The following is a 72089-nucleotide window of genomic DNA, read 5'->3' on the forward strand; positions in this document are numbered from 1 at the left end:
AACCTTTCTTGGGCCTAGAATCTCTTGTCCCCAAGTACTGAAAAGCAGATAAGTAGCAGATGTGAACAAAAAGGTAAAAGAGCCCTAAGACTCCTGATCTTCTCTTTGGCAGCCAGGGGAACAATAAGATATCTGTGCAATTTAAGGTTGGCAACTTTTTAATCAACTAATACATCTATCCTTAATGAATAGAGTGAGCCTGGTTAGCTGTTTCTAAGCAGTTGGCCACTCTGGAATAATCTCTTCTGGCCTCATGAACTGTGTGACAATCAGAAGTTTATTTATTTATTTTTTATTTAATTTATTATTAAATTTATATGCTGCCCATCTCTCCCAGAGGATGACTCTGAGTGGCTACAGACCTGAGAGATGTTCCAATAATTCTTTGCTCACTTACTTAATAAGTGTGAAATAGTTTTACCCTTCCTTGATAAAGTCAACTAAATTTAAACTTCTGAGACATCCTGTTTTCTTTTTTGTAGTCTAGTTTATGTGACGTAATCCTTGGTTCCATGTGTTATTCTTGGCAAAATGAATTAATGCATCCTTCCCCAATCTGGTGCCATGCTGGCTGAAGATTCTGGGATTTGAAATTTAGCACATCTGGAAGGAATCAGGTTGGGGAAGAATTAATTAAATATTCATTGTCCCCTTGAACATGGTCTCAGTTCCAGACTGTCTATTCCATCTGTTACCTTAGACTAGTTAAACCCAAGTGGCAGGTCTGTGCTTTAGAGCATGGCTATACATATTTTAGGGTTATCAGAATATAGTCATCCAATAATCCTTGCATGATACCTAAACTAACTGTCTCAAGTCTACCTTTGAATTGTAAAACAGAGCTACTGATCTATAATCTTGGCTGTTGTACACCTTTGGCACAAAATCTGCATTATTACTTCTGTCTGCACATTTATAGATTCTGAGAAGAAGTTGGAACAGGGTTTCCTGTCCCCACTATGGAAAAATCTGATAGATAAAAAGATGTCCAATTCATGACCATATTAGTCTAAATTTCTGTGTTAAGAAATATTGAAAAAACTTGCTTTAGCTCTTTTATGTCATTTGGGTTAGTCCTAATATATGTATGTAAATTATGGATTTCAATTTTTTATTCTCCCTTTTAATCTAAGGCATGTCTATATACTCATTTTGCATAATTTATTGGGCTTCTGTTAGTTAATGGGAGGAGCAAAGAATGATCCATCCTGCCTTCTGATCCTGGACTCCTACACAGACTGCTCCTTATGTCTGGCCACTCTGAAAACCACCAGTCATTGCCTCTACCTGTTGGAACTTGCCTTTCTTATAACATTCAGAGCATACAGTTTGCATTTAAAGAAAGCCAAGATCAGTAGGCTGCTTCTATAGAACCACAGACTATACAAACAATATTATTTTTGATGGAACACATACTATCTCAAAATGCTCAACTAACTCTTTCTTTCTTGACTGTTCTATCTCCTTATCTTTCCTTTTTACACATACACCTTGTTTCTTCCCTTTAGATCAAAAAAAGTTTTACATTCCAATGTATTCTGGGTCATTCCTAAAGCAGTCTCTCTGCCTGGTAAATGGTATGGCTGTATTGATTAGTATGGCTTGCTAGCATTCCGGATGGCATTATGCTTATTTAACATTTATTTAAGCAGCAGCATTACACAAGATATGAGATGGTGCCTGCTCATAGGACTTAACCAACTGGAAAGGCATGTAGTTTGGATTTCAGTCACCTTTTTCTGATCTTTTCAGTGGGTTGACAGTGATTACAGATGGTGCATATGACCTAGCAAAGCAAAGTTGGTAGCCAGATGGTCTCCTTATCCATTAAGCTGCAAGCAGCTGTCTCCCTATTGTTATCTTGGATTATAGTTACTATGTCCAAAATTGAAATCTTATCCTCCTACGTACAATGCAAGAACATTCAATAGGAAATAATCAGGAGAGATTAAATATTGAAATAAGAGATCTCCCTGCAGTTTTCAGTGTAAGTGAAATATATGTTTAGGTGAACTCCAACTAGCCCATTGCAGAAATAATTGAATGAACATGAATTTATGAAGCATAGAAAGTGAGGTTTCAGCTTGTGGAGTCATGCAGAAAGATATGGGTAGGAAAGTCAAATCATGAAGGCGATATACAAATGGCCCAGCTTTTTATAATGGAATGTATAATCAGGTGGGAACTTGATTTTGGCCTTTCTGTTAGTCCATTCCTTAAACTAGAGGGGCAACTGAAAACTTCCCAAAGAAGTGGCATATTAAAGCACTGTGTGGTTCCTCAAGTAAATGGTGGGCTGAATGCCAACAGGTCTAGGCCCCAGCACTTATCGACAAAGTGATGAAATCAGGTTCAGGACCTTTTTATGCTGACCTTGATTGTACAGTTTAGCTAAGAACAAAAAGTCCTTCACTCATGCAGATGTCAAAATGCAAAACGCTAACAGCTCACTGCTTCAATGGTAAATTCAACTATGAACATTTCGAATATGAAAAGTTTTCCAGCCAGGCCTGAAATGTTAAGATTTCTTCAAGCCCTAAAAGTATTTATTCTGACATTAATTGCCAACTCTCTCCCTTTTCCCCTAAGTACTCAGAATCTACAGTATATAACTGTATCTAGCCTGTACTTGAGCTACTAATAGTTGCCTATTTACTGGTCTACCTGGCTCAGCTTTGAGGAAATATATTAAATACATATCCAATACAATGGGAGTGGTTTTAAAAAACAAAAGTGTTCTTGGTGAATAGGGAGACCTGATATTCAGCATATGATGGGGCTGTACTTGTGGTGAACATACCTGCATATCATCGCTGAATGTTGAAGTAATTAAGAAAGAATGTGTATGTGTGAACTAGCCCTCTTTCTCATGAAGAACAAAAACCCCAATTCACAGACTATTTTAGTTTTGAAACAGGTAGTGAGAGGAAATGGAAGTTGTTACCTTTATGAGCTTCTTCATGATAAGATTCTGATCTAAAAGTCATTGAAGTGAAAAGAAGCATGTCATTGACTGCATGGTCCCTAAGAAGGATGAATGAGAATATACTCTCTGTTCTTACGTCTTTGTTTAACTGTGAAAACTTGTTGAACAATCCATCAGTCACCTTTCAGAAATCCGTGTATCTTGGCCACAGCTCTAGTGGAGACAGTAACAATATGTACTCTGAAAACATTGGGCACTGTGTTTGAATAATTTGCAGTGTCTTAAACTTGCCACTCCATAGAAGTCTCCAATTACAGCAAGAGTTTGGATTCAAAACCAGTCAGCCGGTCCCTTCTCTTACTCAGATTCATGCTTCTGCTTGTGAGCATTTTCAAGAGTAGTTACTTTGTGATTAACTTGCTTTATGCAGGTTTTAATATAGCTACCCTTTTAAAGAATCGTTTGCTCCAGGAGTTCAAGAATTAAGAATATAACAAGGCTACAATTTCCTTTATGGGAAAGCTTTTCACAAGTGATTTGTTACTGGATTTTACTGTACTTTAATGCTAGGTTTAAGGTTTTAGATATAATGGATTTGTTGTTGTTGAGTTTGCATTTTTAATCATTCTCTGCTTTGGATTTTTTTAAAGAAAGGTAAGTCATGAAAACTCTAGCTGAAGATTTCAAAAGATAGTTACAATTATACACAACCTGAAAACAGGATTGTGCTGAGTGATGTTGTCCCCTGTGTTGGATGAGCTGCATTTAGTCCCTCATTCAGATTTCTCTGTAGTTTGAATCTCTGCTCCTGGTAGCTCTGTATGTTACAAGGATCTTATCATCAAGGAGGTATGATATTTCACCAAAATCTACTCTCCTATATTGCAAATCCTCTTAAATCAGTTCTGGGTTCTTTGGCCTGCAAGGAAAGTGTCTTTTCCCTTTTCTGGATGAGGGTCATTCAGGAATTTCTCTTCACTCTTTGGTCTCCTTTTCTCTAGGCTAAACATACCATATATCCTCGTGAATAAGCCAAGAATTTTAGGTGCCACAATGCACCCAAAGATTGGGTTTGACTTAGCTGCTGATGGGCTTGTCTGTGAATATATATGGCAATACTTTTTAAAAGTACCCTTATATCCTGTATATACTCGTGGATAAACCCATCTGTGGATACAATGACCCTCGAATTTTTAACCAAAATACCATGAAAAATGGATATTCCATAGATTACCCATGAATAAGCCAATTGTGAAAATTAAAACATATGAAAAATTTGCGGGTCAGCTTATCTGAGGATGGGCTTATATGCGAGTATATATGGTATGTAGATTTAATTCTCACCTCCTATCAACCATCTTTGCTGCTTATTTGTGAACCCAGTTCCCAACATGGACACCTCCTTTTGTACTTATAAGTTCCCTGTTTCACTTTGACATTGACATTTTATTTATGTATCAATCAATCAATCAATCCATCAATCAATCAATCAAAAGGAAGCTGGCATGCTACAAAGCACAGGTGCTAGTTCCAGAATTACTTTTATTTCTGAGAATGCCTCTGACGCCTAAAGAAGTCCCATAACTTTCTTTAAAAAATAAAAAAGGTGAGCAACTACAGATGACTGATTTGCTTGGAAATGTGACCACCCCCCTTATGACTAAAGAAGAGATATGGGAAATTTGCTTGTTTAGAAACTTTTTTGAGCACAGCACAGTTTCCTTTTTAAAACGGACAGATTTTTTGGCATGAAACATGCATTTTGTCTTGGCATTTGAAACTATTTTATTTCATCCTCCCTAGGATCAGATTCAGGGATTCATGGAGCAGAGTGCAAAAGGGGAGAAATCTTTCCTAGGGAAGATCCCTAAGCAATGGCTGTCAGGTTATAGCATGATAAATGGAGAAATAAATTATACATAGTCAAGTAATCTAAATTCAGTTAATTGGCTGATTTCATTTTGAGGCATACATAGAGGCATTCTCAATATTTCATTTTTATTGAAAGAATGAATCAATACTTCTGATTGTCGTATCCCAGGTTTACATTCTATTGTTATGATTTAAGCAAACATGAAACACTCAGTTTGTCTTTCCAGATTTTGTCTTCACAAGCCAATCTCCTTGCAGTGATTGATCAGGTTGATATATTGTGGAAATGGCTCTTCTTTCTACTGCAGAATTAAGATATTTCTCATAATAATCAAGCTTGCCTATCATTGAAATGAACATTGATGGCTCTTTCCATATACTCTACTGTCTGTAGAATTTAGGGTCTCTAACCAAATGCCTGCTCCATTTGGGCCATTTCCACAGAGGACATTTGGCATTTATTTTGAAATCACCACATGATACTTTTGCCATGTGATTGTTCTGGGTTCCCCCAGGGTTCTTCCATCCATCTATTTTCATATCGTTTTTGTGAAATAGAAGAGTCACATAACTACAAATAAACATGAATTAATTTAATTTGCATTCAGGTCAATTCAATACTATTTATTGGGTATTTAATTATTTCCCTTTCCTGCCACATTAACAATTAGTTTGGTGGCAATTTTTTTGAATGGGTTCTATGGGTTAGGAGCTTCATAACCTGAATGCAAGCCTAGGGCTCAGATCAGGCAAACCTGTTGTACTAAATCTGACTATGGGAGAAATAATGGAATGATACTGTAATCTGGTCATGAATCAATCATTTTCTTGCTGCTCTTACGTATTCTTAAAGAAAGCATGATTTAGATCTGGGCCATTGCTACCATTAAACAGAGTGAAGTGGTTGCTTCAAATAATAGATGCTGGAGAATGGTGGCAATAGCAGAACCATGTTTTTTTCAGGCACTTTGTCTAATACTGCACAAGATACTTTATTGCCCCCAGTTGCAAAAGGCTGTTTTCACAAGACAAGTGTCAGTAAAATTCAACTACCCATCTGTAGGATGAATGGAGAAGGTATCTTGTCATTTGCTTCAGACAGAAAAATGTATTGGATCAGCCTTGATGCATGCAATATGTAGAAGATTGATAAATTTGATTTTTCTGAAAGTGGACAAAAACTGACCTGAATTGCATCTCCAAGAGAAATGTGAAGCTTGTGCCCTAATGATTTTGTGGAATTTGCACTTCTCTGAAATTCTTGATGCAATGGTTCTTGGCTGAAAACTTTGTAATAAGGTGCATTAAGGTAATATTGTATTTATTTTCAGATTTTGTATCGCTTAAGTCCAAAACTATAAACACTGTATTCGGTTTAAAATAAATATGGAGCATAATAACACAAAATAACAAACCACGAAGCATATAACCATTAAAAATATGGGAGGGAAAGGGAAAACTGGATTCATACACTAGTCTTTAACAAAGTTCTTAAAAGATATGGCAAGTGTCTCCTGAGTGACAAGGAGGAAGAGCAATCCAAGGAGCAAGTGCCACTGCAGAAAAGTCCTGTTTGTCTTTAAGAGCCAGATGGGTAGGTAGATGCAACAGGTGATCATCTGGTTCTTAGTGATCATCTGGTTCTATGGGAAGGAAGACCATCTGCAATTTACTAATGGTTCTGCATTGCATCAGGCAGTATATGCCAAAAGCAAAACCTTTGGCTCAGTTACTAATAGCCAATGCCTAAAACTAATAATATAATGTCTATTTGGTGTCCCACTCAGCACACTGACCCCTATGTTCTGTCCACCCGCAACCTCCAGGCAAAGAGCAAAGGTAGCTCTACCCAGAGCACACTAGAGCAACCCAACATCTGATGTCAGGTTACCAGTGCATGAACCTTTGTAGCTAGAGAAATATCTGCTATACAGTACCAACTGAAGGTGATAATTCCCTCTTAGGCTTTTATGGACATTTATGAATTCAGGAGCACCCACAAAGTATAAACCTGCTTTTTCTGAGGTGTTAGAAGCTCCACCATCATCAGGCTTCTCAGTAAAGAACAGGCAAACTTCTCAGTTGTCATCCTTGAGAAGCACCAAACCGAATAGTCTCTGATTTATCAGGTTCCACGAGGTAATAGAAAATGTCTTCATCGCAAGCAACTCATCAAACCTCCAGTTTCACATCCACATCTACTTGCCACAGGATTCCATACCCTGCCACCATGGAGACCTGTTGTCATCTATACCAAATGCTAACTTCCTATTCTGCATTTGCAGCTTGCTTAATATTCATATGCCTATTTCATTCAATGTGGCAATCGCACAATTTTTAAATAGAAAGTTTATTTTTGTGTATGATTGTTTAAATATATGAGGCAGTCCTCAGTCCTTAATTTTACTTACTTACTTACTTATTTATTTATCTGTAATAAATTGATGTACTACTTCCTATTAAAAATGCCCCAGCAGTTTATGGTTAAAACAGTCAAAATAATTGATAGCAACAATTGTGTATTTAAAGATTTCACTGGCAGATAAGAATACAAGAGTCATAAAGATCATGCCATACATGGTGCTGTTTATACTGTCCCTTTGTGCAGAAACACAGATGTTCTGGAAAAGAAGCAACAGCAGCTCTGGGTCCAGCAAAATGGAATAGAAGTTGCACCTTCTTAGCTGTGCAGGTAACCCAGGCTCTTCCAGGCACATGGCAACACATGATTTTACACCAGGTAAAGACCTTCCTTCCTTCCTTCCTTCCTTCCTTCCTTCCTTCCTTCCTTCCTTCCTTCCTTCCTTCCTTCCTTCCTTCCTTCCTTCCTTCCTTCCTTCCTTCTCCCTTGGCTTTTCTGCACATTCTCAGAATAGAAGTCTGCTTGCATAGTGACTTTCCCTCATCCCTCCCTGAAAATTCTGCCCTGAGTGGAACCACCCTGAGGCAAAGCAAGGGATATGCAATGACTTAGGGTTAGGGTTCAAGAAGGGAGAATTGCTCAAAGTCCCCAAGAAGGAAATCATATAATGCACTTTACATTCATGGTCAATATGATTACAGACCTCAAGACAACACAAATGTAATGAGCATATAAATCACAACCAACTTATATTAACTTGTGCTGGGATGTTGTGGTACCTAAAACCTGAGCCTTCATGATCTTTGATACAATTGATCATGGTATCCTTCTGGACTGGCTCTAGGGGTTAGAAGTGGGAACCATGTCTTGCAGTGATCTCCTTCCTCTGTAGTTGGTTCCAATCAATGTTAGTAGGGGAGGGGAGCTCTAGTCCTTTGTGGGGTTCCTAGGGCTTTCCACTCTCCATTCCTACTTAACTTCTACATGAAGCTGCTGGATGAGGTCATCCACCAGCACAGGATCAGGATCATCAGTATGCTGATAATACCCAATTATACATCTCTAGCCTGCACTGACCAAGTGATGTTGTCAAGGTTCTTTCCCAGTGTCTGGAGGCTGTGCAGATCTGGATGGGACAGAACAAGCACCAATTTAACCCAAGCAAGACTAAGTAGTTGTGGGATTTGGGGCCCTCTGATTTAGGAAACTTTCCATCTTTAGTTCGGGAAGAGGTGGCACTCCCATAACAGAACTGATGCCCAATTGGGGTTCCTCTTGTATTCTCAAGTCCTAGCAGAAGATCAGGTGGCAGCCATGATCAAGGGGGCTATTGCACAAATCCAACTTGTGCACCAAATGCATCTATTCCTGGACTGGGAAACCATGCTCCCAGTTACTTATGCCTTGGTCACTTCTCACGTGGACTTGCAATGTGCTTTTCATGGGGCTGCCCTTGAAGACCCTCAGGAAACTGCAACTGGTCCAGAATGCAGTGGTGCAGGTAGTTATGGGTGTACCATAGTATGTCCATGTAACACCACTACTTTCACAAGTTGTACTGCTTCCTTATAAACTTCTGGATGCAATTCAAGGTACTGGTTACCTCCTATAAAGTCCTCCATGGCACAGGGCCAGGTTATTGTGGGACTATCTGTCTCTTATCATCTCTGCCTATCCACAAGACTCAGCAGAGCAGACATGTTTCAGGTCCTTTCTATGAGTGGATGTCATCTAGTGGGACCCAGGAAGCTTGGCTTCTCTGTCACAGTTGTGTTTGGAACAGTGTCTGTTCCCTGAGGTCCAGATGGTTCCAACCCTGTTGGCCTTTCATAATGCCTTAAACGCCTAGCTTTTCCTATCAACCTTGGGCCACAGCATTGGATGAGCCCATCCACTAATAGTTTTGAGACTGCAACTTGGCCTCCATTGTGCTGCGTTGTTGTGTTGTTATGTCTTTTGTTATTTGTTGTTTTTATGATTTTAACCCTGTATCAACTACCCAGAGTCATTCTTTGTGAATTGGGTAGCCATATAAATCATATAAACAAACAAATGGTGTTCGGAGTGCTCTTCCTCAGAGCAATGCTAAAGGGCTGTTAACCAGAGCAGGAGCTGATAGAAAAGTGGCCTAAAGAAGTGCTAATTCCACTTCCAACCCTGGCTTTGCCTCAGCAATGAAGGAAAGTAGAGGTTCTGTCCACACTAAAAGTAAGGGGAGGAGAGAGAAGGGATGGAGAAGGCTCCTTTGTTGCCATCTTCTGCTGGCACACTCATGGATGTCAAGAACTCCCCCCTTTGCAACTTTAGCATTATTGTATCAAAGATATAGCAGAGAAGCAGCTTTACCAAAGATATGCTACTTCCCCCTATGTACTTCCTGCCTCCTCCTTTTAGTACTATGTCACTGAAGCCTTGGGTGTTGTTCTTGACACATGCTCAACAGTTTTCCAGAAGATTGCTGGACATGGGTGTAGAAAGCACCCCCCAGCAACACATAAGCTACCAGAGGTCAGATGAACCACAAGGGAGGTTACATCCTTCTGGAGGCAGCACCCCTGTGATAAAGTAGACCTTCCATGTAGGAAAGCAGGTCTTTGTGGTGCCAGGAGAACTGGTATCTAAATGACCCACCTCCTGCCTTTCCCCACTTTGAGTTGGCATGCCATGAGTTGGCAAGAAAGGTGGTAGATATGGATTTTTGGTGCAGTGGGAGAGTTGAAAACCAGGGAACTGAGACCAGTGGGGTATGTGTATGCCTGCAGGAGCTTTAGGGGTCCAATAGGAATAGGCCATCCCTCCATCCCTAAAATTCCTTCAGAACAGTTCAGTGCAGACAGACCACTTGGCATGACTTGGGCCAGCAGAAGTGGAAACATCACTTCTGAAGCAGAGCAAGAAGAGAGGAGAGGAGATTGCCTTCATAACAGGACAGGGTCAGGTTGGGGACAATACTCTATGCTCATGTACTAAAGAAATGGTTAATGGGTGTCTGCCCTTATTTACTCTATGCTCATGTGCTAAAGAAATGGTTAATGGGTGTCTGCCCTAGAGCAAGCAGGGCACATGGATGAGCCCCAAGTCATTGAGAAGGATGTAATAGCATGTGAATGTGTCAGAGCTAGGCCAGAGGCAGCAGCCGGGGAAAAATGAGATCTGTGAGGTCAGTCGTTAGTGAGGAAGTAAGAATAAACTGAGTCAGAGAGAAAGGCCAAACCAAGAACCAAGAGTGAAAGGACAGAAAGTCTTTTCTCTAGTGAGCTTTGTGTGTACTCTCTACATTTGGTGCATTGTTTTTCCCAGCATGGGACTACTCCACCGGAATCTTTGCAGAAGAAAAAGTTGTGCAAGTGTTACTTATTTGCTCTATTCATGCCCCAAAAAGTACAAGATAATAAAATTGGAGGAGGTAGTAACTATTGATCTCTTCCGCTTTTTAAAAGGCTATCGGGGCTAATTACAGGACTGTTGGTGAAGCCTGAGCACACACTTTAAGCAGTCTGTTTGCACTCTCCTCATGCTTTAGTCCAGTGTTCTTAAAGTGTGGACCCTTTAAGGGGGTCTGCAAAGTCAAATATTTTAAAAATTGTCAGTCTTAATTTCTAGTACAGCAAATATCAACAGATATAACTCACATAACCAAAGCACTTTGGGGTCCTCAATCACATTTTTCAGAATGTGAAGGGGTCCTGAGACCAAAATGTTTGAGAACCACTGCTTTAGTCTGTTCCGTTAAGGGGATGGGCCACCTGTGTCTTCCAGATGTTGTGGCACTCTAGCTCCCATCAGCCCCAGCTAACACAGTCAGGGTTCAAAGATGGGTGAACACCATCTCCCACCCAAGGACACTTGATTGTATAATAGAGGCAATCCTCTGAATGCTCTCAGTCAAAAGTGTTGCAGACATGAGCATTTATTTTTTATAATTCCACTGTCTCCTTGTTGCTTTTATTAATACAACATTAGGTGGGTGCCCATTTCTCAAAGGAAAAAAAAAATCCACCAAAACCAGCCATGCTCACAAAACCACTTAGGAATCCAAACTAGCCCAAATTATAGTGCCAGCATGGACAATATATATTTTCTTATAGCAATACTTGTAAAGCAGAAAGAATTCTACAATGAGAAATGTGGAGTCTGATCACAAGAAGCAGTGAAGAAATGAACTACAATAAAGTACTCATTACAGAAATGGAAAGATGAGCAAATGATTGTTCTCCCGTCTACCTTCTATCATTCTGTTTGTTTGTTTTTTAATTTTATTATTTTATAGCCAAGTACCAAGCTCAGGTTGCAATATATTGTGGCAGCATTCCCAAACTAAAATCCGGATGCAAGTCATCTAGAGGAGGAAGCATTGATTCCACTTTGCAGCTCCATGGAAATGGATGGATGGCAGCAGATGAGGGTGAGAACACTGCCCTGCGTATGACTGGCAGTCTAGATATGGGTGTGGTTTGAGAGCTTGATAAGTAGGAAATGAGACTTAAGCTGATTTTGTCTGATACCCAGTAGAGCTGTGTATATGTTTTACTGCCCAATCTGTGTGTGTTCACATAGATGTCAGTGACTTTTGTGCACATGCAGATCTCCAAGGGGCTGCAGCTTAAGGCAGTAATCTTGGCATTGGCTGAAGCCAGAAGACAGCTGCTATCAATATAACATGGGTGAAAACTCATTGGAACTTGCAAGTATTGAGACAATCTGACAGAGATTGTCAGACAGAAGAATCAAATTGGCTGGATACTATTAAACTGGGAGGAGAAGCAGAACTAGTCAGCCTTTCATGTGTGATGTTTGCAAATTTAAGTTTAGCTCATGGAAAAAGTGTCAGAGGCAGTTCAATAATACTATATAATGCTTATCTGCTCTCAAACCAGGGACATATTATAAACATAAAGACATTGGAATTTTTATACAGAGATATTGGCATCACGATATTGCTGTTTTGATTTCTAGATAGTGTTGTCTCTATCCCATTCAATAGTCTTGCAAATTCTAAGGTCTTTCAGTAGCTGTTGTTTTTCCCATCCCTGCATGATAAGCTAAATCTTTCAGAATGTCTTACTACTGTATACAGAATTAGTAAAGGAAGAGGAGCTACATCTTGTTTTGCATTTGATCGGCTTACTATCCTTGCTTCTGAATCAAAGCCCTGACTCCCTAGTGCTCTGGAGAAGTGAATTTCAGATTGATTAACCAAGCTACTCTGCTTAAATTGTTCCACAGCATCTCTTCATTCAGTTTTAAAAAAACAGTCATGTTTGTGGGGAAGCAAAGGAGAACCTCCAGATGTTTCCTCTCTGGAGAGCTGGGGCAATAGAAATGGCCTTCAGAAGAATACAGATAGCAGAGTCATGGATGACTCTTCACAGATACCTAGAGCCCAGCCAAAGTACAGTCTTAGTGAGTTGGAGGTGAACAGTGCAGCCATGGAGACTGCTCAGATCAAGGACAAGCTCAAAAAAAGAAGAATGTCCGAAGGCCTACTGGCATCAAAAAAAGGTATGATAGATTCTGATAAGAATACCTTATCAGTAACCTTTATATATAATTGCTCTAAATCAAGTATAGCTTTCAGCATTGTTTGGATAAGTTGCCATTATTCTAATTTTATAGCTGGAGGCTGAGCCGGAGTAACTTGCCCAGTGAAACCATAATTCTCGAATCATTGGCTCCATGGTCTAAAGCTCAACAGTCAGTTAAGCTACATCATTACAGAGAACAAATACAGAGTAATTAAAATCTGCCATTAGTACATACAATTATCAATCAATCTGGCAACATATATCTGCAAGGCAATTGGACCCAAAATGATAATGTATTTATTTAAAGTTAAAAGAACTGTGCTGGACAACATGTGCTGTGTAGCACAGGCTTCTTCTCCAATATTCTAGTAGGTGATGCCGTGACATACTGACTTCATTATGCTGGTCTATCACCGTAATAAAGATTTGATTTACTGACCTCAATAGGTGGGCAACTAAGAGTCATTTTGCCCACCAACTATTTTCAAATCAACACTGAAGGTTGCTTAAAGTGAAATGACTAATTCTTGCCAGATCCATGCAGTAAGTATAAGTACGAATTTTGGCTCTTTGCTGCATGTTACTTGGTGTCCAAGCCTTGTGTGAGTTTGTTGTATGCACCTGATACAGTTTGGGTTGTATTCACTTTTTTTTTACAGGCCCACTTTAAAATTGTAATGTACAAAGATCTTTCTACTGCTCCACTGGATCCCTTTTTACCATTTTAGGTACAGCATACCATTAGATCTTGTGCCTTTGAGTTGTAATTGTGAAAGGTATTGATGTTTCCTTCCGCATTCCAGTTAGGAGGGAGGCCTAGTTGCCACTTCTTCAGAAACAGGATACAGCTGTTCCATGGATTCACTTCTGGCAGTCCATGGTCATTGTAGGGGTTGCATGAGCCTGGTACCTTGACTTCTGTATGCATATAGATAACTACAGGATAAGTATGCACCATGCCCTTTCTCAGGGTATTTTCTGGTGTTGAAAATGATCCACTGTAAGACAAAATTGATCTGCAAAACCAGTGATAATTCCTTATGCAATCAGTTTGGTGCTGCTGAGAGATACTGTATTGAAGTTTGACATTAGCCTGTAAATATTCCCACAGTCACATTTGTTATATTTTATATTTGCAGGTTTGCTGGACTCTGCTGCTCCCAAGGGACTTGCCCTGAAACCAGCCATTTCCAGATCTGCTTCTCAAAGACTGCTGGTCACTTCCAAGCCCATGCCTCCTATTCAGAGCATACCAACCACCCCAGAGACCAAGAGAGCTCAGGAAAGAGAGCAACAAGTTAGGGAGAATGGTTCAGACTTTTTACAGGCTGAAGGGGTTAATCCAGAATTGACAACTTCTACCGAGCAGGTATAAATCAAATATAGATTGCATGTGCTTAAGAAATTGAAATTTTTAAAATAACTTGTTTTATTTTATATATCTGCTATTAAAAATGAGAATTTGAATGTGTGTGTGTGTGAAATTCAAGTTGTATTGTTTTGAAAATAGCAGAAATGCATGTTCAAGGGAAAAAAAATCAACAGGTTCTAGTGAGATCCAAGATTAGGGAAAATTTAATCATAGAATCATAGTGTCAGAAGGGGCCATTTAGACCACTGATTTGAATCCCCTGCTGAAACCGCTTTAACATTTCCAAAAAAAGGGAGCCCATCAATCTCTCTCCGTAGTTGTATTCACAAATGAACTGCTATTACCTTTAGGAAAGCTTATTTTTTTCCCCTAGCACTGAACTAGTTCTGCCTTCTTGTAACTGAATTCCATTATTCTACAGTGCTATCAGCCAAAGCAGCCCCTAAACTCCCCATGAGGGCCATGCTTTGACCTTCTAATAATCCAAGCTAAGCAGTCCTTGCTTAACTCCACTTCCCTCATATAGCATTAAATCCTTGTAGAATATGGCTAACAGTGTTATGGTTCTATTTGTCTTGGTTCTGTACTACTAGAATGACCTCTTGTTAATATGAAACAAAAACATGCTATGTCTATTTGTTTTTGTGTTAAACGAAAGAAGACATCAAAAGGCCACTGAGGACTGGCCTATAGACTGAAAGCATGCAGTATAGAAACAGACAAAATAAACAGACTTTTAAATCTAGGGACTGTGGGTTCTCCTTTTTAATTATTAGTTCCAGAGAAGGGGCAGTTGAGTTTTGCTTGGTCCCATGCCCTCCAACTCCCATCATTCCCAGCCTGCAAAGTCATGGGGGTGGGGACACCAGGTTCAGGAAGCTGATACAGCTGTTGGGAATATCAGAGCAATATTCCTGGGGAGCTTTGGGTTGGCAGCTTTTCAACAGATTCCCTTCTTGTTTTCTTCCTTTGGTATCATTGGAATAAGAAGTTAAACCAGCCTATTTAGAGAATCAGCAAAGTGAGCTGCACTGCATTAGAAATTCATTCTTGATGCAGGAATAATTGCTGAGGAAGACCGTATATATCTTATATAGCACAGTCAATGAGATCTGATGCTCTTCTGAAATTAATAACTTGCAGTAACTTAAATATGACAATTATTAAATGCCATTTGGAGAGGGCCAAGGATCCTGTGATTGCATCTTATCATTTAGGCTGAGAAGCTGATGAGGGCCAGCAGGAGGAGCACTAATGCAAAAAATTAATAGACTTCTCTTCTGAAAAGCAGACTTTGATAGAAGGTCAAAGGAGTTGCAAAATTGGCCAGAACTCAAGGCTGCCTGGCAGGAATAATAGATATATCCTGGAGAGTGAGAGCTAAATTTATTCCAGTAAAGTTTTAAAAAATGAAGAATTTAAAATGAGTCAAGAGCTGAAACTTTGAGGGCAAAGAAGACAGGAAAACAAGTAGAGGGAGCTCTTATTCTACAGCTAACGTTAATAGAGTTAAAACTTAGAAAACAAGGAAATACTACAGCTTTCATGTTATGCAGATTTTTTCTCCCATCTTTCTACTTCCTGAAGATTTTTGTGTAACTGAAAAATGTATGTTCTGCATAAACAGAGATTACTTTAGTTTGACCCTTTCAAGTTGAACTCAAGTCCTGCTGACTTCCTGAACACATTCCTGCAGTTTTCCTGGCACAGAACTGGCTTGCCAGTGGCTTGTTTTGGAATTTTTTTTTTAAATTTTTATTTTCCAGTATAACCTACAGCTCTGGTGGTCTCCCATTAAGTATTCAAGTTTCTCAGACCTGACTCTGCAAAGCGAACTCGGCAATGTTGACTAAGTGCTTCTACCACCTGAAGCAGAGCTTGGTTTAGCCGGGGGGGGGGCACCTTATTTTCCCCTTGATTTATTTGTTTTCAAGGAAAAGCAAATGTAAGATTAGTCCAATTTTCCTGGCATTTTCTTTTCCTTTGCACTACCTTCTGTAGGTAAGGAGGTATTATATATGAGAACATAATGTGGCCTCTGATTAGCATTATGAAGTGGTATATCCTACCTGATTTTTCTGAATGATCTGATTGGCTCTTAGTCAGCTGACTAGCCATGCAAATATTGATTTGTTTATTAAAGGAGAATTATCCAGCTGTTGGGAGCTGTGCCTGAAAACATATTCCTAGCAACAGGTCAAACTAAATTGCAAGAACTTCTGCTTATGTGGTATGGACAAGTGAGTTGTCAAATCAGTTGCTGATTCTTGCATTAAGAATGAGCCTCACTTCAACAACGTCTCTTGCCTATAAGTATAACATGCCTCCTCTTGGCCAGTTGAAGCTTGTTTGACAAGGTGAAGCCCTTGAGAAGGCCTGAGTCAGACAAAAGAAAGCTTAAGGGAGCAGTGAGCTTCAAGCAGGATTGGCAGGCTTTTGGACAGCTTTGAAGCAGATCGCTCACCTTCTGGAGCAGGGTGAAATGGGTGCAGAAAGTTTCCTGAAGCCTGCCCATCTAATTAGAATGATTGCCATACCTGAAATTTCCTCATGAATGTAAGTTAGTTCCATTTCAGTTTTCTGTATGTGGTCTCTCAGTCGGCTTGGGGTGATGGCTTTGTTATGAGCTGCTGATTTTATGGTTCTTCTTTCTGAACTGTTATCTGTCATAGATTTGGCATAAGTTTGCTCCAAACTGAATATTTAAATCTCTTCCACTCAAATAATCTCTATGACTCCATTCCCTTTTAAGCTTCTCTTAAGTCATGGGTCCATGTCTGAATCCATGTTTGGAGCCATGAAACTCACAAGGATGTAAACTAATGACCAAGTATCCTATTAAGCAGAGATCAGGGTTCAAATCCTAATCAGTTACCAACCTTTCTAAGTGACTTTGGATCAGCCATTCTTTCTCAGCTAAGCTACCACAAGGGGGGATGTTGTTCATGAGATAACTGAGAAGAAAAATGGAATCTACTGTAATAAAATCAATAAATACAGGTAGTCCTCACTTAGCGACCACAATTGGGAGTGGCAACTCTGTTGCTAAGTGCCATGGTCACTAAGGAGAAAATCACATGACTGTGATGGGATTACAACCTCACTTCCCATTTGGTCATTAAGTAAATCATGACTTACAATTTTACTTCTGCATTCTCCATTAACTCTGCTTGTTGTAAGCTGGTTGGGAAGCATGTGAATAGTGATCACATGACCACAGGACACTGCGATAGTTTTAAATGTGAAGATTGGTCACAAAGCTTTTTTTTTTTTACACTGTCATAACTTTGAACAGTTGCTAATGAAGCAGTTGGTAAGCGAGGACTACCTGTACTGCAATAAGTCAATACACTTAAAGAATTGCTTTATTTATTTATTTATTTATTTATTTATTTATTAAATTTATATAGCTGCCCATCTCACAAACATGATTCTAGATAGTGCACAATAAAACTAACAGTTAAAAACAAATCTAAAATAACAATTAAACACAATTAAACAGAAATATAAATCAGACTGCAGGAGAATGGACCAGCATCCCACACACAGTATAATCATCTCATGGGCTCCCTATTTCCATTGGATCCCCAAGCTTACTGGAAGAACCATCTTTAAAGGATTTTCTGAAGGCCAATAGGATCAGAGGTAATCTCACCTCTGAGGGAATTATGTTCCAAAGGGTGGGTGCTACGGAAGAAAAAGCTCATCTCCTGGGTCCTGTCAGATGGAGCTCTGTAACATGCCGCTCCTGCCGACTCTGATGGGACAGGTAGATGTACCTGGGAGAGGCAGACTCTCAAATAACCTGGTCCCATGCCATATAGGGCTTTAAAAGTCAAAAACAGCACCTTGAATTGAACCTGGAAGCAAACCAGCAGCCAATGCAGCTCGTAAAGTAGAGGTGTGACATATACCATTCTAGGGGCAGACATAAAAATCTGTGCCACTACATTTTACACCAGTTGAAGCTTCCAGATGCTCTTCAAGGGCCACCCTATGTAGAGCGTGTCACAGTAGTCCATTCAGGAAGTGATTGAGACATGAATGACTGTGAGCAGAGCTTTAAAGTTATTTTTTTCTCCCATCCTTACCTGTAGACCCTGCATGGTAATGAAGAGAACCCAAGAAAGTCTTTAGGTGCTTCCTTGATCCCACCCATCCCCAAGTTAGAAAAAGCATGTGAAGAAAACCCTCAGAACTTTGCAGAACCCTTTCCAAGCTTGTCACAGATAGAATCTGTTCCACTTGCTGTAGATGAGTGTCCCAAGACAAGGTAAGCCTTTTCTGCTGTTCCTGTTAGTTTTCTTTCAAAGTCACCTCCAAAAAGCCTCTTTGGTTGATTTTAAGACAGTTTTCTCTAACTGGCACCTTCCAGATATGCTGGCATTGCAAGTCCCAGGATTTTTTCCATATGCTACCTGGGAATTCTGGGAGTTACAGTTCCCACACATCTGGATCATGCTGATGCTAGGTTGGAGAAGGTTTCTCTAGTAGGTTATGAATTGTTCCATGTAAACTTTCTCAATTTAACGAAGCAGTAGGCCATTGTAAATCTAATTAATTTGAATAGAAATATGAGCTACATGGCAGTGCTGTATAACTAAGTAAATTTCTAAGTAATTATGAACAAAAGGAATGTTTGGCTAAATGAGACCAAAAGTTCTCATAGTGGAAATCAAATGCCTCTAGAAGTCCCACAAGGCTGATGTCCTCTCTTGTTCTTGCTTGCAGCAGCTTGTGATGGGAGACTTGATGCTTATGGCATTATACAATAACTGAACAATGGGTTGGGAAATTCTTGGTTCAAATCTCAGTATTGCCTGTGTCTGCAAGCTAGTTATGAGTTAGGCATTTCATTGTCTTGATTAGCCTTACTTTCTTGGCCCCCTCCAGACACTCCCTGCAAAATGTGAGTGCCAACAAGTTATTGTACATGAAGTTCCTTCTATCATCTAAAAGCCCTTTATAAATGTTAAATTATTATATTTGCTTTTCTTGTGAAAGACAGTTTAATCCCTATATTTTCTTCATTTTCCCCCTCCCAATTGTCTTTGAGGTCATTGTCAGAGCCTGGTAATGGTGGAGACAACAGCCAAAAAACACTGGGTACGTACAGATAGTATATTTATTTGAGTTTAAACAATAGTTGGAGATTTCAGGATAAGTTAAATATGCTTCAGAGTAAGGTTTTTATAGTGGAGATGCCCTGTTACATTCACGGAATTCTACTGGGCAGTGAGTAGGTAATTCCCTCAGGTTTTTTCTTACAGTAAGGTGGGAAGGACAGACAACTGTCAAACTCTTTCTGATTGGTAGGGTCAGTCAGAACTGACCATATGAAAACACTCAACTGTACCTTAATAAAAGGAAATTAAAAACAAAAATTCTTTTATATAACTTTTGGAAAAATTTTGGTGACTTCTTGGTCACATTCATGTATAGCAGTTTTCTTAGTGACAATGTGGGAATGATATACTATTGTCTTGTTCCAGGAGATTCTTTTCAACATCCCAGTCTAGCTTTTAGTTCTGGAATTTCTGGATAATTTTCTACCCATGTTGTAACCAGGCTGGACCCTGCTTATTTTTTTCAAGATTAGCCAAAGTTGGCTGAGTGTTCCCATCTGCATCTTACCAAGTGGAACACTAGGAATTTTTTACTTGTGTAATATCTTAATTAAATTTCTGTGTCGGAGCTACCTGACAAGATTGTTGTGAGAATATATCATATATGCTGCTTTGAGCTCTATGGAGAAAGGCAGTAGATAAATGTAAATGTAATAAATAAAAATTAATGAAACTGAAGGAACCTATTGCTATTGTCATAGTGCTGGGCAGTGTGTTATTGTACAAGCAATCATGAAACTATATTACTGATCTGCTGAACAGGAATATGATAGTTTTTTTCCATGGCAGCTTTAGCAGTAAAAGTGCTCCAGGCTGGAATGAATTAAACATATGAAAATATGTTATCGATTTTTTAAACAACATTGTTGTATAAATTATGATTGGCTTGTAGCTTGAGTTCATTGCTTTTTAAAGTAGATCCTTTTTAGTTCTCACTGGTACAAAAAACTCAGCTGGAGAGTCATCCCTTATGTGTTAAAATGAAATGTCACATTTTATCCCTGGGGTGACTGCCTGGTCAAAGGTGTTAATTTCAAAGGGTAAAGCTGCTTGCCTTGATAATTATTCCACAGCAGGGATGGCTTGAGGAAGAATTTATTGTGGTAACTACTTTAAACTAGCTGTATTCTTTTATGATGCAATTCATTTTCTTCGCAAAGATGAACAGGCTGTATTTCATCTGGATCCAACAATCTAGAGCTTAGATCTAGTACTAGCAGGCAAAAATATTAGAATGCGTATCTAATATCTTTGTTGTTTTCAGTAAACCATCCATACAGCATTCAAGCTGTGATACAGTAACGTAGCAAAGCATCCCTCCTGTTATTTTTGTCTGAGATCTTTACTGTTTCCTGTGGATGCTTGTAGACATTCACAAGTGAAGGAATAGAGGTAGAGGGGTTCCTAATAATTCCCTTATCAATGGCTTATAGTCACTGAGAGCCTTTCCCAGACCTGTCAGTTGTTGTTCAGGCTCCTTTGAACATGGATTTAGTGCTCTTCTGGAATTGCACTACATCTGTGTCTGAAAGGAGTCTATCAGCTGGGGTTGCTTTGAACACAATCATGCAAAATATTTGCAGAAAGTCAGATTGAGTTTTGACAGGTGACTAACCCTGCCAGGCTGGCCATCTATCAAAACTCACTTCCTCCCTAGCCTAGCCTGTTCTGTGTTAAGGAAAGTGATTTGTGGATATTTTCATGCTGGAGTGAAGTCTGAAGCAAGAGATGGAAAGAAAGCCAGAGGAATCACCAATCCCTGACTTTAATGTTCCCTAAATTCCATAAATAAGGGCAGCACCATTTAATGACTTTGTGCTTGTGGCAAGATAAGGATCACCAATGGGAACAGCAAATTTTATACTGGTATAATGCTTTAATCTGACCATGAGGAAGAGCCCTTTAACTTCATCTACAGTGATTGATTCAATTTGCTGGAGTTTCCCCTTGTTCTGCTTTAATACATTATGTGATTTCTTTGCTCTCACTGTCTTCACAAACACTTCTTAAAAATGTCATACATAGTCACAGTCCACAGTAATATATTCCTTTTTTTTTTTTAATTGGCTTGTCAGAAACTGGAATATCTGAACCTGCTTTCCAAAATGGCTTGCCTGTAGCTCTGAAGGTTGCTGGGGGACCACCGGAATCCTCGCTGCCATTGGCCACCTCCTCCCTCATTCTGGCCAAGGAAGGAGGCCTGCTTTTAAACCCTCCCCTGTTAAAAGACGATGAGTGGAAAGAAAGCAATGGAAGGGTACGTGTCCATTTCCCCCTTTTTGCATTTTGGTGTGAAGGCCAAAGTGAGTTTTAAGGTTGGTGAATTTAGCAGCAAGAAGTAAAGAAAATATTATGAGAAGGACTCAACTAGCATGAAGAGGTCCTGGGAATGTTATTTTGAAAGAGGGCATCATAGTTGAACTTGATAAGCTCTGCTCTACCATTTATGCAGCTGGCATTGTCAGGCAATAAGAGGCGAATCACTCAGAGATACAGCCCTCAAGCTTAGGGAAGGAGTTTGTGGAGGAGAAGGACTGAGGAGACAGAGGGAGTTGGGCCTAAGCCCAGAACTGCCAGGACAAGCAAGGCGGGAGCTCAGCCATCAACAGGAGTGCTTCCTTGCAAGAATTAACTACAAGTGTAAAATAATCTGATACCTCCTAATAATACAGAGATAAAGGAGTAGCATGTGTGTCAGAAACAAATATGGTGTCCAAGTGAACTAAAATTATATAGATTCCATGAGCTACCATAATTGTAAACATTGAGGGAGATATGCCCATAGTCCTGTGAGGTGGAGCTTTCCCCATACAGTAGAACAATTTATGAAAGCTCTGTTTTGCCAATGACAGCTTAAAATATCTCATCCATGCAACAGGCATGCTTGAGTGAGTCTTGATCCATGAAAATTAGCTTTCTGAGAGAGAGAGAGAAGTAGTTTTATTCCTGTTTATCACATATAAAAATAAAGATAGAAGTATCTCCTGGTAAAAGTCAGGGCTGTTTAAGACCCTTTGAGGCAATCAAGTCATGTATAGCACAGGGGTTCTTGGGGGAGTGATAAAAACGGTCAAGATGGCATCTGTGACCATGTTATCAAAGCCCCACTCTTTTTAAAATGTGCATTGCGTGCACCTCAGACATGAAAAGTCACCATCTTGACTTTTTGGATTCTCCTCTTGACGCCCTGGTGCAGAGTACTCTAAGTCATAGAGTCGTAAATTCCCTCTCCAACAGAAATGCAGTGGTAATAAATTAAATAATGAAAAAATTAGTGGCTTCCCCATGCTTCATTTTGCCTAATGATAGGGCTGGCCTTAGCTGGAGTTGTGCAACAATGGAATCTCCTTCCTTCCATCCATCCATCCATCCATCCATCCATCCATTCATCCATCCATCCATCCATCCATCCGTCCGTCCGTCCGTCCGTCCGTCCGTCTGTCCATCCATCCATCCATCCATCCATCCATCCATCCATCCATCCATCCATCCATCCATCCATCCATCCATCCATCCATCCATCCTCCTTCCCTTCTCTAATGGGCTTTTCTCCAGGAGCTCAAGACAGTCTCTCTAACTTTTCCCTCCATCAACAGCCCTGTGAGATAGATTGTGTTGAGAAATAGTACCTGACTCAAAATCAGCCTGTGTGTATTCATGACAGAGGGTGGATTAAGAGTTGGGTTTTTCCAGTCCATACCAGCATCTTAACTATTACACCACATTGGGTCTTTTCAAAGATTTACCCAAAGGCTTATAAACAGCTCGACTCTGAATGTGTAGCGATAGGAATAAATTTGAGTCATTTGTTATTAATTACTGTGGAATATCAACAAAGTCCATATGATATCTGCGCATTCATATTCCACACAGCAACAGCAACTAGAATGAATGCATAATTTAAGTAAAGCATTGCATTTTCTAGAATGCAAAAGAATACATGTCACTTTGAAAATGCGTGATTACTATGTGGAGTAGTGGATGCAACATTGACCTTTGATACAAGCAACTTATATTCAACACAATGCTAAAATGATTATGAAGGATATGTCCTGATATACTAAAATCCATCACTTGCATTTTGCCTGTCCAAGTCAGATTCTTTCCAATCAGTTCAGCATTGCACTTGCTATACTTTTCTTTCTGGGGGGCTGAAACAGCTTTAGACTCAGCATGGGCTTAATATCAGCCCAAAACTGATATTAATGTATAAGTGATTTCATAAGAAATCACCTATATAAAAATAGGCTTCAGGTCCTTTTCCTTGGCCTTATTTCTTCTGATGTTGTACAGCCTCCCTTGATGTTTTTTCTGCTTCAGTATCTGCCTCAAATTAAGCTTTGTCTAGTAATTCCAACTTTGGGTGGCAAATAAGATGAGATAAGGGGACTACAGAATTAGAGTTCCTTATGTTTTTTTCCTTTGAAAAGCAGCTGGTGTGTTTGTATGAGTATAACAAATTGGATTGATTCTGTGTCATTAGGAACTGGGCTTTAATGCTTTTTCTCCTGCACCATTTCACTAACGTAAATTGGGCTCCTGGTCCCAAAGCTGCTGTTAAGCATGAAAGAAACTTCAACAGGTACCTCTGTTACATATGGTGCATTTTCCCTCTCTGCTTTGCAATTAGTTTCAGACTTAAATCGAGAATTAAATGGCTGGCATTCCAGCCTCTTCTAACAGTGGTGCTCCCCCTTCCACCTTTATAGAAACTTGTAAGGATGCTGAGAGATCTAGTGGGAGAATCTGTCATCTCATGACTCATGTCTAATGTGGCTTGAATCTCATTTTAAAAAAGCCCAACCTGAATTATACTTGCTAAATTGATGGAATTTCCATTCCATGGCTACCTATTTGGGTTGAGTCCAATGAAAAATTAAGAGCGTGAAACCATCGTTCATATTGATAAAGTATTTATTTTGAGTTGTAATAGATTAATAATAATATAACAGATTAATCTGTCTCTTTGCTATTGTGTACAAGTTTCTCTCTCTCTTTGTATGCACAACAGATGTACACATATAAATTTGAATGAACTGTGTATGCTTCTATTGTGTCCAGATTCATGTGACAATATCCAAGTCAGCTCAGGAGAAAATGCGTCAGAAGCAGCTAAAGGAGATAGAGTTTTTGCGCAAAGAAAAGGAAAAGGAGAAAGAGAGAGAAAAGGAAAGATCCACAAAAATCCAGGAACAACGGCCAAGAAATTCTCTGGAGGGTATGTGGCTGCTGTAAAGGAAGGGGGAAATTGACTTTGGCAGATGGCTTATTTTGTCCAGTCACAAAGAACTGATCTGGTGCCATGTTTAAGGAGCCTGCACCTCCCGGCACACTGTGCCCTCTAGTGAACTTAAGATGGATTAAAATGGAGCCTAGACAGCCATGGGAAAAGTAGGTGAAACAACCCAGCTCTGTTAATAGGCATATTGGCTGATTGATCTGAAGCTGCAGAGTCCAGCAGAATGATAGCTGGGTATTATATTGGCATATTAAAATTGTGATAGTGGTAGCTGCTTTATCCTACTTTTTTCTTAATAGTGCCAGCGAAAAATGAATTTTTAAAAGTTTTTTTTTTAAATTAAAACAATTAAAGGTATACCACTGGGCATCTGGAACCCATGTGTGCTGATATTGGCCCCATCATGCTAGGCTCTGAATGGAATTTTGCATCAGCATAGATTTCCCCTAGCCTGCAGAAAATTTGGCATGCAAGAAGAGGTGGAAGACCCCTAAAGATATGGTATTTGGTAGTCTCAGAACTCTTCTTTCCTGAATAAGGCCTTTTGATTGTGGCATGGTGTGAGATTCTGAAGATTTAAGATTGGGTTTATGTAGGGTTGAGGTTGGATAAGATTGCTTTTACTCTGAATAAAGATGCCAAAAAGGAAGAAAAAATCATGTCATCAGGTAAATTTCTATGGGTTCTACATCCATGAAAGAGAGTCCCTGTCAGGACAATGCTGGATCTGATATCACGTTTTGTCCAACCACATATTTCAAAACAGCAACAGCACTGTCTATCCAGCAATAGATTATCTTCTCAGGAACTCAACATTTTCAGACTGAAGGCTACCTTTGGCCTTTGTGTGGTGTGATGGGGCTTGCATTTGAAAGAGTATTTGGGTCCAGGACAAACGCTAATTTTAATTTCACCTGTATTAAAATTACACCAAATTAGTTAAATATAGTAACATGATCACTTTCAATGGATTTAATGGTTTGCCCCTTTGAGTGCATTACAATTTTCAATTTGCTGGCAACTTTGGAGTTACTCCAGGAGCCAGTTGGAAAGCTTTTGAGATCTTGGGTACTTTTAGGAGCTGCACAGCAATATTTATTTTCAATGAAATTATGGCAGAGGGAAACTATTTCATAGAAAGTGCTTCTCTGTTTTAAGTATCTGCATGCTCTTAAGATGTCAAGCTTTCAGAGAAAGCATCAATATTGCTACCAAGAACTGTGTATTACAAGTTTGGAGGTGTTTGTAAGAAATTTTGGCAATGCTCTCTGTTGCAGCAGGGAAGGTGCAAGTCAGCACTCTGCCAAATCTGGACTGTTGTGCCCGGTCACTTTTTTGTTTTGTTTTTTTGCTGGCAGGAGGAGCTGGCACCTCAGAGCTAGGGGGAAAAGGAGGTCTTTTTCAGGCAGATTGCTCAGTCTGATGCCTTCTAAAGTGGTCCCCTGGAACCTATAGTATGTGTGGAGTGAAGGCTTTCCTACTGAGCACAAAATGCTATCATCTTTGGTTGATACACTGATTAATTCAGCTGTTTTAAAAAGCTTCTGCTTGATTAAGACAGCAGCCCTGATTAATTAGATAATAGCTTCTCTATTTCCTTCCTCCAAAATCTGAAACATTTCACCTTTTGATTCACATGAGAAACAATGCCAGAGTGATATACATATGCATAATTTAAAACTATTGTTGAGCTCTATGTGTGTGTGTGTGTGTGTGTGTGTGTTGAGTTATTGTTGAAATTCCTTCAGAAGAGGGCAGAAAGTTGTGGAGGCATTTGCTACAATGACATGAAGCATGGCAGGCAAACCAAACTCTACCACTTGGGCTGGGGGAAGTAAAAAAAAAAAGTATATGTATATGTATATGTATATGTATACGTATACGTATACGTATACGTATACGTATATGTATATGTATATGTATATGTATATGTATATGTATATGTATATATTTGATATGTAGCTGGAAAAGATGGGTGGAAGTTGCCTTACCAGTGCTGGAACTATTTGATTGCGTAGATCCACCCAGTTCTATGGACTGACCTCCCTCCCCAAATGTTTTCTTTTTCTTTCACTTCTAAGTGGGACTTGGGTCACATTAAAAAGATAACCGATGAGGCCCACAAAATCACAGTCAGGATTTATCTCTAAAATGGAAAGGAAAGAAAAGAAAGGAAAGTGAAATGAGATACTCTAAGGCAGGGTTTCCCAAATGTGAGGTGTGTCTCCCTTGGAGAAATGCAGACAGAGTCCAGGGAAGGTGTGACGAACCTTTTAGTTATATTGCTATAATAAATCCACCTTTCCCAAATTTTCCTTGTATTGTTTTCATTGTTCATTTGTGTTCAGTTTGGTGTTTTGAATTTTTAGAAGAGGTGTGTCCATGAAGATTACACTAAAGGGAGGTGTGATGGAAAAATGTTTAGGAACTCCTGCTCTAAGGCATAAACACAAAGATGTTATCCAACTAAATCTTTGGTCAGCTCACCATGAGAAGAGAAGAGAAGAGAAGAGAAGAGAAGAGAAGAGAAGAGAAGAGAAGAGAAGAGAAGAGAAGAGAAGAGAAGAGAAGAGAAGAGAAGAGAAGAGAAGAGAAGAGAAGAGAAGAGGCACATGACTGAGAGTTACAGATAGAATAGTGATTAGAACTTTTTAAAAAGAGCTTACATTGGGAAATTTGTATTTTAAATGTTGACATAGGAGCAACTTCCTTGTCAAAAAGTGAAACCAGGATGATTTGCATTAAAAAAACCCTCCACTTTCTTGATCATTTTATGTTAACAGCTACATATAGTAAAGGATAATGTGTGTCTTGGTGTTTCAGGAGGTACTACAATCATAAGGAGTTACGATTTTTTTTTCTGATTTAAAAAAAAAATTAAAAAATCCATAAGACTGGATTACTGCCCTAATGAGGATAGTAAAATAGTCTCAATCTTTTCCTAACATCCATTGGTTCAAGAGTGCAGTGGATGAATTGTCTTCTCCTTCCGTAGTATGTTCTGGCAGATGTTTCTTCCTCCATCCTTCACTGACCTCCCTAAATTACTTTCTGCAGGATCCAGCTGGATTAACAACAATGGGGCTATCCCTGCTACCCTCAACCTGAGCAACCCTTGCAGATCTTCTGTTGGAATGGCTTTAAGGAAACGAGTGAACCGGCCCTCTTTGCCCAGCATCCCTGCTATCACCCAAGAGAGCAGTTTCCTAAGACATGCGTCAGGTGTGACATAAAAATTCTGCCAGCCTCTTATATGCATACCCTTTCCCTAACCCTTTCCTTTTGCTATAATATTAATGTGAAAGGAATTTATGGACTTCGTAGACTTCATGCATTTGTTCTGTAGGAACAAGTTACAAAGAAGGTGCCTACTCTACGCATTATAATGTTAGATAGCTTCATGTCATTGGGATTTTGACAGGGTGGTTTTCTGAAACTCATCAGAAAGCTTAAAAGAATTTTGCAGGCCAATCAATATGATTTCAGTGATGATGCTAACATTTGGCACAAGACTGTGTAGGCTGAAAGTGATTGGGACATCTTGAGTGGTACAAAACTGAAATGGCATTTTATTTTATTGAAACAACATGCTAGTTACTATGATGAAGTTGCAAAAGCATTTTGCAGCTTTAGGGTCTTTTTATATGTAAAACTAGGTTTGCAAAATATAAGATCAGTAGGCTGATTGTAGACCCTTCCCTGTTTATTGGAACCTCCTAGGAGGTTTCAAATATTCATTGTTTGTGGCCTTTTCCAGTGTTGGTAAGACCATCTAAGGCAGTCTTTCTTAAGGGAACTGGAACTATAAGTCTCAGAGTCTCCTTTCATCATGGCAAGATAGCCAAAGGACAGCAGATTATAAAAGATCTGACCAGGCTGGCCAAAGTGATATGTGAGTGGGAGAATTTGAATGTCTATGGCTATGCCTGAATTATTTCTCTTTTTTGGATTAAAAAATGTGGATGAATTTGGCACCAATTTTTTCCAATCTGTGGTAACCTCTAACCTTGCTTACAGTCCTCAGTATGTGATGTGTTGGTAGAGGCAAGAGAACTACAAAGGTCCGGTGTAGAAGACTGAAAGGGGAAGAGGCGAGAACTTAGAGATGATGCTGGTGAAAGGACTGTGACACTGTAAATGGGAAAAGTGAGATAATAGACCTATGATGGTGCAATCTGGAAAAGGAGAAACTACGATGCAAACGGACCTGTACATAGAAACACGGAAGTGGGTGGTGGGCAGAGAAAGCAATTTCCTGTGTTTGGTATAGGCAGAAGAACAAAAGTATGTTCTTCTGGAACATACGGAGAAGAGAAGAAATATGGAGAAGAGAAAAGAAGATGTAGTCCAGTGTCAGAGGAATTCTCTTCTGTCTGCTTTTCCCCCGGCACTGTTGAAAATGTGTCTTTGCCTCTCCCAACATTCATTTATTATCCAATATTTATTAGGAGGGGTCCAAAGGGGGGAAAAAAGATTTAAAGGACACAGGAGGGGACTTGAAGTGTTTATGAACAGTGCATTTTAAACAATCTGATGACCACAAATATATGCTACAAAGAAAGCTATCCTAAACTATCCTATGCGTCTAAATTTCAAATAATTAGCACATTTAGGATGTACCATATGCTGAATTATTTTAATATTTGTCCCAAGAAGATTTAAAAATAATGTTTTTTAAAGTGTTCAGCACAATCAAGAAATTCTTGTTTGAAACAGGTGCATAGCAAGTTTTAATGTTTTGTTATTTTTAAAAAATCCCAGAATATAGAAAGCTAACTTTTCAGTAAGAAGAAAAAAAAAAAGTTTCTACTTAACCCGGTGCCAAAATTTGTCTTCTGTGTTCTTTTTCTTTCCAAAAGGTTTTTTTGTTTTTCTACCACATTTTCAGGATGCTGTAGAGCTTATTTAGAATATTTTGGGTGTTGTTTTTGAGCTGATTTCATTGCTGTGACACGTGGCTGAAGTTTGTTCTGTTGTTCATCTTTCTATCACTCTCCAGCTCCTTGCTTACTGGTCTAAAATAGCCCCATGGAAGATGTTCTCTCACTATGTCTCCTCTTAGGATTTACATCTCACTGTTGGAGAGATGATTGTATAAGGACAAACATTCACATGTGCACATGCACGCACACACAAACACACATTGTCTTCTCCTTTAGAAAACAAACCTGAAAGTAGTTTCCTTTCCATCAAACTAGCAAACATGGTTGAAAGGATACAGACAATATTTTCAGAAGAGCACTACTCTTACGATAGGTACCTTTTGGATTTCAATGTTTGCAGTGTCGTTTTTGATACAGGAAGCCATTCAAATAGGCAACTCTCATCTGCAGTTTGAATGGCACATCCAGGAAAACTTAGGCTTCATATATTCTCTTAATTGTATGGCACAGTTCTTCCTTTTACGGGCAGCAATGCTACCTGAGAGTTATTGTGCAATGCTGAGAGACAGCATACATGTCCCATTTGGCCTTCCCAGTAGCTTCAGATCTGCTTTTGTGTCTGCTAGAGATCAGGAAAGTAGCCTCTGCCTGCTAAGTTAAGGTTCCCTTGGGAGCATCACTCCTGGTTCTCTAATTTCTCCTTTTACTCTCTGAATGACCGACAGCAGGGAGGAGACAACTCTGAATTTTGTTCCTGAGACAGGATCAAGGAATTTGCCCAGTCACTATTTTCAAGGTCCTTGTAAGTTGCACATAACTCAGATCAATGTGCCACTTACAAGGACCTTGAAAATACTGACTGGCCGTAATGCCACATCAACCCTTTGCTTGACCTTACTGGGCAAGACCTGGACCTTCTGTGTCTCTCTGTATTGGGACAACCTAATGCAGTGCAATTGTTAGGCAGCGGTTTGCCCAGTTGGGCAACTTCAGGGCTGCAAAAGCCATCTCCCAGCCTGATGTAGAAGATTCCAGGTGATAAAAATTGAGGGAATTGGAGAGGATTCCTGGCAATAGAAAAATACTAAGCAGCCATATAAAGATAAGAGGATGGCTTTCTCGAATCTAGAACTCTCTAGTTTTGTTGGCCTACAATCTTTCCTGGCCCCCAGTCAGCAAGTTGGCTAGCTGGAGATATTTGGAATTATAGTCCAGTGTATCTGAAGAATGAAAAGTTCTAAGGGACCAATTGGTCTGCTTCAGGAATGATTATTATTGTTACTTTTGGAAAGACAAAAGCTAGCAGGCCAGAAAATCCATTGTGAAGATATACTTGCAGCCTGAGAATGACTGCTGTTTTGGTGGCAGACAATGGCAGCTCCATCTTTGAGTCCTGAAGGGTTTTCTTTCACACCTGTAAAAGAACCAGGGAGGAAGGACCAGGGAGGAAAAGATGTGCATTTTTTGAGTCTTCCTCTCCTATCCTGAACCCAGCAAAACTCTAATGTTTTCAGTAGAATGTGACTCGGATATACAGCCATTGATATGTTTTGATTGTTATTTTATGTTCACAGCTAATTCCCTGCCAGCGAATCTTCAGCACTCTCCAGAATGGGAAGAGGACATTGTAAATAGGGATGCCTTTGAGATAAGGCCCTTGTCTCACCCAGAACATGACTTAGTCGATGCTCTGAAGTGGCTCAGTAGCAATGATTGGTAAGGAAAGAAAGAACACTATTTTCTAAGCTGGGTGAAAGTCTCTGATGCTCAGGACCTAAAGCAGGATGTACATTGTACAGAAATAACTGCAAATGGCCACCAAAATGTTAATATTTGTAATTTATGCATAAAGGAAGGTTGGATAGGAAGTGCAATACAATCATATTTCATTTCAAAAGAGGAAAGTTCTTCAAAATGGGGGAAATGGGAAAAAAATGGAAAAGGGTGGCAATTTTCTTGGAAGTGTGGGGGTACCCCAAAACCACATAATTATAATTCTGTGTCTTCAGAATGCTATGGGGCTTCTGGCAGTCTTCGCACCCTGCACCCAAGAGGAAAGGCAGTATGGATAGATTTCCTACATTTTTTTTCTGTAGGTGCAGAGCAAGTAGGACCCCACTGGCAGGAATTCATGCCTCATTCCACCTCCTGTGATTTCCCCTCCCCTCCCCTCCCACATGAGGGCATCATGGTATCTTGTAGTGACTCCCCATAATTGTGGCTCTTCTGAGATTTGGCTATGCCATGCACTGTGGCCAGTTGATGTGGCCACCGCTTACTTTTTTCTCACCACAAAAAGCCAACGCAAGGAAGAAAAAACAAGGAAGAGAGATGGGTTCTGTGTAATTGTAATTTTTAGTGCTCCCTCACAGGGCAGCTGGTGGGACTGGGCAGGTTAGGGGAGGAAGAAGCTGAAGCAGAGATATCTACAGAGGGGGTCAAAAGAGTCGAGTTGGCGCCACAACTGCATGGCAAGGCCCTGCTCCTTTTTTATAAAGGTTGCACATGCAATGCATATTTAAAAGGGGCTGGGCTTAGATTGTACAATTGCACCTAACTCCCCCCCCCCAATGCTCCTGCTGAGGATACTCACAGAACGCCATGCAACAAAGTGAAAATGCAGCTCGGTTTGTAGGGACAGAGCCAGCAGTTGTGGAAAGCTGCTGCAAGCATGGTTAATGAATAACATCCAAGAAGCTATCTGAGGGAATAAAAATTCCTTCAGAAAACCAAAGCAAAGGAACACAAAGAAATGCAAGTAGGTATAAAAACAGCTTTTCAGTGGAGTATGTTGCTAATAAACCTAAGACTAACAGTAAAAACATCTTTAAATGCATGAGAAACAGAAAATCATCCAAAAAGGTTAAATGACAACAGAATCCAACCATTTATTTTGGAATTTATCACCTATCTTTATTTTTTGTCACCAACAGGTGGAGTTGTTAATGCATACTAGGGGCAACAGAAACAAAGCGGTGGGAGGTGGAATGCAAGCTTTCTCTTCTGGAGGAGAGAAACGCTGCTGCATCAGTCTCAGCCTTTTCCAAGAATGGAGCCTATCGTGCAGAACTAGTAGATCAATCATGCTCTTTTATTCAGCTTAATTTGCAGGAGATTCTGTCTGGCATATACACTGGTGATGAAAGACATTTCCCCACCAGTAGTTTTAAAACCCACTGTGTATGAAAACTTCTGTTAAATTCAGAGTCTTTGCTTTTCTCTAATCCCACTGAGTGACTTTTGTGACATATCTCATTTTCACACCCTCTCACCACTGTGAGGAATGAGGTTTCTGCAAAACGCCAGGTGAGACTGATGATTTCTCTTCTCTTTTTCTCTCCTTCCATCTTTCTGATAACTGCGTTTCAGGCACCTGAAGGAGAAAGGACTCTTCAGCATCATATGCTTGGCTACCTGCCATTCAGAAGTTCTGCAGGGTAGACTTCATGATGTTTCCTTGGCAGCTATGAAAGAGGTGGGAAACGAATATTTAACATATGTCCAATCAATCTTCTCTGGTGGATTACCTGATGCTTTCCAATCTGTTTCTATTTAGTCAGTATGCCTCCAAGCAGCTTTCATACTTTTGTGCACCTGTGTGGCTGCCCAATGTGCTATTTATATTTATCTATATTAAAAAAAATTAATAAACTTTTTATTATCTCCAGGGTGGGAGTAAAATTACATGAATATAAGGTACACAATGTAACCAAATGTGCACACACCTGTATTTGTATAAAACTGTTTTTGAAAAATATGCTTTCAGATAATTTATACTTTATTCTGATGAGGAGAAGGATAGAGGAGCAAAAGATGGACAGGATGGAGCAGAAGTGTAAAAATCCATGCATTCTAGCAGATACTAGGGTCCTGCCTCTACCATTGCAAAGTGACAGGGGTTGGAACTCAGAGGCGTTGTTTTTAATGGCCATGCCCGTGCTGCACAAGTAAGACTTCCCCCACATTGTTAGCTTTTTGGAAGCTGCTAAAGACCACATTGTTTCAGAAGGTTTATGGGGTCTGAGATAACACCTGGTAATAATTAGTTGATTGATGATTGTTATGGTTTTGATTTTAATGCACTTAAAAAAAAAAAAACCTATGGATGTTTTATTATGTTTTTTTCTTCATAAAATTGTTGTAAACTTCCCAGAGACCAGAACTGATCAGCAGGAATAAAATGGATGGATGGATGGATGGATGAATTTAGTTCAGTAGGTTGAAGTGCAGAGAAGTAATGAACAGAGCTGTACATTTCCTATACACATTTTAAGAGCACCTTCTCATCCTGCTGTTGTCCTCATATTTCTAATCAGGTAGAACGCTGAGCGTTGAGTCCCAAGATATCTGAAGGGCTCTAGTTGAAGGAAGGCTACTTTAGAGTATCTTTTTGTGTCTGAACTGCATGTAACTTTTGTAAGCCAATGATTTTTTTTTTCTTCCTCCCCAGTCTATGGGACCATTTTGGAGTCTTCTGCAGTCACTATTACTAGCTTAGGGCCGGGACCAATGATGTGCATCCTGGTATAGATATATACAGATACAGTAGGCATATGCTGTATAAGTTCTTTACCCCCATACTGTAGCTACCTCTAGTGTAGGATCCAAAAACCAGCTTTCTCTGTAATCTTTTTTCCAGCGATGAGCAAAACAGAGGAGGCGCTGTGAACAAAAAGAGAGAGGCCTGTCTTGAGAAAGGCCTCTCTTGTCACAAACCATTTAGGATTTTAAGGCACAAAATCTATTCTTGCAGCTGTGAACATTCACTGTACACAGTATTCAGTTGTGTTTTAGATAGTGGCTAGAAAAGGAGTATCACTGTATTTTGCAACCTGAGATATGCTTGTTCAGGTAGCCTACTCATGACAAATTTCTCGGATCTTAGACAGCTAAGTAGAAGCCTAAGAAACATGTCTAACTGTGAAAACATATATCTTTTGTCAAGTCTAACAGAAGCAGGTTTAGAAATGCAACCACGGGTGTTTTTCTGCATAGAAAGCATGTGTTCTCCACTGAGTTATGGCTTCTTCCGTGTAAGATATATGATATAGACACTGCCACAATTTTATATAATAAATACATTCTATATGTAAAATAAAACTGGCAAGTTATTTATCAGAAAAGAGAGAGAAAGAAATTGAACATTTTGGTTTTACTATTTAGGAAGCTATGAGAGCCAGTTTGGTACAGTGGTTAAGGCACCAGACTAGAAACTGGGAGACCATGAGTTCTAGTCCTGCCTTAGGCATCAAGCCGGCTGGGTGATCTTGGGCCAGTCACTCTCTCTCAACCCTAGGAAGGAGGCAAGGGCAAACCACTTCTGAAAATATTGCCAAGAAAACTGCAGGGACTTGTCCAGGCAGTTGCCAAGAGTCAACACTGATTTGAAGGCACCAAAATAAATAATAAATAAAACTTAGGAATCTGGATCTCCAGATCATGTTGCTTATGAAGGACATAAAACAATGGTTAGGAAAAGGGGAAATCCTCTGCTTATGTATATTTGAAACTGGATGAGGAGCAAATTTTACTTTTAATTTGTTTATATGCACTCAGACATGTGAAAGCATACATTCTTATGCATTAAACAAACCTAGTCTTACATATATGTTTATGTCATGTTGTACAGTTATACTCTGCATGTGCTCTGGTAACTAATCCATTGTGTATCAAAACTGAAGTTCGATCTAAAAAAGTAGTAGTGGAAAGGTTCTCAAATATTGTCTTACCAAATGCCTTGCTACTGAAGGTTATCCACGGTTACATGGAGCCACTCCTTCATAGGTTTAGCTTGTACATAATGCTAAATGAATTTATTTGTTTTTGGCTTGGAATCATAGCATCCAGGGCATCCTGCAATGATATGAAAATGATGTGTCTTGTGATATCATGATGTAACGCCTGGTCTTTCATATGTGCATCCTGAAGTTGCAAGAAACATTTAAATAATATGGTTTGCATTGCAATGTTGTGATGCAAGTTCTGTCATTTACCTCCGCCCCGCCACCCTGGTGGATGCTTGTGCTTGGGGTGATGTATGAACTCATTCATTACAGCTTAGTATTAAGACCCTAATGAATTTAATTAAACAAGGCCATCTCTCAGGACCTAGGAAGATGCCTTTTCTGTCTCAGCAGCTGCCCTCTGAACAGCATTTCCCCAGAGATCCATATGGCTCCCACCCTAATGATGTTCAGAAAGTCATTAAACACTTGACTGTTCTCTCAGACCTTAGGGTAGAGTGGTGGTTGTTTTGTTTGTTGTTGCCACCCAGAATAATTTAGAATTGGGCAGCCTCTAAACTGTATGAATGAATGAATGAATGAATGAATGAATGAATGAATGAATGAGCAACATTTTTGTATGCAGTCATAGGATTCCAGGCCTTCTGAAGGAAAGACTACTGTGCCTTAACTACCATCATCTTAATTCTTTCTGTTCTACAAACAGAATTTCACTGATTCTTTTTGTTATCCCAAGGAAAAGGGAAATAATGCCTAAATTACACAGACCTACCCAGTACCTCAATATTGTATAGGTACCTGGAATGTAAGATCTATGAACCAAGGCAAGCTGGATGTGGTCAAGCATGAGATGACAAGACTGAACATCGACATCTTGGGAATCAGCGAACTGAAATGGACGGGAATGGGTGAATTTAATTCGGGTGACCATTATATCTACTACTGTGGGCAAGAAACCCTTAGAAGAAATGGAGTTGCAATCATAGTCAATAAGAGAGTGGGAAAGGCAGTAATGGGGTACAACCTCAAAAACGACAGAATGATCTCAGTGCGTATCCAAGGCAAACCATTCAATATCACAGTCATCCAAGTCTATGCCCCAACCACTGATGCTGAAGAAGCTGAGGTTGACCGCTTCTATGAAGACCTACAACATCTTCTAGAACTAGCACCAAAAAGATGTCCTTTTCATCATAGGGGATTGGAATGCTAAAGTAGGAAGTCAAGGAGTAATCGGAATAACAGGCAAGTTTGGTCTTGGAGTACAAAATGAAGCAGGGCAAAGGCTAATAGAGTTCTGTCAAGAGAACAAGCTAGTCATAGCAAACACTCTTTTCCAACAACACAAGAGACGACTCTACACATGGACATCACCAGATGGTCAATACCGAAACCAGATTGATTACATACTTTGCAGCCAAAGATGGAGAAGCTCTATACAGACAGCAAAAACAAGACCAGGAGCTGACTGTGGCTCAGATCATGAGCTTCTTACTGCAAAATTTAGGCTTAAATTGAAGAATGTAGGGAAAACCACTAGACCACTCAGGTATGACTTAGATCATATTCCTTGTGAGTACACAGTGAAGGTGATGAATAGATTTAGAGGATTAGATTTGGTAGACAGAGTGCCTGAAGAACTATGGACGGAGGTCCGTAACATTGTACAGGAGGCAGCAACTAAAACCATCCCAAAGAAAAAGAAATGCAAGAAAGCAAAATGGCTGTCTGATGAGGCTTTACAAATAGCTGTGGAAAGAAGGAATGCGAAAAGCAAGGGTGAAAGGGAAAGATATAAGCAACTGAATGCAGATTTCCAGAGAATAGCAAGGAGAGATAAGAAAGCCTTCTTAAATGAACAATGCAAAGAAATTGAGGAAAACAATAGAATGGGGAAGACTAGAGATCTCTTCAAGAAAATTGGAGATATGAAAGGAACGTTTAGTGCAAAGATGGGCATGATAAAGGACAAAAAGGCAGGGACCTTACAGAAGCAGAAGAGATTAAGAAGAGGTGGCAAGAATACACAGAAGAACTATACAAGAAAGATCTTAATGTCCCTGATGTCCACGCTGGTGTGATCGCTGACCTTGAGCCAGACATCCTAGAGAGTGAAGTCAAGTGGGCCTTAGGAAGCATTGCTAACAACAAAGCTAGTGGAGATGACAGTATTCCAGCTGAGTTATTTAAAATACTAAAAGACGATGGTGTTAAAGTGCTGCACTCAATATGCCAGCAAGTTTGGAAAACGCAACAGTGGCCACGGGATTGGAAAAGGTCAGTTTACGTTCCAATTCCAAAGAAGGGCAATGCCAAAGAATGCTCAAACTATCGCACAATTGCACTCATTTCACATGCTAGCAAGGTTATGCTCAAAATCCTACAAGCTAGGCTTCAGCAATACATGAACCGAGAACTACCGGATGTACAAGCTGGGTTTCGAAGAGGCAGAGGAACTAGAGATCAAATCGCCAACATTCGCTGGATCATGGAGAAAGCACGAGAGTTCCAGAAAAATATCTACTTCTGCTTCATTGACTATGCAAAAGCCTTTGATTGTGTGGATCACAACAAACTGTGGCAAATTCTTAAAGAGATGGGAGTACCAGACCACCTTACCTGTCTCCTGAGAAATCTGTATGCAGGCCAAGAAGCAACAGTTAGAACCAGTCACGGAACAACCGATTGGTTCAAAATAGGGAAAGGTGTACGACAAGGCTGTATACTGTCACCCTGCTTATTTAACCTATATGCAGAGTACATCATGAGAAATGCCAGGCTGGAAGAATCACAAGCCGGAATTAAGATTGCAGGAAGAATCATCAACAACCTCAGATATGCAGACGATACCACCCTAATGGCAGAAAGTGAAGAAGAACTAAAGAGCCTCTTGATGAGGGTGAAAGAGGAGAGTGCGAAAGCTGGTTTGAAACTCAACATTAAAAAAACTAAGATCATGGCATCTGGACCCATCAATTCCTGGCAAATAGAAGGGGTAGAAATGGAAGCAGTAACAGACTTCATTTATTTGGGCTCCAAGATCACTGCAGATGGAGACTGCAGCCATGAAATTAAAAGACGCTTGCTCCTTGGGAGGAAAGCTATGGCAAGCCTAGATAGCATATTAAAAAGCAGAGACGTCACCTTGCCGACAAAGATCCGCATAGTCAAAGCTATGGTTTTTCCAGTAGTAATGTATGGCTGTGAGAGCTGGACCATAAAGAAGGCGGAGCGCCGAAGAATTGATGCCTTTGAACTGTGGTGCTGGAGAAGACTCTTGAGAGTCCCCTGGACTGCTAGGAGGTCAAACCAGTCAATCTTAAAGGAAATCAACCCTGATTGCTCATTGGAAGGATCGATAATGAAGCTCAAGCTCAGATACTTTGGTCACCTAATGCGAAGAGAGGACTCTTTGGAAAAGACCCTGATGCTGGGAAAGATTGAAGGCAAAAGGAGAAGAGGACGGCAGAGGATGAGATGGTTAGATAGCATCACTGAAGCAATGAGCATGAAACTGAGCAAACTCAGGGAGGCAGTGAAGGACCGGAAGGCCTGGCGCAGTATGGTTCATGGGGTCACGGAGAGTCGGACACGACTTAACGACTAAACAACAACAACCCAGTACCTGCATTTTCCCAGACCTAAATACTGTTCGGCTTTCCTATAGAACTCATGCTGGATACTATGAGCTAGCCAGTTCTTGCATTCCTGGGATCTAATTTCATGGAGCTGCTTTCAGCTGCCTTCCTGTTTACAGTATTTGACCACTTAATGGAGAGGTTTTATCGCTCTCATTTTAAACCCTTCTAATAAAAAGCAACAGCTAAGCAAAGTCACAAAGACCATCTCCGTACTCGTTCATTGTTTGAACAGCTGATAGGCTGCTAACAGCAGAGTTTTCAAAGGCCATTATGCCTTCTGTCTACAGCAAATACTGGGAAGCCATTGGCATAATTTATGATATCCCACTTTTCTCTAAAATGATTGTAAATATAGACTTTATTCTGGAGTTTAAAACGTGTGAGTGAAGATAAAGGCAAGGCAAAGTTTGGCTCTCACATGGAACACAGCAATACAGCTTTTCTGTTTCTTGTTTTAAGGAATATTCTAGGCTTGGGAGGTTTATAATAGCTTTTTAGGCAACTACATACAACTCCTTGGTACAAGTTCTGATGAAACTTGCAGTAAAAATTTAAAATATATATAATAAAGTTCTGTGTGTAGAAGCAATATGTAGAAGTTAGACAACATTATTTTTAGACATCTGATCTAGGGATTTTGCATACTGCTGAATTCTGGAATCTTTACTTGGATAAGAAAATGGCCCTGTTGGTCCTTTGGCTGTCATTGTTTACAATTTGAAAAAGTAAATAAGATCATGTGACTTTCTTTTATCAGGTTAGCAACCTACGGTCTAAAGTGTCTAGGTTTGCTATTGGGACACTTGCTGCATTGTTCAAAGCCATGAAGAAGCAGATGGATCAAGAGGTTGAGGAGATTTCTCGAGTCCTGCTCCAGAAGGCGGGTGATACTAGTGAATTCATCCAGAAAGCAGCTGACCTGTCCTTAGGTATCATGGCACAGAGTGTGACTCCTTCACGAGCGATGACAGCCCTCGTGGCCAATGGAGTGAAGTATGTACATTGCCTTTTCATCTGCAATCTTGATCCTCGCTGGTCTATGGGCATGAGCAGCAAGTGCTAGTATTTGCAAAAAAGAAGGCAATTGCTGCAGGAGAGAATTCCATACCTCTGAATTATTCCTTAGAGTAATTTGGGGACATGTGTGGCTGACCACAGCTCCTAGCATCCCTCACTATTGGCCATGATGGAAGGGGGCACTGAGTGTTGTAGTTTAGCAGCATCTGGGGAGCAAAATTTTGCCCATCCCTGCAAGAAGGTGGCTGAATCTTTCTCTACGAACCTACAAGTGTAAACCATAGACTTGGCCTAGCATTGCAGCTCTTTGGACCCATGGTTGTTCTTTAAACCACTTGTCCATGACATGGAGTGGCAGAGAAAAACAGGAAGAGCACTATGCAATCCTGTAAATTATGCTGAAAATTGACTTTGCTGATGGTAAACTATGATTCCTGTCCTTTGCACAGGAAAGTGTTTTCCCATTCATGCTCTAAGAAAAGCTTACAGTGTAGAATAGATAAAATTGGTGCTGTTGATCAAGGTGAACTAGAACAGTTGTGCCATCAGCCTACAGCTTGACAGCTTTCTACTTTGGAGACAAAACATGCCCTATTTCTGACAGTTATGACCATTTTGTTGCAGCCACCGAAATCCCCTCATTCGAAAATGTGCTGCTGGACACTTACTGACAGTCATGGAACAAATTGGGGCTGAGAAATTGCTCTCAGGCAATCGGGAGAGTACAGAGCTGTTAGTGCAGATATTGGTCAAGGTGGCTCAGGACTGCCATCAAGATACAAGGTAACAGCAGGAAATGCCATCTCCTGAATGAAGATGGAATTTTGTTCTCCAGAGATCTTAATAAGGTGTTTCCCTTTCTTCCATTAGATGTTATGGCCGGAAGATGCTGAACATGCTTATGTCTCATCCAAAATTTGATGGGTATTTGAAACAAAATCTGCCATCACATGACCTGCGGGATGTCATGGCTGCAATTAAACAAAAAGTGAGTATGGAAGTCCAGGGACAACCTTGGAAATGTGTAGACTGAAAGGGGAATCAGAAGATCTGACACAGTAGCTGGGCATTAACTGCCCCATTGGGTACTTTTCGGAAGTGACATAAAGAACTAATAATACACTGGCAAAGTAAAACCAGTTTCCTTAGCTCTATTTTATTAAATAAGCCACAACTGGCAGAGTTCACACAACTTAATACATACACCATGGCTTACAAGCAACAATGGCTTTGTATAACATGCTCAACCCAAACCAGCCAAACCACATTGTGACTTATTATGATGTATAAATCAGTCCATATGAAAAAGTGGAATGTGTGAAATTGACCAGAATGTTAAAATGACAGTGTGACTTGACCTGTGTAGGGGACCGAAGATCCGGCCTCGCAAGCTTCTTCTGCCAAAAGCTACCAAGGATCAAAGAGTGGCAGTTTGACCATCTCACTGGACAGCCTGTCTTCAGGTGAAGGGTAAGGTGGGAGCATCATCTGCTTCTGTGATTACCTGGGTTCTGGGAAGACACAGAGCATGTCACTGGGATGCGTACTGTAAAAAATATATTTTTAAAAGCTCAGGTGCCTGTTATATTCCATTGCATGTTGAGTGGCTAGAGTTCCCTTTCCCTCGCCTTTCCTTTGCTATCCTTTTAAACATAACTCATTTGCTTGGGATGCATTATGTTCCCCATTTTCCTCATAGTTGATGCCATTGCTGAAAACCCTTAATTTAGGAGAGAAGACTGTTCCTTGTGAAAAGTTTTGTCTGTCCCTAAAACAGAGCTTCTGCATCCAGGTAGCCACTAGATGACAGAGAAGAGTTATTTGACTGTGTCTCTTTGCTGCATTTTAGTGGGCACCCAGACTTTGCAGCCCAGCCCTATCTAGGATGCTAATCCTCTTCTCCCTTCCCTAGAATGCTACTAAGGCTTCTTCTTCAAAGTCTGCCATTTCAAGGAAGGAAACTGCCAGTTGAGTTTGCCATTTGCCTTCCCACTCTAGCTGCAAAGAAGTCTTGATGGTTTGGGGAGGAGTATTTTGGAAATATGCACTACCTGCTTGCCCTTTGCTGAAGAGCTCCACACCTGGTGCAAGGCCATCTTCCTTGGCAGTGAGTGAGAGACACTGACCTCACTTGGATGGCATTGCCTGGGACATGAAATTACAAAGTTTAGCAATTAGCAAGACCAGCAGAGCAATTAGCAATAACAGAGCAGCAAGGAATAAAGAAGAACAGGATTTTTTTAGGGGAAGGGAGTAGGAAATGGGTAGTTCTTAACTGAGGAAGTATTTAGGAACATTATAGGTTCTGTGTTTGTGATCATCTGAAATCATTTGCACAACCAAGAATAGAGAATTTCCCTCCTTTCTCTGTTCTCCAGATTTACTCTTCAAATTTACAAATTGTTCTTTTTCTCTGTGGACTCCCTCTCCTCCTACCCCCATTTTCTTTGTATACTTCATATTCTTATTATTCTTGTTCTGGCCTGGGTAAGAGTTTTTTAGCTTCTTCCAGTAGGACTGGTTCCTTTATCAAAGGAATATGAGCAAAGGGACTTACTGTATAGTGAATAGAGAAGAGGCAGTCCTGTATGGGGAGGTAGAACCCATTCAGTCATAATAACTTCTATCTCCAGCTGTTATACCTACCATGTTTATCTGAGGAGTCAGGCTGAGCATCCATAACTCTTGATACTTTTTGTTGAATGTTAGTTTGGTCTCTAACAAAAAGAATAGCATCCCAGATCTTCTGTTAAGTCAAGGGGACAACCAGCTGTGTTTGAAGGAGACTGTCAGGATGTACTGTTGCCCTAGATTGGTCATTCTGTGGTGAAGATTGGGCTGCTGCAGGATGTTCTCCTCAGCAGGGCAGAGGTCAGATTAGATTGGAACACCTTTAGACATTAATAGATCCAACTGGTTTCTATAGTGGTTCTGGGAATGCTTTCTTTAACCCAGTTGACCATCTTAACCTCAACTTAACTGAAATGTGCAATAATGATATTTCTCCAATGCTTGATATAGTGACTTCTGAGTGTTGCCTCTTTTGTGTGTGAACCCACAATCACCCATAATGAGATGTGGAGGCAAGAAGCTTGAGGAACTATTGTGCAGGTCTAGGGATGAGTCAAATCAGATATAATATAGGTGTTATTATTATGCCTAGGCCATGCTTATGATGGAAGAAAAGAAACAATGGGTTTCCTTCATAACTGTCAGGCCCAGCCCAAGAACAACGGTGAAACAGTCCAGTTGAGTAAAGTTCCTTTATTTGCTTAGACCTTATAGACAGAATCTTGCCATACTAAATCTATACTACTGCAACAAGTGGATATACCCTGGCAGATTCTAGGGAGTGGCTATCCTGAACCTCTTCTGCTTCCCACGCTCCCCCTGCAGACTGTATGGACTTTTTTCTCCTTTCCCTTCCTGGAATGCACCCCCTCCTTCCTGATACTGATCTCTCAGAGCACCCTCCTTTTTGTAAATACATTCTATCACAATAATTATGTTTATTAACTACCCACCAATGGATCCCATGGCTCTCGGTGGCCTAAGCCATTGCCCTAATACCATGTAAACTACACTGTTAGCAGTTTGTGAGCTTTTTACAGATAAAGCCATTCATATCTGTGTAGATCCTGTTGAGTTGTCTAGTGCATTGTCTAAAAACAATTGTCTAGGCTAATTTCCTTGCTTCTCCCTTAAAGTCCTTGGATATATCCATGCCATTATTTGCCTGTTAGATCCACCCCTGATTTGGCTTATAAGGACCTCCAAGGACCCCTTCTTACCAATCATTTTTGAGATTATTAACACTTCTGTCAGGTGGCAGAATTTCTTACCACCTTAAAGATGTTGGTGGTGAGATCTTTGCTTAAGAAGCTTCCTCAATCCATTTCAGCAGTTACAGTGTTCAAAATCCCATGTTTAACTGAGCTGAAGGAGAAGGCAGTGGCAGTGTAAAAACGGATAGAGGAAACAGATTATCCAGACCTTTTCAGTCTGAATTAAGTCCTGTATTTGGCATACAGATGTCTTTAGTCACTGTGATAAACGATCTATGGAAGGTGAGAGATGGGGGAGTGAGTCCCCATTAATGTTTCTGGATCTCTCATCTCAACTGTTGTTATATAATTATCTTTTGGAAGCTAAAAAGTTGGAGACACCACTTTGTGGAGATTCTACTCTCATCACTTTTTGGTGCTGTTTGAAGATGGCATTGGCAAACATTGGTTCCACCCTTTTGGAATTATCTTACAGATTCCTGCAACGAATCTTGATGTTATTTAGGATGTCTCTGAAACCCTAGGATCATATATAGGTTTGGAGCCCTTTATCAGTAGTATGGTGATGATATTGAACTGTACTTGACCTTTTCTGCAAATTCAGAATTGACTTCTCAAGAATCGGCAAGGGACTGAATGTGAGAGAACAAGGGGAAGGTGAATTCAGCCAAGATGGAGTAGTTGTTTCTATGGGACAGTCTTTAGGATTCACATGATATGCTTGTTCTGGATGGAACAGGTTCAGAGTCTGAGGTCTTCTTGAATCCAGTGTGGACACTGGAAGTCACATAACATCTGTGCCAAAGGCGTCCTTTTATCAGCTTTGATTGATAAACCAATTGTGTCCCCACCTGGGGAAGAGAGATGTGTATCAGTCACATAATGATCTCAAATTTGGTTTATTGTAACATACTTCTTGTGTGGCATTTTGGAAATTGCAGCTAGCCCTGAATGTGGTAGGCAAAGTGAAGCTTCTCAAAAGTCATCTCTCTATTGAAACACCTACACTTGTTGTCAGTTGATTTCCAAGACTAATTAGCACTTACTTTGCTGTAGAAAGTCTTATACAGTTCATGAAACCTACAGCACTGCCTACTTCTGTATAATCTGCCCCATACCCCCAGGTGTTTTGCAGGTCCCACTATACATGTGTCAAACATCAACAGTTTTCTGGGAGATGAGGCTTTTATTGTGGAACAAGCCACCATTGGCCTTTTACAATGTTCAGAGGGTTTTTTTTTTAATGCTACTAATTGTATTGCATTGTTTTTAACTGCATGTGTGATTCTGTAATAGTATATAATCAGTTAGCTAGATCTTTTATATGCTGCTCAGAATCATTCAGGAATAGGTGGCAATACATTTGTAAAGTAAAGGAAATAAATTTAAAAAATCTCAACTCCGGCTTTGCTTAATTTACCATACTATTCTGAATTTGATCTAGATTCAGCCATCTTACATGAAGGTTAAGTGAACATTGTTTAACTTGCATGATGTATTTGGCCCACTACAAATTGTGCTTCTTTACAGTGCTAGATAAAATTGTTTACTGTGTGATTGAGAAATATGGCAAAAAGCTGTTCAATTTTCAATTCCAGGTCTACCTCTGATGCCCTTAACCTCTCGCAGCCTGCAGCTCGTTCCTTCTCGCTTCGCAGTATAGAAGTAATGGAACAGCTGAAGGAGTTGAACAAGATGCTTATGGCTAAGGAATTTCAGATACGAATAGATGGAATAGCCTTACTAACTGAGCATTGCAAGAACAACCCTCAGTTTGTCTCCTCAAATATTGTGCAGGTATCCATTTTGAATGCCAGTATCCTTAATTCAAAGATGAATTTATTAAAGTTGCGTTGAGCCATACCACCCTACTACCTAGCCAGATGAATTAATTTAAATATTAGCAGGCTTAGTTCTACTGTCACATCTATGTTCTATGCTAAATATAGACCCTGATGAATGAATTGGAGGATGATAACTAGAATTATCTGATTTCCTATAGTTTCCTACACTATTATCTCTATGAACAGTAGAAAAACCAGTTTTCTGGGATGTCTAATATTTACAAGAGATGTAGAGGAGCAATTAATATGATATGATTTCAGAGATGTACAGTAGAATATTCTATCTTATCAAGAACTCATATAATCACTTTTTCTTAATTACTATAGATGTTGTACTGCTGATCCCAATCAACAAAATGTGCAAAATTTCAAAATGTGAATGATCATCAGATGAGGGGAGTGAGGGCAGAGGTAGTCACAGCTCTAGGGTTTAAATTTGTTGTAAATGACCTCTCTATTAACACTTGATAAATGAGGGTATATACAAAAGAGATATTTGACTGCAAAAATATATTCAAATTCTTTTTTCATATACTGACTCATAACTTGGAAGAATTCTCATATTTCTGTGTATGTTATTTATGTCAGAATTTATTTGCTTATTTTCTTAATGTTAACAGATTTTTGATACTTTTACACTGAGGCTTCAGGATTCCAACAAGAAGGTGAACCAGTATGCATTAGAATCAGTTGTCTCCATGATTCCAGTCCTTAAAAATGGCTTAAATCCAGTCCTGTTCTCTGTTGTGACTATAGTGATGGACAACCTAAACTCAAAGAATTTGGGGATTTACAGCGCAGCAGTAAAGGTTCTGGACACAATGATTACTTATTTAGGTAATGGTTATCTACCTGCCACATTTATGTATTTTTGTGTTTGCTTTTATATAATTTCTTTCAGACCACCAGAGATTGTTGAGAAAGAGACATACAGAATTTTAAAGAAGACAGACTGTGAATGTGCTAGCTTAACGTATAGATTTTGGGACATACAGGTAGTCCCTGAGTTAAGAACACCCAGTTCACGGACAACCGATAGTTAAGTAGGGAGCCTATTGTTGCAAAATTCAAGTTAAATACACAGTGATTCTAGTTAAATACACAATGGCTCAAGTTAATTACACAATACTACTTACACAGTATTATACAATAATACTGTTCTGGCTTACATACAAATTTGACTTAAGGACAGACCTTGGGAACAGAACTCATTCTTAAACTGGGGGCTACCTGTACTTCTTTTGAGTTACAAATTGCATCCAAAGCCTCCCAAACTGTTTCAGTGTATAAGTTTAGGAAATGAGTTTTAGAGCAAATCTCTCCCCCAGTTCTAGTTAAGAGTGTTATAATAGCTTGTTTTTTTCTTAACTGTACTGCTTTGATTGTACTTCGTGTGTGTGTACCTTCAAGTCAGTACTGACATCTGGTGACTGCCTGGACAAGTCCCTGCAGTTTCTTGGCAAGAAGAAGTGGTTTGCCATTGCCTCCTTCCTAGGACTGAGAAAGAGTGACTGGCCCAAGGTCCCCCAGCTGGCTTTGTGCCTAAGGCAGGGCTAGAACTCACAGCCTCCCAGTTTCTAGCCTGGTACCATAACCACTACACCAAATAGGCTCTCAGTTTGCTGGGTATAAAATAAACTCATCTCTGGTTCTGTAAAACTGCCATCTTTCACCTCCTCTAAATTCTTACAAGAAAAGATGTACACATATGGGGTGGATAGATGCAGTATTGGAATTGAAATAACAAAGGCCTTCGTAGTGGATTATTGCAGATTGGGGGAAAACAATGCCCCATTAAAAGCTGACACTGCAGTGAAAACATGTCTTACCCATATGACTTGTGTGCTGTAGCTAGGGAGCTATCTTTATATTACTCTTTGTAGGGTAGGTACTCAAGCCTCTCAGGTTGAGAGGCCAGATCTGCATAAGCATTAGAGCTAGGCAACAGAATCATGTGAAGCTAACAACATAATTCTAGATTACAGAAGTGGAATGCCATTTTGTTGCTCTACCATGTAAAATTCAGTGCTACTGGAAGACTAAGCCATCTCTCATTTTTAACTGAACAGAGTAAAGAAAGCCTTCTACATGCAATCCAATGTGATCCTGCATTCTGCCACTCTATTCCTAAACTCAGTGTGCAGCATGTATACAGACAAAGTGTGGGCATGCTCCGGATCCCCAGGATTAAACAATGGCATCTAATAGGACCCATCTCTGTTATACTGCCTATCCAATGGGACAGCATACTCCCTGAAATTTGGATGGCCTCAACTTTGCTGGCCTTCTGAAAGATGTTAAAGGCCTGGCTCTTCCGTCAAGCATTGGACATGGGTATTATGTAGACCCATTTAAAGCAATGACTGTTTGTTTTGTTGGGTTTTTATCCATGTGCATAATGCTTTTTGTTTTCAATTATTAATATGGATGTTTTATTGAACGTTAGCCACCCAGCGTCACATGTTGACTAGGCAGCCATAAAAAACTATATTATAATAATAATTAAAAATTTTAAGCTTGGTAAGTTTGAACCCTGGTTTGCTTTTGCATTGCTTACTGTGTTAGCAATGCAAAAGCCAGTTTTTTGGTTAGTCTATGGTTCCATGTATTGTGCAAATGTAGAAATTTCAGGGTCAAGGTTATGTGTGCTGTGTGAATGTAGCCCATGAGTTATTTTGCTTTTGATGTGAGGACAATCTCCCAAATAAGCTTCTTCTATGCTGGCTTCATAGAAGCTCTAAGTTACGAGCTTTATCCAGCTCATTCGCCTATCTCTAATCCATAAATATCTCCAATATGTACTCTTCTTCTTCAAAAGAAATTTATGGTTTACTGAGCTCATTTCTGAAGAACAAACAAGCATAAATTCATGTCTAAATGACGGCTTCTTTCAAACATTGTTCTCCATAGGCAGAAATTGCAATTGCCAATAACTACACAACCATAACTATACAACCAAGGACTGCTGTAAATTCCACATCATACAGATTTATGTCAATATGAAAATACTATACTGGGTGAATAGACCAGACATATTATAGGATTTCATGAATCAGGACTGATGTTAGTACTAACATACAGATGTCCTAGTAGATTTATTTACATTCAAACCATGTAGTATTTCTGTGCCTATATTTAACAGTATGAGCGCTGAATTTAGAATCAGAAATTAATTTTCCTGTGTTCTAAATAGGAAGCATAACCAATGCTGGAAGAAGCTGGGAATTGTAGTTCAGCAACATGTGCACAGGTTGCCTATACCTGGCTAGAGACCTGTGTGTGTACAGAGAGTATTCTCCTTTGAACTATCTAAATTCTTTGCTTCTTTTACACTGGACCCAATGCCATACCTCTGAGAAAAATAGCCCTAATATTGGGATTAAGTTCAAAAAAGTCTATCAGCATTTCTATGGATCACTCTGGACATTACAGTTCTTTGTGTAAATTCTGACTTTGGAATAATATTGTTTCCCTTCCTTGACTGGGCTGGAAACCGCTTATCCTATCTATGGATGCTTTAGGACCTACCACAAGAGGACAGTATGTGTATATATTTCTTTGTCTTCCAGGGGAATTCATGGTTGTCATTTACGAGTATGGGGCTCATGTGAACCTTGGAAATCACAGGTTCTAAATGTTACTGGACAGAAATTTTTGGATTTGAAAAATATAATTAACTGATTGTAATGGCATATTAAGAATATTTCCTAAGATACCTTTTCCTTCCTGGGCTTGATTTTCATTACTTTATATATTCATTTTCTTTCTTGGTACTATCTTCCATGTAGCAAAATATAAAGCATGCAGCAACCTTCCTTCTACTGATTTTATGAAATGGCTATCTGAATCAGAATATCAGATTGAAATAGGCACATTATGATGTAAAGAAACTCTCCCATTTCTGTCAGAGCAAGCAAGCAAGATAGCTTAAAGTAATAATTAACATTAGCAATACATTTAAGATATATAATTAGGTTTACACTTGCATAAAGGTTCTGTTTGCATGGATGCAAGAAAAAAATGAATTCAAAAGGGATGTGTCCTCCCACTGTATTTCAGGATTTGAGTTTCTCACCTGGTAACTCATTCCTCACTTTGTGACGGCTGGCTGCAGTAGATAAAAAGAAAAACATTGCTGTCAAAAATTGCACCTCCCCATTTCTTGACCTTCTGGGAAAGCAGCTCTAAATTAATCTCCCATCAATGGCTTATTGGGGCTTTCATGATTCTCAGATGTTTTGAAATGTACAGCACATCTTTCTGGAAGACAAAGAAAGGAGAAATATACAAGTACTGGGCTTTGTTTTAAAATGAGTTTTGAAAGGCAGTTTTACAAGTGAACTAAAATCTTTAAAGATATTAATGAGGGGGCAATGTTCATCGATAATTAACACCCACTCCTACATGTGTGATATTAGCATTTCAAAGCAGTTGTTCATCCTATGCAGCAAATGGTGATACTTTCTATTAATCACTAAAAGGAGAGAGTTGCCTGGCTCAGCACACACACCGTCCTCTTCCTCATCGCTATCTGAACATAGATGACATTGATCAGAACATGGATTTTTTTGCTCTTTGCTACTTTGTTCTCTTTGATTCTTCTTGGCTGCATAATCTAGGAAGGAACAAGTTAGGAAGATATATATATTTTTAAAAATGACCAACTAACCAACCCACACCTGTCACATTTAATTAATGTGTATTTATCTGCTGTACCATTTCCCTCCATTATGAAGGTTTGGGGTAGATTGCATTTAAAATCAACTAGGCATGCTATCTATTCAATAAAATCAGATGGGGAAAAAAAGACTGAAATCTGGCTCATGTTAAATGCCTGATCCGGGCTTGTCAAGAGCCATCTAACATGCAAATGCCTTACAGTCCACCCTAAAGGTCTTCTAAAGGTATTGATAATTATCTGGGACAAATATTCCACAGTCCTAAGGCAACTCCACCAAAGCTACTTCATGTCTCTTTACTAATTGGTGTGGAAGAACCATAGGTCATACACCTTTTGCATCAAACATTTGCATAATACTGTAGCTGAAAGAGTAAAAGCTTGTTAAAGATACTCCACCTTGAAGAGTTGTGGATGCTGGCTTGGGTACATCAGGAGTGAAATCTGAATTACGCTGGAGGCTGCATTTTCAAAAGAAGACTGAGGCAGAACCAAGGAACAGATGGGACCAGTTCAGAAATTGCATTTGATTATATTTAAATGTAGTAAAAATTACATGAAGATTATATTACAATTAATATTATTGTCCATTTTTAAAAAATTTTTTCCCTTCTATCACATTTAGTGGCAACTATGGGAGGGCCTGCAGGGACTGTATATAAGTGATACCCAACTTTTGGAGCAGCTCTGAAATAAACCATACTGAGTTAAGTGGACCAACTAGATAGAGTGGGAGTGCTTCTCTCTGAATATCTTATATCAGTTGCATCTTAGGGCAACTGATCTTGAACTTCACAGATTTGAGATTGTTGCCACCTCCTTAACCCATCCCCAAATTTTGTAAGATATCTGTGGGGCTTCAGAAGCTCCTAACTTATGGCTTCTACTTCAGAGGAAATGCTCCAAAGACAGTTTGGCAGTGTTTTCTTGAGAACTGAAGGATGAGTGGTTTTCCATCAGTAAGTGCTCCCAGCTCCTGGTTTCTAAATTGCCCCCCTTCCAGGTTCCAGGGTGCTAATGCACCTAGGTACCACCCTTCCTTCCTCAACAGATACAATGAGGATGGATTTGCCACACCCTTACACAGTGGCCTGTTAAAACTTACATTTTTGGCCTTGGCACAAAAAGAAGAATGGTGAAGTAATAAGGAAGGGAAGAGGGAACTGGCTAGCAGCCAATTTAATACTCCCCCATTGGCCAGCTAGAGTGACTGCTGGCCAGCTTAAAGAAAGGAATCTTGCTAAGACTACAGAGCACTGCAAGAATACAACATGTGGTTGGGAAAGCAAAGTCGATAGCCAGGTAGAAGAGTCCCAAGAGAGGAATTGTTTGTGCAAGCATGTAGATTGCCTTTTGGCATATCTCAGTGGCTTATCTGATACCTTTTGAGTCCCCTAACTGCTGGCACTTGCTTTGCTTCACTGTAACCCAGAATCTAGTCCAACTGCTGTTACTCTTTCACTGCAACCTCCAAACTGTCCATCTACTGACAATCATTCTAAGCTTGTTTATTTCCCCTGACTTCTCAAAATTGCATCCAGGATTTCCATCATCTGATTATTTCATCTGAATATAACAAATACAGATGTGTAACATTTGGCAATTTGCTTGTGGGAAATAATGTTTGTTTGTTCAGTATGCTTTTAAAAATATCATTATTTAAAATAGTTTGCTTTTTTAATAGTGTGAGATGGATTGAAATGGGAGTGTTGATTACATTTGGATGCATTGGGAAAGAATGTCTGGCCAAGCAAGATACGTTGATGCCTAGTTAATTATTTGCAAGCAAAAGCAAACCGTGTGAGCTTCAGTTGTACAATTCTACCTTTTTAATTGTTACTTTTGTTTGCCAGTTGACTCTCACAGATGCAGTATCTGAGACAAGATATTCATACAGTAGTCATTTTGCTTCAAGCTCAGTTCTTTTCAAAGCCTTCAATTGACAGAATTAGTTACTGGGGAACTCTGATAATTGCAGTCCCAACACATTGGAAGAGTGCCAAGTTGGGGAAGACTGGCATATATTAATGAAGGATACTAGCTTGTAGGACCAATTCTAAACTTGCAAAAACAAATTCTTCTCAATTCAAGCACATCAACACCTGAAAATGTTCATTGTTTATTATGTGGTAACTTCTGTAACCTCCCACATCCATTCTTCATTGGTTGGTGATGGTTTCCATCCAAACAATATGTTTGTCCCTTTCAGATAACCTGTTGCTGCTTCAAATATTTGCCAGCAGGGTGCGTTTTATCACTGGCCGAGCTCTGCAGGATATCACAGATCGTCTGGCAGGTCAGAAAAGGCAATGTGTGGTGTGGAGTTTCTTCTGCACAATAATTCTGATAACAGCAGGAGACAAAGAGTTCCTTTATTTGCAGCTCAAGGCAGTATATTTCTATTTACAACTTTTCAAACTTGAAATGAGAATGACTGCTTATTGAGTATATGGGCAGCACTTTCTCTGGAGTATCTTTGACCTATTAGCACAGATATGTCTCAGTCTTAGACATGTTGTTTCTAGCAACATACTGGTAGGACAGTCACTTTGAAAACATTGGCATCAAAATGAGTTGAATCAGTTGGGCTTATTTCTCCAAAATAGACAAGCATATCTTGCAAAAATATATACATGATTTACTCTAAAGAGATTTAAATATTGCCCCATTCTATCTGTCAAGCGTATTTGGGAGGGGGAATTAGTGAGCTCCACTGAGTTTATTTCCAAATAAAAGATGCCAAAAATCAGCAAAGCAAAATTGTTTTTCCACAAATTTCTGGCTCAGTTTTATGAATATTTGATAGAATCAAATATGCCACTTTAGCTGCAGTTCAGATGTGGTCCAATAAGTAAGTGTTGTTTCTACTAGCACTTTCCTTCCCCTTTATTCTTTGTACAGTACTTACAGGTCTGGTTAAAGTAATTGGAAAACACTGAAGAAACCACTGAATTAAGAAACTAATTTAAGCTTTGACAAGAAGTCTGAATTAAAACACAGTGTACATTTTTAGATAGGCAACCATGATTTTACAAACTCTGAATGTTTTTCCTAACAAGGAATGAGAGGAAGGAAAGAGGATGTGGGTAGAACATTCTCAGTAAAATAAACCATGGTTTACTGGACCAAAGTCATTATGTCCTTTCTAGGCATTTGGATGACCCAGAAATGATTTCTGAGAACTGGTATCTGTGTCCTCACCCCAAAGGCAATTGCCACAATCTCTTTAATCTATTGGACAACAGAAGCAAAAGTTAGCCAGATGTCTAATCCACAGCTATATTTAATTGAGGTCAGATCACCAAGATGCTGATATCAGGCCGCCAAAACTGAAACTAGTTTCTTCAATATATGCAACTTATGACGATCATTCTTCATTGGCCACTGAGACATAGCCGGAGTCAAGATGTACTTCTTGCATCCTCATCAGATACCACCAAAAGGTCACTGGCATCGCTGGTATTTGACCCATAGAGTATCGTTTAGGGTTGCAGCTTAGAAACTGGATATGGTCATTTTAGATAGCTCTGTATATGAAATAAATAACCGAGGCATCTATTATGCTGTAAATCAGTCACTAAAAACAGGCAGCATTCAAGAGCTGTAATTTTTCCAGTGGGAAAAAAAGCACTGGAGCCACAAAACTGCAATAATGATAATTTAAGATCAGTAGAGCATCCATTTAGTAAAATTTCCAAATGTTTTTTATAGTAGAACAGTAAGTATTTACTCTATTCCTCTAATCCCTAGTTTTATGCAGTATAAATGAAGTGGTGCAACAATGACAGCACAGAACTGTTATCGGAGGTACACTTTCCCAACTTCTGTTCATTTAATTTTTGGGGTTTTTTTTACTGCTTGTGAAATGTTCTGGATGAAAATAGCATTCTTTTTAAAGCCTGTATGGACTGTGCATATCTACTTTTTCTTTTGGCTTAATCAATAGCTATATTTTCACAGGTTAAATTTTGAGTACACAGGACTTTAGATTTGATGTAATATCCCACCCTCAACTTTTTGAATAAATAATTAATAATAATTATTTTCTTGAAAACGTATATGAACTATGCTGTAATCATCATAAGCCAGAATATTAATGGTAACTTTGCAAGAAATGTCCAGCAGATGTTGCAGAAATTATTATTTAGCATTTCTATAGTTTTTACAATGAGCAACACATTTGACATACATTGTTTCAGTAATTCTAACAATAACCATATAAGGTAGGTCATGGTTATCTCACATTGCAGGCTGTGACAGCAACTTCCCTAAAGTCACTGTCAGGCTCATAGCTGAAGTGAGAAGCCACAAGAAAAATAACATCCAAAATTTAGCAAGGGTCTTTTCCATGTCCAACAGATGGAAGGTACATTTCAGCCTCTTCCAACCACCCGGGGGTCTAAGCCAAGTGCATCAGGTTGGGAAAGGCTGGTGTTTTTGACAGATACAATGGTGTTGCAGATTCCTAGAGTATGTGAAATAACCTTAGGATATTTATCCCGTTCTTTCTACCTTAGCTGAAGGAAAAGCACGATAATGCAAACAAACACAGAAGATAAAATTAAGAACAAAACTAAGTTCTTAATTAATTTCTTTTTTTTAAAGAAAAGAATAACCAAACATCAGTAGTCAGAGCTGCTGCTGACATACAAGGTGCTCTTATGCAGAATTCCACTTAGCGCCCCTCCAAAACAATGTTTAAATATTCAAAGTATATTAAATATAGTTACGTAACAAAATTATTCACAAAGTTTCAAAAATAATAAAATAACAAAAATGAAACATAATCTAGATTCAAATCACATTTATGTAAGTTTTTGTTTCTAACCTATTTTGACTTTCTTGGCTTTTAAGTTTGAACATTTCTTTGTTAATTGTAGCAATAGGTCTGTCACTGGCCTCTGTGGCTGACTGTACATGCACGAAGTTTGTGAGCCTAGGTTGTTGATACTGAATCTCCTTCTCTTTCTCAGATGGTCTCATTCTATGTAACTATGCCACGTGGCTTTTGAAACAAAGCAGATGAGGCCAGACACTGATCAGATGGGATGTGCAGCCTTCTCGGCGCAGAGCACATTGTTTTCTATTCAGCTGCATGTTTGGCCTGAATAATGACTTTTTTTCTAACTTGCAACTGGTGCCTGCCCCTCATGCAACGTGTTAGTGTGGCACACAATTTGCACACCAGTTTGTGGCACCCTGTCAGTAGTCAAAATCTCAAATAGATAGCAGTAAATACTGGCAATGTACCAGCCTAAAGTACTGAAAAGTTTGTTAAAATAGTCAGACTCTATATTCCATTACTTGAAATATGTTTGTGGAGACGTCCATGGGGACTAATTTCAACACTTTTAGCAATTCTGCGAGTTCTTCTTGTTCTATTACAAATCTTATTTCAGCTGTTGACAATTTTATTAGAAAAGACGACCCCATGTTCACTCTCTCCCTGCAAACCACTTTATGTCTCTACTGCCATGGTCCATTGATACAGTCCAACTGGCAAGGATTGCCTATGTAAGCAATCAAGAATGGAGGAAACATAGTGAGAAGAAAAAATGCCACTGTTACAGGCAACCGCAGAATATTTTCCTGAAATATTTCCCCTTTTTAAAAAGTACTGATTTATACCTAACATCAACATGAGAAAATATTAGGCATAGGCTTAAATTTAAATAAATGTTAATGTTATCTATTTCATGGTGCAATGTTATTTATGCTTATTTGAGGAGAATAATGGCAAACGTAACTAAATTAACAATTGTTCATTGAAAAGCAAACTGTCTGAACAGCTTGTCAAATTTCCGTGCTGTGAATGTGATCATAAAAGCGAGCAACTTCTAGTTATTTGAAGATCTCCAATCTTCTGCTTTGCAGGTCTTGTGACTGTTGCTTATCCACGGAAGCCTCAAGTTGCAGAACGGCACATCCTTCCTGTTCTCTGGTATTTCCTAAATAACATGATTGGTAATGGGGTATTACCTGGGAAGAGTGGAAATGTGAGAACTGTGGTCTCTAAACTGGCTAAAAGCTTGCACAAACAAATGGGGCTGAAACTTGAGGAATATGCTTCCAACCAACCACAACATGTGATCAAACTCTTTCAAGATCTTCTAGATATGGATCTCCAGTGAAGAAAGCCTGTTACCGTCTCTGGGACAACTGTAGCGTGACATTTCAAGGGAGAGCAGCAATGAAGTGATGGATAATGATACAGAACTTGCCATTACTTAACCTTTTTATTTTTTAAGTGTAAGAATCTCCTGTTGAACGCTTATAGTAATAATCTACAATGGAAAATGTATATAATATATTTTGCTGTAGAATTAAATCACCTATTTTTTTAAGATTTAAGCTGCTCAACTTTTGACCTATAGAGATTTTATTAGTGACAATAATACATTAATGACACAGCTGTAGCTTTTATATGTATAAAAAAGAGAATTTTATTTATGTAATACATATTTGTCAAAATTATGTGATAAAGTGATAGAGGTAAACCATAATACTGCCTCTACCACTATGGATTGCCAGTTAGGGAGATGGATTACATGACCACAGAAAGATGTCAGCCTGAGCTTCTTCTGCTTGAGCAAATACCAGTTAGCAGTGGCTTCCAAACTGTCATGTAGACTGCCTAGTGAAGTTATTCCTTAGATAGCTACTGGAAATGTTTGTGAAGGGAGGAAGAGGAAATCTGAAATATAAACATTGGGCTCAAAATGCATAAGACCACTTCCAAACAATATTTCCCCCCCATTCAGCTGACCTGTCACAGAGGAGATGGTGCAGTTTTTCCAGACATCATCCACTTAACTCTGGTGTAGTATATTCTCATTTCTTCATTGTCTTTCCTCCTTAGCATAATAAAAGCTATCAAGGAGAAAAAAATGGAACAGTCATACAGTGCCTTTTGTCAGGTATGTCTGGTTGCTGTCTGGAAGTACCAAGAAAATCTCATTTATCTGATATTATGTTAGGAAACAGAAATGATATAACTTGTTACTATTTTCCATTTATTGTTTTTGAATCTGCCTCTCCTCACTTAATTAGCAAAGTATCTATACAGTAATACAGTAGAGGGGTTTGGAACATCAGGAATTGTCTGGGTATACTCCAGAAGCACCAGCCTTCGGCAGTGATTTCCAGTTCATGCTGAAACACTGGAAGTCAAATTAATCCCTGCAGAATTTCTATATGGAGAGCTGTCACTTGCTGAGATTGTGTAAATGTCCATCATCATTAGATCAATATCTTTAAAAAAGTAAAATGTTTTAATTATTAAAAATATGTTTTAGCCTCCTTTTATTTGCATTTCCATTTTTGATTCTCCGGGTTCAAAAGGCATTAAGTGTCAGCCCTGTAGGGTAGATCAGACTGAGAAATCAATGCCATATTGGTCAAAAACTACTTTTATTAGAACAGCTACAGTAACAGAATTGTGCAAGTCTGAATGTGCTTCCCCCTCCCTCACTTTACCTCCATGTGAATTAGGAAGGGGCCTGTATGAGGCATTTTCTCAAATTAGTTTCTTGGAATGGTCTTAAGCCTCACTTGTCTGATCATTGCCTTGGCAATGGATCTCTCCACTGTCCTTCAAGCCATTCCCTGTTGTCTCTACATTGAGCTGGGAGTGAGGTGGGAGGATTATCTCAAGGAACAGATGCAAGTAGCCTGGGTATTTTGTCTAAACTAGCAGTAATCAGCACCAGGAGTTTGCAAGTGCCCTTAGAATGCTAGAGGTTGCTTCTCATGAACGTCTGAAACATAAAAGGCTTCCTTTCTTAGCCTAAATGTAAGACCAGATAAAGTGCTCTCCCAAATCAGACCAAAAGCCTATATATTCCAGAACCGTTTCAAGTTTTGAGAATGGCCAGCTTGATACCTCGGGTGGGGTGGGGGGTGGGGGGTGGGGGAGTACAAATAGAATGTGAATGCAATTCTCATAATAATGAAATTCTTTATCAAAGTCTTTGACAATATAAGACCAAAAGCACTTTTAAAAACTCAAGTGATATTAGGGTTTGGTGCTGTTCCTTATGTCATTTTAAAAGGTCTATGAAGCCAGGGGGAAAAGGCATGTGTCAGTTTGGGGTGAATTGTTATCAGTATACTGAAGATATTCAGCTGTACCTCACCACTCCAAGCCATGTCAGGGATGCTGTGGAAAGCCTGAATCAATATCTGGAGGCTGGAGTAAAATAAGCCCAAACTAAATTCCTCCAGGATTGATTGCTGTAACGTCAATGAACATTTGGAAACATCAGTCCCAGTAGTTACTCTGAATGAGGTTAAACTCTTCCACAAGAAGTTGGTTTCTGACCTGGGGCTCCTCTTGGACTCTTGGCTGCTGCCTAAACAGCAGGTGGGGGCTGTGGCTGGGAGGGGGGCTTTGCCCATCTTTAGCTGGTGTGCCAATTGCCTACCTGGACCAGGATTCCTTGGCAAGAGTAATTCATACCCTAATCACAACATAATTGGATTATTATAACATGCTTTATTTGGAACAATATTTGCAATATTTGGAGAAAACACAGAAGCTGTTAGCCCCACTAGATGGATCAAACCAGGAAATCAACTCCACAGGATGTCTACAATTTCACTGAGATTGACTATAATAGCAGAACCTTGCAAGTCTGATTGTGCAGTTCCTCCTCCTCCTCCTCCTCCTCCTCCTCCTCCTCCTCCTCCTCCTCCTCCTCCTCCTCCTCCTCCTCCTCACAGTTCAGTGAAGTAGAGCTGATTCTGAATGTTATCTGGCTGTTTGGGACTTTAAAACGTTTCAGACCCTTTTGCTTAGGTAACAGTTCTTGCATATTTCCATCAAGCTCATCTTCCTTACTCTCTACAGAAGCTGCAATGGTCCAAAATGTGCTGCTGATGAATCAGTCCTACTATTTCAGGGCAGCACCACTTCTAATATTTTTGCACTGGTTACCAGTAGGCTTCCAAAACCAACTTACCAGACCATCTGCTTGTCTAGTAAGAACATCTAAAGAGGGTTTGCTGAAAGTTCCCCATTCTTGAAAGGTTAGGTGGGTATGGCCTTTTCTAGGCGACAGGCCTTTTCTGTGGTGGGCTCCATGCTTTAAAGCTCTTTTGTTCTGGAGGTTTGGGAGGCCCCCTCTCTCTTGCTGTTCTGGGAGGCAGATAAAACAATCCTATTCTATCCCACTGATTGTTTAATGACATCCATCTTGGGGTGAGTCAATTGATATGGAATGCTGTTTGTATGTGGTTATGCCATCCACATTCTCTGGACTGGAGTGAGTTACAAAAACTATACATCATATAATGCTAATGTGGATTGCAATGGTGGGAATTTGGCACAAATATAGAGCAATTCTGTCCTTAGTTCTGTTCAGTTTAAATTCATAAAGGGAAAAGCAAGAGTATCTCTGCTCCATAAACCTATTAGGTGCATGTTCAAAGACTCTTGGCAATTTCTAGGTGTACAGCAAATTTCAATCTTCTCAAAATCACATGTATCTGGGCAAGACTAGGTTAAATTCTTTTCCCTCCCTGAATTCACATTGTGCTCTTGATGAGTTGACTATACATATGCAAGGAAAACACCACCACTTTGAGTCTCGGTCTCCCAAAGGGGAGGTTTCTGCTCAGGGGATGCTTCTGTTGATGGAAGTAAGGGGAGGTCATTTTTACTTATTTTCCTTTTTTAATGCTCTCTGAAAAAGCATGCAAAGTGAAACTGAGAAGTGCAAGGAGAAGACGATACCAGGAAACAGCCTCTCTTTCTTGGATTGGAACCCTTTCTGAGAATTAAAGGACTGCTCAGAGTTAGGGGCAGGGAAAACAGATGGGGCTAGATCAGTGTTTCTCAATGGTGGCAACTTTACGATGCGTGGACTTCAACTCCCAGAATTCCCCAGCCAGCATTCTGGGAGTTGAAGTCCACGCATCGTAAAGTTGCCAGTGTTGAGAAACACTGGGCTAGATGGTGTGCCAAGGTTTGCAAAAGAGAATTGGTAAATGCTTCATCTTGTCATTGATACTCTTCTAAAAGTGTTCCTTCATAGTCTCAGTAAACATAAAAAGACAGGGTGAGGCATAGTCACCCACTGACTCATCCACACTATATATGCAGAATAGAATAGGTAGATGATAGATAGATAGATAGATAGATAGATAGATAGATAGATAGATAGATGAGAGAGAGATAGAGAGAGAGAGATAAGACAGAGAAGGAAAAGTATGTATGAAGGAGGAGGAGGAGGAGCCAAATTTCTATTGCTGGGGCTTTGTTTTTTGATCAGGAGCTCTGGGAAATTTTCTTTTTTAACTAATTAGTTTGCTATCCCCTGTTGTGCTACCCTGAAACCTACCTTGCAATTTCTAAAGTTTTATTACTGACTAAAAAAGGACCCTATTCTGCTACTTCATTTTTAGGATGCCTGAAAATATTTTTAGGGATTATTTCTAAGTTTACTTTACTACTGGCTGGCATGGGCACCTGCAGGGTGAACCCAGGGGAAAGTGTTACGTTATATGTGTCATGATGCCACTATGTAAAAGATGCAAATGATATAATTAAATATTTTATGTCATTGTACAATGATGTCAAGACATATGTCCTCATTGTAGCTTCTACCAGACACTTAAGATGACTGGTGCTCCTTGTGTTCTGTAACACATCTTTCCATAGCTGCTTATGTGCCCCATTCTGAAAAAGTCCAGAGGCAAGAGTTCCTTCTTGATGTCTTCCCTTAAGATTTAATTGGCACTTAGGGATTCAAGGAAGCTGCACACCGTCTGGAAAATGATTGTACAACGAAAAATAGAGTATCTTTGGCTACTTTTTAAGTCTCACAGAACCATTCTTTTTTCAAAAGAAATGCAATTCTTTTCCATCAAATTAAATCAGCAGGAGCAAGAAAAGAATCAGGATAATTTTCTTGTGGGGCAGTACTTCCCACTTCACTTTTCTGTACCCACTGAGCACTTGAATTTGATATAAATATATATACTGCTTTAATGTAGACCAGGTAAAGATATGCTCTATCCACCATTTTGAAAACACTTTTGTTTTCTCTTGCACCCATGCTTCACTTTTCTTCGCTCTCTTCAATACCCTTTTCTTAGTCAATTCTCCGTTTCATGGAGATATACATTTAAAACATAGAACCATTATGATCTGCAGCTTTCTCTCTCCAGAGGCAATATGAATCATAAGCACATTTACCTAGCACTACCACAAAAGGTTCAGTCAATATCAGGACAGTTTTAGTTGGCAAGAGTTGTGCAAATGCTCAGGTTTCATCAGCCTCCGCTAGATTTACCCTGTTGACAAACAGAGCGTGCCAGTTTCTACTCCAATTTTCTTGTTTAACCTTCACAAGGACACAGCAAGCAGCATTATACATATATACACTCACAAATGCGTACCCACATGTGTACCTGCATATAAACACACACACACACTCACATAGCACATATGAGTGTAATTCAACTCACACAGAGCACATAAGAATGTAATTCACAGTGGGGAAAAGTAGAAAAAAATATTTTGTTAGCCAGCTTTAAATTGATTTGTTATTGTGCTGCTACATCCTATGTTTTTTCTCAATAGAGCATATAGTTAATATTTTTCTTACAATGATTGTGTATTAAAACAGAATTTCACACCGGGTTCTCAACTATTTGTTCCGTTTCTACACATTAACTTTGAAATGGCTTCTTAACTGCGAAATGGCACCTTGGATGAATCTGAGACGGTCAATATCTCTCACTTCAACCTACCTCAGAGGACTGTTATGAGGATAAAACAGAAACTCCCTCGTGATCACCTTGAGCCTCCAGTGGAAAGCAGATATAAAGAGAATAATAAAATAAGTAATAATCAAGATAAGGAAGGATTGAAGAATAGGGAGAGAAAACAAAACAAAACCTAACAGCACCTAATATAAATAATGCTTGAAATATCAAATATGCATGTTTATAAGAATTCTAGGGCACCAAATAAGCAACACTAATATTTCTCATATTAAGGAAAACATGATTTTTTAAATCACATCTGAGAAATGCAATTATTGAGGCACTTCTCTGTGAACGAGTTACATTATTCAGGGCATTGAAACTGGGGTTCCAACTCCATGTTCAGAATTTATGTACAGTACGTGCCATTTGTATATGCCTGAAATATGTTAGGAGGGGCCCTCACTTAGGGAAGGACACACACTTTTCAAATGAATAGGTAGCAAATGATGTGGAAGAGGTTTTCTGGAGGTTGTGGAGAACATCCAACTGTCAGAGCAGTCCATAATGGGCTAGATGGAAAAGGAGTCTGGTTGTGTAGGCTTGAGGTAGGAACCATCTTCTCTATGCCCCGAAGACATTCAGACTACCCAAACTGAGATCTGAGACAACAGATCTGCTGGCAGTCTTAAATCTTTCTGTGCTATTTCACGTACAACTTCATGAAAAGATGTAGGACTGCCTACAGACTTGCCCTGGATTTGTTGTGTGGAAAAGGCTACAGTGGGGAGTTTTAAGAAGGGGATCTTAGCAGCTATTTCCATAACATCCAATCCAGAAGATCCTGTATATACCCTGCTTAGCAGTTTTAAAAAAATGCCCACATTTCTTTTCAAAATTTCGGCGTGTGTATGTGTGTGGGTGCACATGTGAGGGTAGAATTTCCAAACCAAGGGATTTAGTTGGAGGTATAAATCCTCTTCCTATGGCAATCACAATAGATCATAATCAATGCAGATGACAGTTATGGGAGTTGACATTCAAGGGCAGGAGGCTAGAAAGGACTGCTTTAAACTTAAAAATAACATGAGGATGGAATACCTTGTAAGATTTGATCCTCAGTCTCTTCAGCAAAAATGCCTGACGTTATGTAATCCAGCTTTGCTCCACTGTAGTTCTGAGAAAGTTTAATGAATGCATGTAGTCTAGCTCTTTAACTGAGAGGCTGGTGCTGTCTGATTTGGACATCAAACATCTTGGAGTCTTTTTTCTCACAATGCCAAAATAAAGCAAACCCACACAGATGCCAAAAATTACATGTTTGCAGACATGCAGGGCCTTATGCTTTCCTCTGTTGCTGTTCTTCATAACACCTGAGAAAAAGTTTGAAATATATGTATTTCACATGCTTGTTTATAGCTGATATTAAGCATGTAGCCTGTGTTTTGTGTGGGCGATGTAACAAACATCTTTCTCCTGGTTGTCTCTGAAACCTTCCCACCCTTCTGCAGAATTTCTTTATGAGCAATTGTTGTTCACAGTGGGTCTGCCTTCATTCGTAGGCATGATAATTAGCTGGGCAGCTAGCTTAAAACTTCCTGTGTGTATAAAGATCTAAGAGAGAGAGATAGAATAAAGAAATGTTTACCCTACTTTGAAATGCCAATAGGATCTGCTTGGGTGCTATTTTTAAGACCGAGATGCAAAATCAAGTGTTGGTGGAATCTGGATGAACGCTGTCCATATTATTAGTGCTGTTATGGGTCTTATTAGTATTAGATGCCAGATACAAAAATGTCATTCACTTGTGGCTGAAAGAGATGACCAGAAACAGAATGACAACTTCAGCAATCCCTGTGGGTCTGACTAAGCAGCCACTGGAGAAGGAGACAGTTATAAATAGATCCAAACAATCCTTCCCCACCTGTTGCTGAATTTAGAGCTGCTCTTGGTTTAGAAAGTGTACATACACCAAGGAAGAACATGTTTTCTGAACCTGGAACGGTTGTACAGGCAAGAACATTTCAACTCTTAGCCAGATATGCAGGTATGAGTAAAAGCTCTCTCCCCAAGGCCAAACTGGAGAATATGTCCAGTGGCATCCAGATCTCTCCCTAAAAAAGCAACTGTGAAGGCTGGAGACTACAAGAGAAACTGGAAAACTGCAAGAAGCTGGGAGGGGATAAATTTTTAATTTCTTTCCACCTCTTTCTCTCTTGTTGCTGAAGAAATGAAAACTATACAGATACATCGAATGTTCCCTTGTAGAGTAAAATGCAGGCAGTCCTGGGGAGCCATTTTTAGGAAAAATTAAAAAAAAAAAAATGACAAGACAGGAAACAGTTTAAAAGATCAAAAGATCTGCCCTCTATTCAAGGCTTCTGTTGCAATGTATCCCAAGGTACCCAGTTATTCTCCACACCGTGGGGTCGCATGGTCACCTTACCATCATTAATTTTTTTGCCAGGCAATCTTATTGTAAAATGTTACTGCCATGATGGGGAAAAAAAAAACCATATTCATTTAAAGAAATATATTCAAAATAAGTATTCCTGAGAATACCATGGATAGCCAAACAAATAAACAAATGCTTAGTACTTAATGATCAGACTCAAATTATCATATTTTGGGCACATTAAGGTGCAGGGGAAGAGAAGAAGAGAATGACCAGCAGCAAGGTGGATGAATTCAGTTACAGTGGCAATAGTGAACCTTTGGAAAATCTGAAGGACTGAATTAGGGACAGATTGTCTTGGAAAAAAATCCATCTCTGTGGTCATTAAGAGTCAACACCAACTTGATGGCATATAATTAATCAATTCAAAGTAAGTATTACTTCTGTCTTAGGATCCCACTTACCATCTCACTTTCTTGAACCATGCTTCTGGCCTGATGTAAAGAAGGGTAGGGCTCCCATGCCCTGAAGGGGTAGGAAATAAACACATTGTGGCCACTTATGTCTGATTTAGATCTCAGCATAGTGAATTTCATGTTGTCCAAACTGCATGATTTAAGCAGGGCATATATGGCCTCTGTGCCAATACACCTGTTGTACAGGTAAAGCTTTGCAGACAAAATACTTCAGGAAAGCTTTGCTTTGTGTCCTTGACAACTTTTATCTCCTGATTGGGGAGCTGACACCCATAAACTTTCATACAAGGTAATGAAATGTAATCATAAGCCAATGAACAGTCTCATTGTGTGTTAAGTTCCCTGCTAGAATACTGTCTATATATCCCCATTAAAACAGTTAAACTTGCAAAATGTATCTGTTTATTGTGAAAATCAGGTATAACCTTTTGGCTAACAATGAAACTGGAGACTTGCACTCACTTGCATTCAATGAAACTGGAGACATTTTGGAAACAACTGTTAATAAAATGAACTAAATCCTTTTTTATTTCTAAAATAAGAACAAGCATAAAATGATACTGAATGCTACTCATTCTTTGGAAAGTGGCCTTAATGTGTGGTAACTTTTAGAGTTGTGCATATGATTTATTCCAAATAAAGAAATGTAAAGTCCTATTTTAATCTGGATTTAATAAGTAAAAAATAAATCCATAATTTTAAAAAAAATAATTCACATTCTTCCTTCAGATCAATTTTGCTTCGGTTGCTAGTTTGAACTTTATGTTGCACAATACTGTTCCTTGGCACCTGGAAAAATATGCGTGAACTGCTTAAGAACTCAGTGATAAATTGGCTTTGAAATTAACAGATTTCTCCAATGTTCACCCTGTCCTTACCTGTCCCAGAAACCATCCAATCATGGTGGGTAAGGCTTGGTCTTGTAGCCTGTAAAAAAGTTATTGATAGCACAGTTCTATGCATGACTGAGTTTAATCCTAATTACTACCAGGAAATAATGGCTAGAGTTATAGTCAAAGTGCTTTGCTTACAATTCTTGTATTGAAAATAATGTTGAGATCTGATGATGATAGTAGAAATTTTATTGCTTTGCCTTACCCTGAAAATGAGCAATGACATGTTTCAAACTCTGCTTCATTTCAAAGATTGCGCAGCGCACACAAAATGAGTTTAAAATTGCCAAAAATCAGCATCTAAGATCAGCATTAAGAGAAGGACTAGGAGAAAGAAAGTGAGAATCTCTAAGTGATTAAGATACGTACTGTTTGGTTCCATGATAAACAATTTCTTTTCAAACTTGGTATGTCTGATGTTCTAAATGAGTTGTCTAAAATCATGCAAACTTCATTCCATTTGGATTTAAAATGCCAGAATTATGGATTGTAAAAGGAGGGCTCTCCCATGCAAAATGATTGCTTAGTTCTTTTCATTTGCCTCTCAGATGGGGACCCTTTGTCTATCTTCCCTTAAATTTGGCTTGTATGATGGTGCCAGGGAATAGAACTATGTCTGCAGATTTCGCATCTGTTGGACCCATAATGCTACAGTTATACATTCATCTTAGTTCAAATGACAGATCAAAGTATGAAAGGTTGATGACCCCTGAATTGTTGAAACACGGTATTTTAAGTTCAAATGAATTATTTCCCTTGTCTATAAAATAGGTACCCTATATCATGTTGAAATTGGTAGGCCCAATGCTCCGCAGGGTAGGATAAAACTCATACTTTTCATTCCATTTTCAAATGCTGAAGATGTTAGCAGCACAAGCCATAGGGTATATCCCATTAAAAATAAAAGAAGTTCCTAACTGCTTCCCAAATGAGCAGGCTTTGTCTGAATATTGAAGAAGCCGACAGGTGCAGCATCCTGAGAAAAAAGCTGCAAAGGCCCATTACTTTTCAGGTTTAAAATGCTAGCTATCCACAGGATGTGTGGACATTGTACTGAAAAGGATGATTTCCAAAAGATATACTACTAATGGAAGTAATATAAAAATAAATAATGAACACAATTTTTAATTTGGAAAAATGAAAGAAGAAAATGAAAAAAGAAAGAAGAAAAGATAAAATGAAAGAAGAAAAGACAAAAGAGAGAAAGAAAAGCCAACCCTATATTTTTTTTATTGCCTGTTGGGTTCTTGTCAAATTCAGCAGCAGGTTAACCCAGCACTGTATGCAAGCTAGCAAAAAAAATAATAAAAATATTATTATGATTGCAGAAGCAGTCTGGGGAATTTGGTATAAAGTTTGTTTAGCAAATTTTTCATCCTGAGTCCTGCAGTTTTTCTCTAAACTTTCCTTAGCTACTGCATGGAAGTAATATAAAAATAAATAATGAACACAATTTTTAATTTGGAAAAATGAAAGCAGCAGCAGCTTCCCTGGTGGTTGTCTCTCTCTCTTTTCTTCTCTCTGATCTTCTACCATACTTCCATTCTTTATTCATCATTCTGCTGCCAAAGTTTTCCAGTTGCCTCATTGTTCTGGGCATATTCTGCCCTGTCTATACTGACTTCTTATCCACTCCTGCATTCAGTGAGCACTTCTTTCTTCCTTGAACTTCTCTATCTCAAAACATGTTTGCTGGTGATCATTCCTTATTTAGATCCATCTGTCTTTTTCATCTCCCACCAATGTTGATCTTTCTTGCTCTCCTCTTATTCCTGGAACTGTCTTCCAAAATGTATCCACAGTACTACTACTCTTACTTCAGTGCCACATTCCCAATGAAATCACCTATTCCTTGTACCTTACTAAATGTGTGCAACTGGAATAACTACATGCAGTACGTTTTTCTCTTTGGCCTACCTTGTGCCTTTTTTTCTGGATTATCAGAGGTTCAGAGTAGAAATCTGTCCTTGAATTCCTTGTAAGGTTGTATAATATCTATGAAAGGTATCAGAGAAAGGGGAGGGGAGGGGAGGGGAGGGGAGGGGGAGGGAGCGGGAAGGAAGGAAGGAAGGAAGGAAGGAAGGAAGGAAGGAAGGAAGGAAGGAAGGAAGGAAGGAAGGAAGGAAGGAAGGAAGGAAGGAAGGAAGGAAGGAAGGAAAATATGGTAACATAATTTGGAGAGATAGGTTTATGGCTGGTCTTTCTATACTTCATGCAAAAAGATGCAGCACACAATTTAAAAGAAATCTGTAGAAATTGGGAAACACGTTGTCAGAAGAACAGGGCAATTTTTGCAACAATGCTCTAGTGTTTTACTTCACATCTTCCTTGACTGTAAAAATCTGACAGGCAGTGGCTGTCAGGCAGCTCACATGGCAGTGCCAGTCAACAGCCCCCCCCCCCCCGCCACCCCTTCAGCTGCTTTTAAAAACAGCAAAAGATAGTGAGGGACTATGAGTAATCAAGCAGGAGTGAGCTATAGAGCAAGAGAAAGTGTGAAAGACAAGCAAGAAATGAGTAATCAAGAAACACAAGCAAGTAAGCGAGAGACAGAACAGCGATCAAGAAATGCAAGCAGAAGTGAGAACAAGAGAGCCAGAGAAAGTGCAAGGAACAGATTGAGTGAGCAAGATAGTGAGAGAACGAGTGAGAAATAATTTGCAGCTTATCTGCAGACTGAATGGAAGCTTCCCAGGAAAGTAGGGGAGGCAGAGCAGCTCACCCCACCCCATCCTGTGATCTGATTCTTTGTCTAAAGTCACCTCCTCCCTCAGCCCCACCTCACTTTATAGAGAGTGATGTGGGTATTTCTTTGCTGGCAGGAAATGCATCAATCCCTGCACCTTATTTGCCTGGCACTAAACTGGCAGGGTAGCCCCCCCCTCCCTTGCTGGCCTTGTTACGGAGGCAGAATAGAGATTTGCTGTGAAGATGGAGCAAATTACGGTGGCATACCTTTGTGTCATCTCATGGGCTGGAAGAAAACACATTAAACTGGCTGCCTGGATGTGCACTTAGTTGGAAAAGAAAAGTGGAATATCAGAATGATGAATTAAATATGTATATTTGAGTGGCTTCCTGGAATAATCTAAGGCCATGGTAGATAACCTGCAGACCTAAGCTCTTCCCAGTTCAACAGAAAACTATTCAATTACACTGATGGAAAATGAAAGCTTCCAGTAGGCTTAACACTTATTTTAACACTAACTGTAAAAAATATACGAATTCCCTACCTTCCAAAAGCCAATATTATAGCTTTATCACTTCTGGTTACATCATCACGTCACTGCTACACCATCAGAAAAAATGTTCAAATGTTATGTATAATCCACCTTCCCTTAATCTCTCAGAGCAGAGAGATACAGGTGTTATATTATGTCATAACATGTACAGGGTTTTATATGACTTCCACTCCCCCTCTTAAAGCAGGAGGGTGGGGAGGGAAACTTCTCTATTTTTACACAGTGTATATATCCTGTGCGTTGTTTCATTGAGGGCCAGGAGGCATGACATGACTGTTTTGGTCCTATTGGGATTCATCAGACGTGGGTAGCCAGATGTTATTCTAACTCAATACAGTATACCATATTGGATATACACTGTAAAAATAGAGAATTTTTCCCCACTCCAAGATAGCATTTATATTTCTGCAAAAAGTAGTGCTGAAGCTAAATATTTATTTTATGAAATGTATAGGCTGATGTAATCTGTTACAACTCTGGTTACTCATCAACTGTCTGTTGTTCACATGAAGATTTGAAATATGAGCAGAAACAGGGTTACTAACTCTGGGTGTAAGTCAAGTCACTGAATTGAGCTTGACTCCTGCTGACTTCATGAACACATCCATGTAGTTTTTTTGGCAAGAGAACAGGGGTTGTTTTCCATTGCCTACTTGCAATCTTCCAAATTCCTCTGCTTATTCCACAGTAAACAGATGATATATTTGATAGCAGATTTAGAAAATTTCAACTGCAAAGGTAGCAATCAAACTGTTCTTTGAAACGTGAATCTAAGGAGCCATAGTGTGGCGTCCACACAGAAGGAAGGGACGTCAGTGGGACATTTATTTATGCAATTTATTGTATAGGCTGCCTGACCCAACAATATAGCATCATGATGCAAGCCCTGCCTCTCTTCTTCATGCATCATGATGTTGTACACATGCCTCAAAGTGCAACACTGCTGAACAGATTTTGTCTTTCTAAGGAAAGCAGTGAAAACCTGTGCATGCCTCTGAGGCTACAGTAAACTCCCCGCTGATGGTAGGGTTTCATTAAGTAAGATTTGAACATTTGCCTATTCAACAGAGGTCTTTAGTTTCAGCCTAACATTTTTTGATTGAAAACCACACAAACACAGTCTAAAACAGAGACTTAATAATAAAAAAGAGAATTTCCTCCATTGTAAGGTTTCTTAAAGTAGATTTAAAAACAAACAAATATATTTTAAAACAAATATCAAGTTATATTTATAATTGGTTTATCAAATCATGTTCACAATCATATACATGTGGCGAAAACATGAAGTGATCTTTACAAAAATATGCGTAACTGTAAAATAATTTTTCAAAATAGTTTTACAGATTTTTTTTTTTAAAAACATCCATATAAAACAGTTTAGTAGCAAATGTTTGTGTTTACATAATTCTTCTTGAAAAATAAAATCTATGGCTTGCCTATTTCCCGAAGCACACTGTTTTCTATTTTAAGCCAACTTTCCCAGGCTGGTGCCCTCTAGATCTGTTGGATTTTATACTGTTTTGGGATTATTGGAACTGAATAATCTAGATGTCCAGATGCCCAATCCATCTGGTGTATGCTACTTTGGGAAAGGATGCTTTAAATCATACATCCCATCGAACATCATCATCAACAACACTAATGCAATGAGACTCTACTCTTTCTGCAAATCCACATTTTAAAAAATGAATAAAATTAAATAAATAATTTTATTAAATAAAATAGAAAAATTGAATGAAATGTAAGAAACATTTGGTTTATTGTGCTTTAATCTCTTTTGACAAATCCACATCTTAGAGCTTCTAAAAAAAGTCTGATTGTGTGTGACACATTTGATCTAATAAGATGAAGCCTGAAACATGGAAGCAGTGAGATTATACAATGATGAGATTACCTCTGAAAAAGCAGACTTTAAAGAGATCATTATAAAATAAAATTGATATTCTTGTGCATCAGCTACTTGGCTTTTATTCCCTTACACACTAATGATGCCACTACATGATAATGCAAAACTCAGATGCGTAGCTAATTAGAATACATGGATATGCCATCAAAAACTAGGTGATACATGACCTAGTTCTGCAGTATGCAATGACTGGAATGGAATCACCACCAGGGCCAAGACCTGCTTTGGGGTTACTATTCCAATGCATAGCTCATCATAGTTATTTATACTATACTTTATGATCTATCTACTTTCATTTGCAGACAGAACTCACTGCTCTTAGTAATAGATATCATCTCTATCATCCCCCAACAAAGGGTTTTGTGTGATGTTGAGTTGTGCTTCTAGATATTTTAGCAGACATTGCTATTTTTCTATTAAGCTTTCTGAAGCCCATCAGAAGATACTGCTGTAGATCAGGATGGAAAGCAACCATGAGCATTAGTATGATTATGGACACCTCCTTGGTGCTCATCAGACTTCAGTAAACTCTGAGTTAATTCTTTCATTGTTCTTAATTTATAAAGATGGTTGTTGGCATGGGGCAATGCAAAGTGCTGTTTGTTAGCATCATCTTGATTTACAAGACTGCCTCTGAGATATGTAGACCCCATAGTCTTAGAAATAATGGTGAATGGCTGGAGTCAGTATTTTATTTAGAAATATGCCCACATGCATAGAAAAAAAGACAAAGGTAAGATGGGCTGGTACGGATCATCTTGGGTGGATTGGAGAGAGTGGCAAGGAGCAACCACCTCTTTGTTTTCTAATACATGGGACCTGTGGCAAGCTAGAAATAGGGATTTACAGGAAACCCACACACACAGACCAATACCTACAGTTTGACTCCCACCATCCACTGCAGCACAAACTAGGAGTCATCAGGACATTACACCACAGGGCAGAAACCATCCCCATCACCATAGATGCCAAAAAGAAAGAAAACAGACACATGAGGACAGCCCTTAAGGCCTGTGGGTATCCAAATTGGGCCTTTATTAAATCTAGATCCAACAAAAAAAACAGCAGACAGAGCTGAGAACCAGAGTCAAAGGAAGAATCTTGTCATTTCTTACATGGCTGGGGTGTCCGAGAAGATAAAACAAATTTTTTGAAAACACCACATACCTGTGTTTTTCAAACCCACTAACACACTGAGACAGAGGCTTGTACACCCTAAAGATCGAACACCAAAACATAAGAGCAATGTAGTATATGCAATCCAGTGCAGTGAGGAATGCTCAGAGCTCTACATTGGGAAAACCAAACAGCCTTTACAGCACAGGAGGAGCAACAACACAGGACCAGAATCAGCAGTTTACCTTCATTAAAAAGAAAACGGACACTCATTTGAGGACAATAACGTTCACATTTTGGACAGAGAAGATAGGTGGTTTGAGAGAGGAGTGAAGGAA

At 39.3% G+C, this 72089-nt stretch overlaps 1 protein-coding gene across 1 annotated transcript; it reads left to right on the forward strand.

The window, feature by feature from the left end:
* Positions 1 to 12514: 12514 nt before the first annotated feature.
* TOGARAM2 (TOG array regulator of axonemal microtubules 2) lies at positions 12515 to 57303 on the forward strand. The gene is made up of 17 exons (XM_088131970.1): positions 12515 to 12662; positions 13825 to 14054; positions 18155 to 18330; positions 19114 to 19163; positions 21259 to 21440; positions 24245 to 24401; positions 27480 to 27644; positions 30880 to 31021; positions 32675 to 32780; positions 39448 to 39683; positions 40332 to 40490; positions 40578 to 40695; positions 41074 to 41177; positions 45091 to 45289; positions 45957 to 46173; positions 52224 to 52310; positions 55889 to 57303. Exons 1-17 carry the CDS (start codon positions 12515 to 12517, stop codon positions 56143 to 56145), a joined length of 2733 nt encoding a protein of 910 aa, XP_087988096.1. The 3' UTR covers positions 56146 to 57303.
* The last annotated feature ends 14786 nt before the right edge of the window (positions 57304 to 72089 follow it).

This window comes from Python bivittatus, unplaced genomic scaffold, assembly GCF_059951505.1.
Source record: "Python bivittatus isolate LINGU-HERP-01145 unplaced genomic scaffold, Pbiv_v1 ctg000020_np1212, whole genome shotgun sequence".
In the NCBI taxonomy this organism is placed as follows: domain Eukaryota; kingdom Metazoa; phylum Chordata; class Lepidosauria; order Squamata; family Pythonidae; genus Python; species Python bivittatus.

Excerpts from the sequence above, each read along its gene's own strand:
- TOGARAM2 (XM_088131970.1), top strand. The coding sequence starts at position 12,515 with ATGGATGACTCTTCACAGATACCTAGAGCCCAGCCAAAGTACAGTCTT. Across the intron at positions 45,290-45,956 it reads TCTCCTCAAATATTGTGCAG|ATTTTTGATACTTTTACACT; the intron begins GTATCCATTTTG and ends TAATGTTAACAG. Across the intron at positions 52,311-55,888 it reads TATCACAGATCGTCTGGCAG|GTCTTGTGACTGTTGCTTAT; the intron begins GTCAGAAAAGGC and ends TCTGCTTTGCAG.